Here is a 72,089-nt window from a genome sequence, read left to right as displayed (position 1 = left end):
ATTTATTCTAGACTATTAAGAGTGAATAATTATAATGTTTAAGAAAGTGCATTGGAGGTTTAGTGTACAAGTGATCCAACAACCATAGTGATCCATTTTCTTATTTAACATAACACGGGGGTATAAACTAGAGAAAGAGAGAGTCTTGGGGCTCCGACAAAATGGGAGGGGACCTAGGGTTAGAATCTTAGATAACTCTCGTGTGCATGGCGGCTCCTAAGCCGCCGGATCTGGGTGATGGTCACGCCAGAAGCTTTGCGGCGGTGGTGGCGGGTAGTCCAGCTGCGGCAGTGGCTGCTGAAGGCATCGGCGAGATTACACTTTTCCGCGGGGAACCAGCACTACATCTCTCGCGGCAGGAGATGGTTTCTCTGGCTGCGCCTTACAGGAATGCTCTGGTGGGGAGGTTTCCCACTTTCAGGCCCTCAATGGAAGCTGTCCGAAAGTTCTTTGTTTCCCTTGGCCTTAAGGGGGAGTGTGCTGTGGGCTTGCTGGATCAGCGCCATATTCTTATCAGACCGGTCTTGGAAGATTACACCAGATTGTTTTTGCGCAGAACATGGTTCATCCAAAACGTACCAATGGTTGTAGCAAAATGGATGCTGGATTTCAAGAGTAACCAGGAGTCTTCAATTGTGCCGATCTGGGTTGCGTTTCCTGGCCTGCCTATCCCTTTCTTTGGGAAAAACCAGATTTCCAAACTGGCGGCCACGCTTGGGCGCGTCCTCAAGGTGGATTCGGCAACCTCAGATTTGCGCAGGCCATCTGTGGCAAGAGTTCTGGTGGAGATGGATGTTTCCAGAGAGCCAGCAAAGCGGGTCTACATAGGGGATGACGACTATGGCTTTTGGCAACCGGTGGAGGTGGAGAACTGGCCAGCTTTCTGCAAATTTTGTGATCGAGTGGGTCATCTGGAGGAGGCCTGCTTCAACAAACACCCGGGTTTACGTCCATCTGGAGGCAAAAACCCAAGCCAAAAGGGAAAGGCTGCAACTCGGCAGGTGTATATCGAACAAGGGCGGGCCCGTGGCAAAGGAGTAGCAGACCCAATTCAGGGCGGAGAATTGCAGGAGAAGTTGGCCAAATCTGATGGGCAGGGGAAGAGTATGGGCGTTTGCTCACCTGCCGCCGAGCCTGAGGTTTTTGGGCAGGCCATCACGCAATCTTGCGAGGAGGAAGAGGGTGGCAAGGATAGTGACAACGATAATACGGTGCCACCACCGATGTTGGCGGGGGTTGAGATAGAGGGCCACAGGCACCAGCCTGCTGAGATCCACCACGCTGCTTCGGAGATGCAGTTGGCGGTGGTCCAGGAAGAGGCGTGGGTTCAGGACAACTTAGGCGCTGGATCAGCGTTACGCATGCAAAGGGACAAAGCCAGGCATGGTGAGGCTGCAGCTGTGCAGTCGCGGGCTGTTACTAATATTGGGGAACTCACGGTAGAGCTTACCTGTGAGGCAAGTCAGGCAGCGGAGTTGGGGAATGCAGGAAGGGTGGCTGGGCCAGCACAACCTGAGCTGCGTCAGTAACCCTGGGGGACAGTGAGTGAAGGGGAGGAGGACGAGGAGATGGATAGCCTGGATTTGGGGTGTCACTCGTGCATGGGGGACACCATGCTCAGGCTGAATATTGACCAGTCCAGAGTGATGGATCACGGCACCAAGCAGACGAAGAAGAAAGGGGTGCGGGTTCCGGGCCTGTCGGACAGGCAGCTTCGGTCTGCGGTAATGTACTCTCAAAATTCTTCCCTACCTTTTCCCAATGATTAATGGTTTATTTTGGAATATAAGAGGGGTTGCCAAACCTCCCAACCTCAGACGCTTGCTAAAGTTAATTCGTATACACAATTTAATGTTTGTTGCAATATGTGAGCCCAAACTGGAGGTGTCACGTATTGATTTAATTAGAGTCAGATTGCCCTTTGATTCGGTAGTTGTGAACCTGTCAGCTGATATATGGGTATTTTTTAGTACTCCATTAGTGTGCACTGTAGTAGGTAGTTCAGCCCAGCACGTCTCGGTAGTGGTCCAGCATCCTTGGATGGATGGGTCTCTGTGTTTTTCGTTTGTGCATGCCAAATGCTCCTTGGGGGAGCGGCGGGTGTTGTGGCAAGACTTAATGGCCGATAAGCCCAGCTCGGGGTCGTGGTGTGTGTGCGGAGACTTTAATGTCATTGTAGATCCAAGTGAGAAGCGAGGAGGTAGGCCGTTCGCAGGATCTGAGGGGTTGGAGTTATTGTCATTCATGGAGGGGGCCGAATTGTTTGATGCGGGGTTCTCGGGATCCAGTTTCACTTGGTGTAATAACCGAAGAGGGCACGCACGTATCTGGAAGAGACTGGACAGGGTGCTAATTAATGGTGAGTTTTCTGAGAGTGCTCCGTCGATCTCGGTGGTCCACTTGGCCCGTCATCCTTCGGATCATGCGCCGATGAAGATCTCGCTGACATCGCGAATGGACAACAGGCCGAGGGCATTCCGGTTTTTAAATGTTTGGACATCGAATCCAGGACTGTTGGATGTAATTCGCCAAGCTTGGCAAGCAGAGACCTCGGGCTCCCCGTTAAAGATACTATACTCCAAGCTGTTGCGTACCAGGCGTGCCATCCAGGGCTGGAATAAGGGAGTTTTTTGGAATGTGTTTGAGGGTGTTAAGCGGGCGGAGGCCAGTGTGCTAGCAGCAGAAGCCCGCACGGAGCAAGATGACTCGATGGAGGCGCAGGTTGAGCTGAGTAAAGCTCAGGCTGAGCTACGACATGCGTTGTTAAATGAAGAAAAGTTTTGGAGTCAGAAGGCTAGAGTAAAGTGGCTTCGATACGGAGATCGAAATTCAAGATATTTCCATGCCACGGTTCAGCAACGGAGGGTGCAGGGTGCGATTCATAGAGTGAAGGATGAGAATGGCGTGTGGGTTGAAGATGACGAGGGGATGGCCAATGAGGCTGTGCGGTTCTTCTCGGATTTGTTCTCGGCCCCCGCGGGGTCAGCTGGTGATTGGGAGCATTTAATCCCTCATATGGTGTCACAGGCAGACAGGGCGGCTCTTGATGCGGATCCAACTTGGGAGGAGGTGAAACGGGTGGTATTTGAGATGGATGGGGATAGTGCTGCAGGCCCTGATGGCTTCACAGTTATTCCAGTGCCGACATTCAAGAGTATTGAGCGTCTCTGCGCAAATTTCTTGTGGGGGTCTTCGACCGAGCAGACTAAGCATCATTGGATTCGGTGGTCTCATCTTTGTTACCCGGTGATGGAAGGTGGCGCGGTTTCCGGCGGGTTCGCGATGTATACAATGCCTTTTCTTGTAAGCTTTGGTGGGGTTTGCGCACAGGGTCATCTCTCTGGGCAACCTTCATGCGGGCAAAGTATTGTAATGGGCTCCATCCTTGTCAGGTGGTTAGTTCGCGGGCTGCCTCACCCACTTGGAGGCGCATGATCAATGTGAGCCGCCAGGCGGAATTATGCATGGTCTGGTTGCTTAATGATGGGTCTTGTGATTTTTGGTATGATAATTGGTTGGGGAGTGGGCCTCTTTTTCTTCGAGCCTTGGTTGTTCCAGGCCTTTCGTTCTCCAATGTATTGGTCAATGGTACCTGGGATAATTGTCGGTTGTCACAGATTCTGCCGCCATCCATTGTGGAAGAGGTGATGCAGACACCGGCACTGAGTGGACGGGGGACAGATCAAGTGATCTGGAGGTCGACGCAATCAGGGCTCTTCACTTTGGCGGCAGCATTCCAGGAGGTCCGCCAAGGTCGCAATAGGTCACTAGTGTTCTCTCGCATATGGCATCCTCGGATACCTTTGAGAGTGTCCTTGTTCATGGTGCGTTTGCTCACGAGGCCGCTGCCTTTGGATGACGTCTTGAGGGAGATGGGTTTCCAGTTGGCATCAAAGTGCTGTTGTTGTGCGGTTGCTAATGGAGAGACACTGGAGCATGTGTTTTCTGCGGGAGAGTGGGCAATGGAGGTTTGGGGGTTCTTTCAGAACATATGCGGTATTCGTAGGTCGCACGACAGTCTCCGAGCACATTTATTTGAGTGGTGGATGTTTCCTACTCCAAGGGCCCAGCAGAGATTCGTTTTTGACATTGTTCCAGTTTTTATCTGTTGGAACATTTGGAAGGCAAGGTGTAGAGCGGTTTTTGAGGGGGTTAGAGTACGTGTAAAGGAGCTGTGTGAAGCGGTATTCCAGGATGTCAAATTTGCATTTGAGGCTCAGTTTAGTTTAGCCGTCCATGGGAGTGATTTCTCGCTGTTTTACGGAAGGGTAGCTCAATTGACTGCGCGGTATGAGTTTACAGTTGTTCGATGGAGGGCAGGGGGTCAAGCAGATATGGTGCTCAACACGGATGGGTGTTCTAAGGGAAACCCGGGTGCGAGTGGTGGAGGTGGCTTACTTAGAGACTCCGCTGGGAAGTTATTGGTTGCATTCTCGGCGTACCTGGGGGAGGCTACTAGTCTTCATGCTGAAGTGTTGGCCATGCTCAAGGGTGTTCAAGTGCGTTTAGGTAAGGGGCTTCTTCCCAGGATAGTGCAATCGGATTCGAAGTTGTTAGTTGACATACTCCAGCGGCGATGCCTTTGTCCTTGGTCTGTTAGGAGAGAGGTGGAGCAAATCTGGCACCTGGTGGAAGGGGTTCAATTTGAGCATTGTTACAGAGAGGCGAATAAGGTAGCTGATATTTTATCCAATGTAGGGGTCTCTCATCCACAAGAGCAGCTTCGAGTTTACTCTGCTGAGCGGACTCTTCCCTCGGTGGCCCAGGGCGAGTGTCTTTTAAATAGACTAGGGGTGCCTTCGATTAGGCGTGTTAGGGTAGGTCGTGCGTAGGCTGTCGGCCGTTATTCCACGTAATTGTCTTTCTGGTTGAATAAAAGGGATTATCTTAAAAAAAAAAAAAGTACAAGTGAAACAAAGTCGAGAGGAAACGAGCACGAAACGCGCGCGTACGCGCACTAGTCTTGGTTGACTTTTGGAGTATTCTTAGCCACACATTCTTAAGCTTCCTCAAGAAGCTTTTGCAGCCGCAACAACCTTTCTTTCCTCCTCTACCAGCTGTGCATCACCCCAAGGAAAAAGACTGTCGCGCCCCATTTTTTGATAAATAAATAAATGGTTTTAAAAAATGTATTTTTTGATTCAATTTGTGATTGGAAAATGAATTGTGATTTAAAAGAAAAATAGGTCTAAATGGGGGGTTTGAGAATGCGACGATTTGACCCAAAATTATAGTTTAAAAAGGGTTTTTTGAAAATATGGAGTCGCCACTTGGTAATGAGTTAAGGTGTACCAAGTCACCTAAAAAATGAATTTTTTAAAAAAAATAGGAAAAAGTAGTAAGAAACCCCTTTTAAACGACTCCTAATCCACGTAAATCAAAGAAAAAGGTTCGGGAGTCACATTTGACAAAGGGGAAGGCAAGGATAAAATCCAAGGCACCCCTTTGACCTAGCCAAGGCTAGTTGCATGATTTAATCAAAGATTTTCTTGTTTTAATCAAAGAATTTATTACATTTGGATGCACTACATGAATGCAAACCCTAGACCTAGGGGTATTGGGGGAAATTTCCCTTCAAAGGTTGAATGGTGCCAATCACATTAATTGTGAAGCCCAATAACGATCCTTTTGAAGAAGTTACGAATAATGCGAGTGGGATGCAAATGAATGGAATGCATGTATGCAATGTGAGGACATGAGTTTGAAGAAGTAATAAAAGACAAGAATGTGTAAATGAAAATGTGCACGTGAGTGGGTAAGATGCGATATGTGAAATGATAATATGAAGTGCATGTGTGCAAGTAATGATAAAAATGTTCGTGTGCAAGTGAAAATATAAAGGTGCACGTGTGCGAAATGGGAGGAAAAAATGAAAGTGTGATGAAGGTAGAAAATGGTAGAGTGGATGCATGAACCTAGGGAATTCATGCATATTGGGTATGGGGAGACCTAAATCGTGACTCAATTTGCCCTTTTATAGAGGGAATACAAGCATGCTAAGGCTTAGAAAAAGCCACACTCGTCTATATCCCATATTCAAGGGAACTCTCAAGCAAATGAACCCTATAACTAGTATGAAATGCAAAAATCCTAAAATGGAGGGAAAAGGGGTTCGAGGGGCATGAAAAATGATAAAACTAAAAAGAATGCATGACATGTAATGAACATGCAAACATGTACTAACGAGGGGAAATCCCTAAGGGTCTAGCGTTGGACTAGCCCATTCTATGAATTCCGACTAGCGTTGGACTAGTGGAAACGTACATTCATCCATCACATTCATTCATGGCTATGAAAAGCGAGTAGACATGCCAAACACTCATAAACACATAGCACATAACATTTAGCATGCTCGACTAGATGCAAGGCCCTAACAAAGCAAATTAACACGTAGCAACTAAACATGCAAGACACATAAGACAATTAAAGCCCTAACTATTACATTTGCTAGCTAGGCACATGACTTCGATAGGTCTTCATTGAATGTTCCTCCAAGCCCTATCTATTACATTAGGGAGACCCTACTACAATCTAAAAGGGGGAAAAGGAATAAATAATTAAATCCCTAACTATTACAAGCCAAGAGGTGTACACATACCCCATAAAGAATAACTTAAATAAAAAAGCAAAAGTAAATGACATAAATAAAAGAAATTAAAGAAAGGCTAGGAAAGCAAAGTAGATACGTATTTCTCACGTAGCACGTTGGTTCACATAGGAGAGACAAAAAAAGATAAAAGAAGTTATACCTCCCCCTTTGAATGGTGTCCAAATGAAAGAAAAATGGCTTCAAAACAATAAAAAGGTCACGGTACCTCAAATAGTAAAGTATAACAAAGTCACCAAAACTCTCCTAGTTGCAATTTAAATGAAATCAAACTATACATAATTTCCAATAAAGGAATCCACCAAGGACCCAAATGCAAGCATTAATCAACCATTCAAAGCCAAATGAAACATTTTAGAATTCAAAAGGTCCATGAGCATGAAAAGGTCAATTAATCAACTTATTTAGGGAAATTAAAGAAAATGGGTCACCACAAGTTCATTTAGTCACAAGGTTCACAAATCCATGCATTAAGCATCACCTTAGCAAAACATGGTAACCCATGAAGGCCAACAAGCAATTGAATTGAAACATTAATACTACCAAAGACTCAACTGTGAACACTAGTCAAGCATTCAAGCTTAATCAAACACTTTTAGGAACTTCAAAGGTCCCAATAGCCAAGAAAGGATCAAGCAATGGTTCAAATACAAACATTTTAGGGCCTAATTGCAAGAAATCAGCACATATTTGGGCCTTTGAAGAAATGATTGAAAAATTAGGGAGTTAAAGCATAAATTTCAGAATTACTCCATGCATGCAACGTAGAAGATTAAGATTCTGCAACTAAAAACAAAGGTTGCTCCCCTTTTATTTCCAAAGCTTCGGCAATATCCAACAACAACTACATCCATTTCATCATACAAACAAATTCATCAAACCAGAAATTATTGACTCAAATCAAAGCATGAAATTCACATTTCCAAACAACATGAAAAACCTCAGCAGCCAAAAGTGCAGGCCTGCTGCCTTTCACTTTCCAAACTCAAATTTCAGATTACAATGCATGAAGTTTGTCCCAACATTCCTCCATCCAGCACCCAGAATCTAAAAGTGGTAGCATAACACCTAACTTTGACATCTAATCAAGTAAAGAACAGAGCATAGAAACTTTCATGTAAAAGACACAAAAAAAAACTCATGCATGCGGCAGATCTCATCCACGGCATTTCTTTTCACTTTCATCATGCGAACCAGATTTTTGATTCAAACGCACAGCTTTGATTAGATATTCCTCATTTCAATATCCCACTTTACTGAGCAACAAAAACTACATGATGATCACAATCAAATGACCAGAAACTTGGAAAGGTACCACACGAAAATTCTGGAAAAATGCAACTACTTGAAGAACAAAACTGCCGTAACTTTCTTAAATTCTCAACTCAAGCTGAATATCAGAATTTTGGCTTGGGCAAACATGTGATGTATGAACAGAGCAACCATTCCCAGATTTCAATCCAAACAAAAGGTTCCAACAACAACCAAGACAAAGGCTTCACAATCCAAACCACAACAGACAATAGAATGAAACAGGCGACTTTTTCATGATTTGCATTTGACAAATTAAATGAACAGGCCAAAAAGATCCTTCCTTTTCAAGGCTAGGAGATTGCTATTGAATTTCAACCTAGGAACAAAACACCAATGGACTTCAAACTTTCCCCACTGATCGTGCAAGACAACGGCAGGCATAAAAAAACCAATTTTGACGCAACATGGAACTCATAGACTTGAACTTGTAAATGTCTAATCAGGTACATATATGCTGGGAAAGCCTAAAGAATCAGCACTTAAACTCAAAGTTTAGAGGGGAGAATAGCTTACTGTGGCCTCTCCTTTGTTCGATGGTCTGGGCTACCAAGGCGTGGTGGAGCGCCGACTGCTTCTCCAGGAAACCAGCCGCTGCGATGGAAGAACCACACTCAGCTTCGTCGTCCTCCTTCACTTCACGGTTCTTTTGTCTCCCTTTTTGCTCTCAACTCAAATCTCTCAGCTTTCTATCTCCCCCTTCCCCTCTGTTTCACTCCTTTTTCTTTTCACTTTCTGGTTGTTTCCCTTGTAAACTCACGGCTCCTTCTCCTTCTGATTCTCTGGTTCCTTTTTCTTTCTCTCGCTGTTTCTTTGCTTTCCTATCCGTCACTCTCTCCTCGTAAAAAAAATCTCTCTTTGCGGCTGAATCCCCCCTTCCTTTTATGTGGGAATCAACCCTAAAACCCTTCAGTCCTTTCTTCATATTTGCATCCAAGGGGCCGCTCCAGTCCTTCTTGTGCAAGCTGCAGCTTGCTGCCGCGACACACTTTTTTTTTTTAAGATTAATTAAATAAAATTGATAATAAAAATAGATAACAAACAACAAAAAATAATTTAATTAACATTGGATAGAAACTAAATAAACTAGAATCAACAAAGCACAATTTTCCATTTTTCATCAATTTCCTCTTTTTCTCTTTTTTTTCAAAATAAATTAACAAAAATAAACAAAATGCCAAAAGATTGAATGAACGTATTTTGTGAACCATTTTCTTTTTCTCTTCTTTCTCTTCTTTTTTTTTCACAAATTTTACGTTAAAACTTAAAACTAAAACTAAAATGTGAACACAATTAATATGACAAATAAGACTAAAAATAATTAGCAAATAAGAGACAAATAAAAAGGTAAAAATAAAAAATAAAATAACAACTAAAATGCAGACAATCTAAAACAAAATCATGAATTAGATGCAACATACAAATTATTTAAAATTTGGTGTCTACAGTTTGCCCCTCTTTGTCTGAGTTTTGAAAAAACTTGAGACAAAGAAGTAGACACCAAATACTTACCTGCATTATTCGGCTGCAAAGTGATTCCAATGAACAAGAATTCTAAAACGGGACTGACCCGAATATGAATTTTAAAACGGGACTGACCCGAACAGGAAATTAAACAGGACTGACCCGAACAGAAATGTAAAATGGGATAGACCCACGGAAAAGTAAATGAAGTGCTCATTGGTGGGACTGACCCATGTTCAGTGGCAAAATAAAAATAAAAATAAAAAGGAAAAATCTTACTAGTGGGACTATCCCACGGCTAGTGGCGATGAAAACGAAATGCTTACCGGCGGGACAAACCCAGCTCCAGTAGTAATGAAAATGAAATGCTTACTGGCGGGACAAACCCACGCTCCAGTAGCGATGAAAATGAAATGTTGGTATGTTTGAAAAAGTTGTATAAGACTTGCTTGGAAAATTATCCAAAGATTTGCCCCAGTGTGATGAATTGGTCAGTGGGATTAAATCCGAGCCTGTCTTGAGAATCGGACATAGAAAGGCATGTTAGTGGGATGAACCCAATGCTAACAGAGATAGACTAAAAACAACACACACATTAGTAAGATAGATTCGATGCTAACGGTGGTGGAATGAAAACGCACGCGTTAGTGAGATAGACTCGATGCTAACGGCGGTAAAGAAAACGCACGCGTTAGTGAGATAGACTCGATGCTAACGGCAGTTGAGGTAAAAACGCACACGTTAGTGAGATAGACTCGATGCTAACGGCGGTTGAAAAAACGCACGCATTAGTGAGATAGACTCGATGCTAACGGCGGTAGAATGTAAAAACGCACACGTTAGTGAGATAGACTCGATGTTAACGGCGGTTGAAAAAACGCATGCGTTAGTGAGATAGACTCGATGCTAACGGCGGTAGAATGTAAAAACGCACACGTTAGTGAGATAGACTCGATGCTAACGGCGGTTGAATAAAAATGCACACGTTAGTGAGATAGACTCGATATTAACGGCGGTTGAAAAAACGCACGCGTTAGTGAGATAGACTTGATGCTAACGGCGGTAGAATGTAAAAACGCACACGTTAGTGAGATAGACTCGATGCTAACGGTGGTAGAATGTAGAAAACGCACACGTTAGTGAGATAGACTCGATGCTAACGGCGGTTGAATAAAAATGCACACGTTAGTGAGATAGACTCGATGCTAACGGTGGTGAGGTCAGTGAATTAAATATGGTTGTCAAGAAAGGAGGTAAAAGGGTGCGTGGCAGACGCTGAGACTTGTCAACAAAAAATTAAAAGTTGAGATTTGAAATTGATTTCTTCAAGAAATAAGAAGTTAAACCTAATTTTTGATTGATTGATTTTTGATGATTTTTTGATTTTTTTTTCGATTTGATTTGATTGATTTTTTCTTTTCTTTTTTCTTTTTTTTTTCTTATTGTTTTGTTTCTTTTTTTCTTTTTTTTTTCTTTTTTTCTTTTCTTTTTTTTTTTTGAAAAACTTTTCCAGAAATAATTGTTGCCCCAGTCTCTACCAATTATTGTACAACCGATCACTTGATTTGCATTATGGCAGGGTTGCTCCTCCTTAAAACTTTGATTCACTTCTTCTTTGGTCCGAACCCCTCAGCCATATAAGTTGCCCCAGTTTCGTCCTTTGAAACGCATATGAATCTGCAAAAGAAAGAACAAATAATGCCACCACCATTCGATCAATTCCTGCTTCAAGAAATGTGTAAACATGAGTACTTTGATATTTTCCCCTTGATACTTTAAAACTCAACTTTGCTCTGTGATCTGATCAAATTCCGTTGACTTCCAGTGCTAATAAGGCCCTTGGTATCCAGGGATTTTTAATAAATCAGGGGGATTGCCATTGGATAAATCCAAAAGATAGATGAGACCATGTAACAAATGAAAGAATAGTCTATTTACACAACAAAATTGACAAAATTTCTGTAACATGAAAACAATCATTTATTGAAAGAAAATTAATTTTAAAGAGATGAATCTATAAATTCGACCATGTACGCTTGAAAAACCAAAGTATTCCGACTTCAAACAAATGCCACGCTTGACCCTTTAAATATCATCTGCCCTTAGTTCAATGTCGGCAACAGAAAAAACATAATGCGAGAAGGAATCCCAAATGAACCGAATCATCAGCTCTCTAATTCCAACCTCACTTTTCTCATGAAACTCTACCTTAGCGCCCTTCTAAGTTTTCACTAAGGCTATTCCCACTTCTTTTTTCTTCTTCTCTCTTTTTCTTTTTTTTCTTTTTTTTTTTTTTTTTTTCTTTTTTTTCTTCTCTTCTTCTCTTTTCCTTTTCTTTTCAAAGGTCCCCTTTTCGGATTTTCACCTGATGAACAAATCTTTCCAACAACCTTTATCAACTCAAAAAAATGTGTTTAAATAATGGCATTAATGCGACAACCCCTTCCCTTACAATATGAGTGAAGGCGTATTGACATCATTTGCCATGTGACTTAGAAAATTTCCTTAAAAGAGGTAATGCCAAGAACGGAAGCCAGGACTTTTTGACTTTTGTAATGGGGTCTGGTGAGGTGCTAGGAAATGTTAAGGCTTGAAGGCAGATTTCAAAAAGTAGTTCAAATGATCTGAGATCGCATTTTCATGTTAACCCTATTTTAGGGTGAAACCAAAACTTGCCCCAGTCTAAATTCTTTGTTCTTTCATTTTTCATCCATCTTTTGAAATCTTGCCCCAATTTATGCTCAATTGAGGCTTTTCTTTTCCATTTTCTTTCTTCTTTTGATTTTTCGGCCTTCTGCCGTTCTTTTGAATTTTTTACAAAATTTGCCCCAGTTTATGCTCAATTGAGGCTTTTCTTTGGATTTTGTTGCTTTATCGCTTTTCATTTCTTGGGACTTTTATTTTCTGTTCAACTCCAACTTACCCCAGTGTGGGGTTTGCGACTCTCAGGGGTTGCCAAATGAAGTATTTTATTCTGAAGGCTCAAAAGGGATAACTAGGGATATAATGTCTTAATGGGAAAAGAAGAGGGTCTGACTTTCATTCCGTTCTTCGCATTAACTCTAAAAGAAAACTTTTGTTTATCAGATGAAAATTTCTTACACATCTCCGTATTGATTGGCTGAGGGAACAAAATGCTCCACCAGGCGATACCTTTTGATAATAAGAGCACCTCAACAATTTGCGGCAAACTCTCCTTTTGGCTTCGTTTTGTACTGATAAAAATCACCTTAATGCTTTGCCTTCTCGTCTGAATGGTCATGATTTGACCCTTTAATGGTAATCACAGACCAATCTTCTTGATCATATTGACCATGATAGACTGTGTTTAACTGCTTCTTATTCCTAATCTTGATCACGATTCGGCTTGAACTTCTTTTATTCCATTCGGGCTTCTTTGAAACATTTTCGGATGCCTCTTCCCCACTCCTCTCATTTTTGAAATTCAAATTCACATTTATGAGATCGCTGCCATCAAATTTCTGAACAGTGATATCCAAAGGGTCAGGCGGTTTTATTCTGGGCCATCTGAAAAGAATGTGTAAGTCACAATATATATAAGACTGTACATTTTATTGACTTTCCAGACAAAAACCAAACTTAATATCATGAAACGTGTCTTTAGCAGTCACTTGATTGAAAACTATTTACAAAAAAACATATTTAAACAAAAGACACATGTATGAATGATTTTCATTGTTTTTAAACCAAAACAACTCCCCAAATTTATCAAAACTTCCCTTCAAGAGGAACCTCACTAATTCAGCCATTTCCAGGATTTTCAAATTTCCTCGCTGGGGGTAAATGCCTCAAAGGTGTCCTTGTGTTCAGAAAAAGGATTCGTACTTATGTTCGGTCCTTGTTCTTCCCTTTTCCTTAACACTATATTTCCTGCTTCGATCATGTCTTGGATCTTATGTTTTAGTACCCAACAGTTACTGGTCGAATGACCGGGCGCTCCAGAATGGTAGGCACACGCGGCTTGAGGGTCGTACCCAGAAGAGAGACCTCGACGAGAGTAGTTTGGAGGAGGTATGTCATCTATTTTACCGGCAGCCTTGAGCTGTTCATACAGTTGGTCAATGGGTCGGCCTAAGTTGGCAAAAGTTCGAGATCGACCAGGTTTTTATATTTTATTGGTTTGAGGAGGGTTGTAAGTCTGTTGGTTTAGTGGAGCAGGTCTGGGATTATAAGGTAGACGATGTTGAATTTGAGGATTGTTTTGAGTCATTGGGAAGGATATTGTAGGTGGGCTTGCATGGTTTGGCTGAGGTCGAGGGTGATTGGTGGTAGTATGATAAACAGGATGAGGGTTTGAATAGTAAGGGTAAGGGTTTGAGTAGGTAGGGTATTGTCGAGGTCTGGGCTTTGAGATAGGGTTTCGATCCCAGACAAAAGCAGTTTTCCCCTCTTGCTTTTTGAATTGTTGCCTCTTCCCATTACTACCTTGGCTTTGCAAAGCATCCAACTGCGATTTGAGGGCAGACACATTAACAATCTTTCCAGCTTTCACGAAATCATCAAATTCCTCAAGCTTATTAACAATTGCGGCAAATGAGCATCCAGTCATGCGGAAAATTTCTTCAAAGTATGGCGGATCATGTGCCTTAATGAAAGCGCGTATGATTTCGTCCTCAGTCATTGGTGGCTCGACTTTTGCAGCTATTCTCCTCCACCTTTTGGCATATGTCTTGTGGTCCTCAGAGGGTTTTCTTTTCGTTCCTTCCAACGTGGTTCGCGTCGGAGCCAGCTCGCAATTATACTCGTACTGCCTTACAAAAGCGTTGGACAAGTCAAGCCAGGTCTTCGCTTCTTCAGGTTTCAGCTTGGAATACCAGTCGAGTGCATCCCCCTCCAGACTTTCTGGGAATAGCCTCAAAGGCAGATTTTCATCATCTGTTGGCCTACCCAACTTGTTGGCGAACAGTCGGAGATGTGTCTTGGGATTGCCCGTCCCATCATACTTGTTAAACTTTGGAGTTTTGAACCCCTCAGGCAATTGCACATTCGGGAAAAGGCAAAGCTCATCGTAATCCAAGACTCCTTGTTTGTTCAACCCCTGACTTTTCTTTATAAACTCATCGAAACGGTCCAGGCGTTTGAGAAGCTTTATATCAACGGGAGCGGAGGATTCTCCCATTTTTGGCTTGGTTTGAATGGTATGGTCTGGTAAGAAAGGCTCAACTGTATCGTGATAAAAGGTATGCGGCTTAGGAGGTATATTCGAAGTGATTTGGGGTTGTGGGCCTTGCATGTAAGTAGGGAAAAATGAAAGATCAGGAGGGTAAGTGTATGGCAAATGTATGGTGGGATATGTGAAAGTTCCTTCGGGTGGAATAGGGAAAGATGAAGTAACGGTAACTTGAGTTGAAGGGATGACAAATGGCTCTGGCTCAGCCTGCTTAACGGGTATAGGTTCGGGTTGAACTCCGCTGCTGATTAGCTCGTCAATCAACTTTCTTTGGGCCGTCATTTCAGATGCCATCTCACCGAACTTAGTAAGCATCTCGGTTAACTGAACCCCTAAACTCGCAGTCTCGGGTTGAGTGGTAGTAGCAGGCCTATCTGATGGTTCCAGTTGTGAACTCATGTTTACACGACTCCTCTGAGCTTGACTACGGGATCGTGTTATGATGGGGTTTCGACGAGAAGCTATGTTTAAATATTACCTGAGAATTTTGAAAGGATTGCCTTTAGATTCACCCCTCGCTTAGTTATTCCAAAGAAAATAAAGAAAAGGAAAAGAAAAAGACAGAAGTTAGTAAATATCCAAAAAATTCGGATGCATGTCCTATGGGGGAGCCCTTTTGTGCCAAGGGTAGGCCTAGCATGAAAATGCAATCCTCTGAGGTAGGCACTATACCATACCTGATGGATCTGATCAACTCATTGAATGAAAAATAATTTTAAAAAATTTGGCCAATTGGATTAACGAAAGATACTTGTCAAAAGGAGGTCAACATCTGAATGTATTGATCACTCTTGATCGATACAAAAAATTTGCAAGAACGCACGGGTTTTGACCTTGACGAACTTCCTATTGAAGATATTGAAATTTGCTGACAAAATTTTATCAGTGAAGCAGGGTCAAGCCCAACTGATCAAATGGCTAGATGCAATGGATGTCTTTCTCAAAAATCGACTAGGTTTTCCAAGTTGAAATTGACATCGAAACCCTAATTGGTCAAATGGGTTGAATGAAATTGACCATTTATTTAAAATCGACCAAATTATCCTAAAAAGGGAAACTAGTCAAATGAATTGAGTGGAATTTAAAACTTACTCCAAATTGACCGAATCATCCTAAAAAAAGGAAGTTGATCGAATGAAATTGAGAATTTTATTCAAAATGGACCGGATCGCCCTAAAAAATGAAATCGAGAATTTATTCAAAATTGACCAAATCGCCCTAAAAGGGTAAACTGGTCAAATGAATCGAGCGAACTTGATGATTTATCGAAAATCGATCAAATTACCCTAACTAATCAAATAAATTGAATGAAATTGGTAATTTATTCAAAGAATCAACTAGATTGCCCTAAAAATGGGTGAATTGGCCAAATGAAATGCAGATTTATTAAAAAAATCGATCGGATGACCCTAAAAGGGGTAAATTGGTCAAATGAATTGATGATTTATTCAAAAATCGACCGGATGACCCTAAAAAGGGTAAATTGATCAAATGAATTGATGATTTATTCAAAAATCGACCGGATGACCCTAAAAAGGGTAAATTGGTCAAATGATGGTTTATTCAAAATTGATTATGAATTGACAAAATGGATCGATTGAATTGTCCGGTCATTGGTGATTTCAAAAATTATTGAGATGCATTAGTCCATGAGCTTCCTAAGATCAAATTTTGGCCTCAATTTATGTATCGTCTCAATAGGAGGAATCATTTGTGAATTTCTTCAAATTAATGTCCTTTACGCAAGGGATTTTACCAAATTTGATAAAATGGTCAAAAAGTGATTATTAGACGCTCATATTCCAAAAATCGCTCTTAAAAATGATCGGATCCTACCTTACCTTGTGCACTACCCCCTTTGGATGGTACAAAATGTAAACGTGTAAGTCTCTTTGGATTAAGTATCCGAGACACAAGGTGGTTTATTCCTAGCATGGGATCGCCTAAATGGCATTCCCTTTCTAAGGTTTATGCATGATGCCATTCTTATCAAAGCAGGGAAAAATACAATTTGAAATGAGACGTGACCTAAGGAGCCCTTTGTTCGCCAGGGTGGGCCTAAAATGGCATGACATTATGAACATAATATACCAAAACTTTTAAACGTGCAATATCCTATTTACACGGGTAGGCCCTAAAAGAAGGTCATGCCAGACCTCTTATTTGCTAGGGTTTGTGAATGCAATGGGGACATAAAACCAAGAAAAGTTAGTCCAGCCAGATGTATACACATAACACATTGTATCAACACAAGGAAATAAAGCAATAAAAAGGAAAAAAGGGTTGGACCCCTCCCCTCGTGAATAGTGTACCTAATAAGGTAAGGTCGACTCTACCCTAGGTAATTCTAAAATGGATGCATGAGGTTGGGGCTCACTAATGCATCTAGACTCGATAGGTCATAGGTCCCCGAGCCTTCAGACTTGGAAACCAAAGGTCATCACTCCCAAGGTTCCTTGTCGGTGGCTCGAGCGATTCCCCAGACATTGCTACGCACACGTCGTGTCACGGCCACATGTCTGAGTGAATCTATCAAAAATCCTTAATCTTCGACTAAAAGTTAAAGGCTATTAACCCAAAGCTTAAAGCGGAAGATTAAGTGACCCCTTGGATCGTGCTACGCACACGTCGTGTCACGGCCACACGTCCAAGTGAGTCGCCTAAAATCCTAATAGGGTGAAGTGGCGTGACAAGCCACTAGAAGAAAAATAAATGAGGGGTAAAAAAGTAAAGCGTATGCACATATGCTAGTGCTCGTTTGGAGGGGAGGGATCGAGAACCAACGCGAGGCTCTAGGGTGATGTCCCCCACCCAAATACAATGCAAGCGCGGAATCACATACATAAACCATTCATCAATCAAAACAATCGTACGCCAAATGAGTAAGTGAAGGAGTTGGTACGCGTGAAATGCAAAAATCCTAATAAAAGGAAAAATGCAATCCTAAACACCCAAATGTGATAAATGAAAAGATTAAAAGAAGAAAAAGGTTGATTAAATCAAATTTGCTCGGACTCTCGAAGTTCCCCAGTGGAGTCGCCAACTGTCGCGCCCCATTTTTTGATAAATAAATAAATGGTTTTAAAAAATGTATTTTTTGATTCAATTTGTGATTGGAAAATGAATTGTGATTTAAAAGAAAAATGGGTCTAAATGGGGGGTTTGAGAATGCGACGATTTGACCCAAAATTATAGTTTAAAAAGGGTTTTTTGAAAATATGGAGTCGCCACTTGGTAATGAGTTAAGGTGTACCAAGTCACCTAAAAAATGAATTTTTTAAAAAAAATAGGAAAAAGTAGTAAGAAACCCCTTTTAAACGACTCCTAATCCACGTAAATCAAAGAAAAAGGTTCGGGAGTCACATTTGACAAAGGGGAAGGCAAGGATAAAATCCAAGGCACCCCTTTGACCTAGCCAAGGCTAGTTGCATGATTTAATCAAAGATTTTCTTGTTTTAATCAAAGAATTTATTACATTTGGATGCACTACATGAATGCAAACCCTAGACCTAGGGGTATTGGGGGAAATTTCCCTTCAAAGGTTGAATGGTGCCAATCACATTAATTGTGAAGCCCAATAACGATCCTTTTGAAGAAGTTACGAATAATGCGAGTGGGATGCAAATGAATGGAATGCATGTATGCAATGTGAGGACATGAGTTTGAAGAAGTAATAAAAGACAAGAATGTGTAAATGAAAATGTGCACGTGAGTGGGTAAGATGCGATATGTGAAATGATAATATGAAGTGCATGTGTGCAAGTAATGATAAAAATGTTCGTGTGCAAGTGAAAATATAAAGGTGCACGTGTGCGAAATGGGAGGAAAAAATGAAAGTGTGATGAAGGTAGAAAATGGTAGAGTGGATGCATGAACCTAGGGAATTCATGCATATTGGGTATGGGGAGACCTAAATCGTGACTCAATTTGCCCTTTTATAGAGGGAATACAAGCATGCTAAGGCTTAGAAAAAGCCACACTCGTCTATATCCCATATTCAAGGGAACTCTCAAGCAAATGAACCCTATAACTAGTATGAAATGCAAAAATCCTAAAATGGAGGGAAAAGGGGTTCGAGGGGCATGAAAAATGATAAAACTAAAAAGAATGCATGACATGTAATGAACATGCAAACATGTACTAACGAGGGGAAATCCCTAAGGGTCTAGCGTTGGACTAGCCCATTCTATGAATTCCGACTAGCGTTGGACTAGTGGAAACGTACATTCATCCATCACATTCATTCATGGCTATGAAAAGCGAGTAGACATGCCAAACACTCATAAACACATAGCACATAACATTTAGCATGCTCGACTAGATGCAAGGCCCTAACAAAGCAAATTAACACGTAGCAACTAAGCATGCAAGACACATAAGACAATTAAAGTCCTAACTATTACATTTGCTAGCTAGGCACATGACTTCGATAGGTCTTCATTGAATGCTCCTCCAAGCCCTATCTATTACATTAGGGAGACCCTACTACAATCTAAAAGTGGGAAAAGGAATAAATAATTAAATCCCTAACTATTACAAGCCAAGAGGTGTACACATACCCCATAAAGAATAACTTAAATAAAAAAGCAAAAGTAAACGACAGAAATAAAAGAAATTAAAGAAAGGCTAGGAAAGCAAAGTAGACACGTATTTCTCACGTAGCACGTTGGTTCACATAGGAGAGACAAAAAAAGATAAAAGAAGTTATACCTCCCCCTTTGAATGGTGTCCAAATGAAAGAAAAATGGCTTCAAAACAATAAAAAGGTCACGGTACCTCAAATAGTAAAGTATAACAAAGTCACCAAAACTCTCCTAGTTGCAATTTAAATGAAATCAAACTATACATAATTTCCAATAAAGGAATCCACCAAGGACCCAAATGCAAGCATTAATCAACCATTCAAAGCCAAATGAAACATTTTAGAATTCAAAAGGTCCATGAGCATGAAAAGGTCAATTAATCAACTTATTTAGGGAAATTAAAGAAAATGGGTCACCACAAGTTCATTTAGTCACAAGGTTCACAAATCCATGCATTAAGCATCACCTTAGCAAAACATGGTAACCCATGAAGGCTAACAAGCAATTGAATTGAAACATTAATACTACCAAAGACTCAACTGTGAACACTAGCCAAGCATTCAAGCTTAATCAAACACTTTTAGGAACTTCAAAGGTCCCAATAGCCAAGAAAGGATCAAGCAATGGTTCAAATACAAACATTTTAGGGCCTAATTGCAAGAAATCAGCACATATTTGGGCCTTTGAAGAAATGATTGAAAAATTAGGGAGTTAAAGCATAAATTTCAGAATTACTCCATGCATGCAACGTAGAAGATTAAGATTCTGCAACTAAAAACAAAGGTTGCTCCCCTTTTATTTCCAAAGCTTCGGCAATATCCAACAACAACTACATCCATTTCATCATACAAACAAATTCATCAAACCAGAAATTATTGACTCAAATCAAAGCATGAAATTCACATTTCCAAACAACATGAAAAACCTCAGCAGCCAAAAGTGCAGGCCTGCTGCCTTTCACTTTCCAAACTTAAATTTCAGATTACAATGCATGAAGTTTGTCCCAACATTCCTCCATCCAGCACCCAGAATCTAAAAGTGGTAGCATAACACCTAACTTTGACATCTAATCAAGTAAAGAACAGAGCATAGAAACTTTCATGTAAAAGACACAAAAAAAAACTCATGCATGCGGCAGATCTCATCCACGGCATTTCTTTTCACTTTCATCATGCGAACCAGATTTTTGATTCAAACGCACAGCTTTGATTAGATATTCCTCATTTCAATATCCCACTTTACTGAGCAACAAAAACTACATGATGATCACAATCAAATGACCAGAAACTTGGAAAGGTACCACACGAAAATTCTGGAAAAATGCAACTACTTGAAGAACAAAACTGCCGTAACTTTCTTAAATTCTCAACTCAAGCTGAATATCAGAATTTTGGCTTGGGCAAACATGTGATGTATGAACAGAGCAACCATTCCCAGATTTCAATCCAAACAAAAGGTTCCAACAACAACCAAGACAAAGGCTTCACAATCCAAACCACAACAGACAATAGAATGAAACAGGCGACTTTTTCATGATTTGCATTTGACAAATTAAATGAACAGGCCAAAAAGATCCTTCCTTTTCAAGGCTAGGAGATTGCTATTGAATTTCAACCTAGGAACAAAACACCAATGGACTTCAAACTTTCCCCACTGATCGTGCAAGACAACGGCAGGCATAAAAAAACCAATTTTGACGCAACATGGAACTCATAGACTTGAACTTGTAAATGTCTAATCAGGTACATATATGCTGGGAAAGCCTAAAGAATCAGCACTTAAACTCAAAGTTTAGAGGGGAGAATAGCTTACTGTGGCCTCTCCTTTGTTCGATGGTCTGGGCTACCAAGGCGTGGTGGAGCGCCGACTGCTTCTCCAGGAAACCAGCCGCTGCGATGGAAGAACCACACTCAGCTTCGTCGTCCTCCTTCACTTCACGGTTCTTTTGTCTCCCTTTTTGCTCTCAACTCAAATCTCTCAGCTTTCTATCTCCCCCTTCCCCTCTGTTTCACTCCTTTTTCTTTTCACTTTCTGGTTGTTTCCCTTGTAAACTCACGGCTCCTTCTCCTTCTGATTCTCTGGTTCCTTTTTCTTTCTCTCGCTGTTTCTTTGCTTTCCTATCCGTCACTCTCTCCTCGTAAAAAAAATCTCTCTTTGCGGCTGAATCCCCCCTTCCTTTTATGTGGGAATCAACCCTAAAACCCTTCAGTCCTTTCTTCATATTTGCATCCAAGGGGCCGCTCCAGTCCTTCTTGTGCAAGCTGCAGCTTGCTGCCGCGACACACTTTTTTTTTTTAAGATTAATTAAATAAAATTGATAATAAAAATAGATAACAAACAACAAAAAATAATTTAATTAACATTGGATAGAAACTAAATAAACTAGAATCAACAAAGCACAATTTTCCATTTTTCATCAATTTCCTCTTTTTCTTTTTTTTTCAAAATAAATTAACAAAAATAAACAAAATGCCAAAAGATTGAATGAACGTATTTTGTGAACCATTTTCTTTTTCTCTTCTTTCTCTTCTTTTTTTTCACAAATTTTACGTTAAAACTTAAAACTAAAACTAAAATGTGAACACAATTAATATGACAAATAAGACTAAAAATAATTAGCAAATAAGAGACAAATAAAAAGGTAAAAATAAAAAATAAAATAACAACTAAAATGCAGACAATCTAAAACAAAATCATGAATTAGATGCAACATACAAATTATTTAAAATTTGGTGTCTACAAAGACAATCAAAATTCTTCTTCAACAACTCCCTCATTTCTCACCCAAATCACTCCAAAATTTAACTACAACTTGCAAACAACTTGGAGATTCACTTAAGCTAGGAAGAAAGCTTCGTTTCCACAGTTTTCTTGGGTTTCATTGGACTAAAAATTCTGTCTTAGTTCATCTAAGAAGGTAAACCATGATCAACCCTTCAAATCTTGTTTTATGGAAGTAGTAGTGCACATATAAACTCATGCATGCATGTGAGTAGCTTGTTTATGTTGGAAAAATTATTGTGTGGGCTCTATGAACTTCCACTTTGGTTGGATGGACTGATTTGATGAATGATGACGCTATTAATGTTGGTTTAGTGCTTAAATTAGTGGAATAATATTGTATTGTTGGTAGAAACTCAAAGGTGAGTGAAGGTGAAAATTTTCCAATTCTGCCCCTATGTTGTCCGTGATCCTTAGGGTAATTTTTCGTTGTTCTAATGGATTATTTATGATGTATATATGTTGTGTGGGTTGTGTAAAAAGTTTCAACAAAAAATAACGTGATTTGGTTGGCCAAACGTTGAGATTTCGAAAGTTCGGCAAATCTAGAAATTTTCCCGTCACTGCCCTGGCAGTGTTTTTCAAACGGCCATAACTTTTTACTCCGATATTGAAATTGAGTGCTGTTTGTGGCACTGGAAACTAGACATTACCAGCTTTTCAAAGGTATAAAATTTACATTCTGATTCCACTTGAGTAGTCCATACCAATCGTTTAAACATGACTGTCCTGTTTTGCTAGTTCATTGGAAGCTCTATTTTGAGCAGCAAATTGATGCTCAAATATGAGCTAGTTGTGGACAGAGTTTGAAAATGATTTCTTCTGAGAAATTGTAGCTTTATGAACCTAATTTTCACCACCACTAACTACGTTAAATTCAGAGTTGAATTGAGTGATTGGTGGTCATATTTCGAAACTGACTCAGTGATTGAAAACCCTCATTTTGGACAGATTTGTAACCAATCTTGACTTGGGACTTGTTATTTCGAAATTCTTGGTGTTAATCACCTAAAAAAATGTATCTTGAATGTTACTTAGACATTATCCACACAAATGAATCATGTTTGAAAATATTGCATTAGCCAAATGATTTAGCAAAGGGAAATGGTAGCATAAGGCAGTTTTGCCTTGAAAATTTAGAAACTTTCGTGACTTTATTAACTGAATTTTCGTACATATTTTTCCATGAAATTCGACAAAGAAATAGCCCTTATATGGTAGTGTAATACTGCCAAATTTAGTGCCATTCCGAGTCCGTTTCAATGCTTAACTAAAGTCCCAAAGTTTGTGATTTGAACCTGGAAATTGCCTAAAAGTTTCGATTTTTCAGCAACTTTGAGCTACTATATCTTGGTGCTCAAAACTCTGATTCTTGTTCTGCTTGTTATGTTTTAAACTTTGTTTGTGACTCTAATTGAATTCCAAATTTTAGAGGCTGGTTCACATTGTGTAAATTTTGCTGAATTTCCAAACTTTGCCAAAAACCAACCCGGAAACTGTCTTGCAAGCCAAAACAGCAATTTTGAGACAAATTTTGAATACCTTTTGTTTGGAATCATGGAAAAATGTTTTCTAGAAATTTTTAGTATTTTGAAAGTAGTTTCCAACGGTACCAAGTTTTCTAATTTTGGACTCATAGAGAGTGAGATCTGTTTTTTCAAAGTTTGCTTGCTGAATCTGAAATTTCCGAATTTAAAGGAAATTAAGGGTTTCAAACTCTCTATTTTCCTCCAATATTGCTAGATCGTTTTACACTTAATTTCAAAGGCGAAAATCAGATTTCTCTTGTGTTTTAAAACCTACTTTCGAGCCTCGATTATAAATAATTAAGGTTCAATTCATGAATTCTCCTTAGATTGTACACTAGTACAACTTTCTTTGATAAGTAGGGGTTCTAAGTGATAGTGTATAATAATTAATGGTTATTTGCTCAGGCGCTCAAGGGGACCTTCAAGAGGGACTCGAAGCGGACGCCTAAACACTTGTTTGGACGCTTACTCACTTGTTTTGACTGGGTGAGTGTTCCATGTAGGAGTACGTAATTTGAATAAGTCTATGACATGCTTATTCTATGATCATTAAGTGTTATGGGTTACATGTTAAGTATTTACCATACTCATGCATTTTAAAGAAAGGTATACTTGAATTACTCGACATGAAATGCTTGAAGAGCATATTTACATGACTACTTAAATTACTCGACATGAAATGCTTGAAGAGCATATTTACTCAACATGTCTCCCAATTAACCGTTAACCGTAATTACTTACCGTTTACCAACCTAATTGATTACCTGCTTATTTGACTACTTGAATTACTTACTTACCGTAAATTACATGTTCATATGAAATTATCCACCATTTTAAGGCGAGTGTGTACTTTATCTCACTCGACCTACTCAAATGATAAAATCTTACCGTTTGTCGATTTACTTGATTACTTGTGCATGTTATAAGTTCTAAACTGAACTTGGACCCTGCCCTTGGTTACTGACCTACTCGAGTCAGGACTGAACTCGGTCAGGTAGGTTGGAACCCTGAACCACCGTTTCGGTATACTTGAGTATTACCACTGGGGGGATAAGGTGATGGCCAGACAAATCGACGGGATCCAGAAGTTATAAGGTGCAGTTGACCGACATGATTTCAATAGAACACCGTATCCTTCAATGTGTTTATTTTATATAATGATAACCGTTTCATGCAAATGTGCTATACCTGTGATATGCTCAAATTACTCGTAGAATGATAATTGTCTCATGTTCATATGTCAACGCTCAACCCTGAACCATACATACGGTATGCTCAATTAATTGATTTATTAGAATTGCTAGAGTGTCTTGGAACCTCACTAGGCTGTGTAACTTATTCCACGATTTTGTTTTCCTTAACAGGATTCGAGACCAAGAGTACTCGTGAATAATATTAGATTACTTTCTTTTGAAAACTTTAAATTGCATTACAGTAGATGAATGTAGGGGTGGCAATCAGGTCCAAATCAGGTTGGCGGGTCGGGTCAGGCAAAAATATATTGACCCGAATCCGACCCGTCAACCCGTGACGGGTCAGGTATGCTGACCTGAACCTGAAAGTTTCAGGTTGGCGGGTCAAACGGGTTGACCTGCCAACCTGAAATTTAATTCCCATTTACTGATTAACCTGCTGTGATTTTTAATAGAATCAACTCCAAACTAAATTAAGACATCATAAGAGTAAAAATAATATAATACATCATCTATCCAAATTTAACAGCTCTAACTTCACAAAGTCAAACAAATTCAACTAGAACAATCTAAACAAAAGTCTACCAACCAAAGTTACAAGTTTAGAGTCAATATATTACAATTCACATGATATTAAATCACAACAAAGTGATGCTCCAAGGCCAACCAATGTTCTGCCGGTCTGCCCTCATCATCAGCAACAACAACATTCATAATTTGCGTCCTCCAAGCAACATTCATAGCAACCACTCCAGCTAGGAGAATTATGACCAACACCAAAGAGAAAGAGAGAATTACTTGGATATTAAACCACGTATTAAATCTTATGAAATATTTTTAATCAAATTTAAAAATTAACTCACCATGCATCAAGTATCAATGTATCATGGATTAGAGATTAATAATATTAGAATTTGAATCCTCAATTATTGTTGCATCAACCTCATCCTTGTTGATGTTGAGAGACATGATATTTTGAGTTAAATCCTCCAAATTCATATTTAGAGATCCTACATTATAAGAATGAAAAAAACATATGAGTAACAATACCATAATAGTAAAAATGCAAAAAGAAAAATTGTATTTACCTTCACTTTTATCTCCAAACAACCAGTCCTTAGTGCAAACTAAAGCCTCAACAATTTGGGGTGAAAGTGAACTACGAAATTGATCCAAAATTCTACCACCAAGGCTAAATGCAGATTCAGAAGCAACGGTCGATACTGGAACACATAGAATGTCCCTTGCTAATTTACTCAAATCTGGAAATCGAAATTGTTGAGCTTTCCAATAATCAAGAACATTAATATGTGAGGATCGTTTAGCTCTTGGCTCATCTAAATACATTTCCAATTGGCTTTTTTGTGCACTAGAGGCAAATTCAAATGTGTCAAATTGATCAAATTCCTACATAAGTTACAAACAGAGATATATTAGATACGATAATAAAACAAAATAGTTAAATATCATCATCACAATAATAATTTTAGAACGCAATAAAGTTACAAAATTTTAATTTTCATACCTCTAAAACATCAAATGATTGGTTGTCTTCTTGGTCCTTGGCTCCATGAGAATAGACTTCATTGTTGCCTCGAGAGCATGAAGATGATGCACCAGATATGTTGAAAGTCCTCACATACTCATTATAGACATCAAAAAGTGCATTCCTGATCTTGACTAATCCATTAGACCCCGGGCCATATAACTTATTATAAATAAATTCAATAAATTGAAATGTATACCGAGGATCAAATACCACAGCAATTGCCAACAAGAGATTGAACTCGGACCAATATTTGTTAAACTTCACAAACATTTGGGAACCAATCCTCTTCATAAAATCATCCGAACTCTTGCACTTCTCGGACAGCTTCAATTGAAATTTAAAAACTTGAGGAAAGTACAAGTTACTAGTTGGATACTTGGACCCCGAAAAAGCATTAGTTGCCTCATAGAAAACTTGAAGAAAGCTACAAATTTTTTCAACTCTTCCCCATTCTTCAAGAGATGGACAGCACCGAAAATTTGAATCACTTAGTTGTAAGTGACAAAATGCAAGGCGATAATAAAGTGCACTGGACAGCATCCTATATGTGGAGTTCCACCTAGTAGGAACATCTTGAACTAAAGCCTTCTTGGAATCAAGAGAAGTTTGTGTTACACATTCGGTGAACCTTAACTTCCTTGTTTGAGAGCCCTTGACATATTTGACACATTCTCTTATTAACTCCACAGATTTATCAATTTCTTTCAAACCATCTTGCACAATCAAGTTGAGAATATGTGCACAACATCGCACATGAAACAACATACCATCACAAACCAGAAAATTTTTCAACTTAAGCTGATTCTTAAGTATTGCAACACAAGAATCATTTGCAGAAGCATTGTCTAATGTGATGGAAAATAATTTCTTTTCAATACCCCAACTACTAGCCAAGCTGTAAATTTTGCAGCTAAGGCAACACCATTATGAGGAGGAGGCATATAAGAAAAATTCAGAATTTTTTTTCTGTAGCAGCCAATTGCTATCAATGTAATGTGCAGTCAAACTTAAGTATCCATCAGTAACAATAGATGTCCATGCATCAGAAGTTAAACATATTCGACTAGGACATCCACGCAATTCACTACCAAGTCTATTAATTTCCCTTGCATGCAATTTTTTAATGTCCGACTTGGCTGTGTTCCTAGTGATATGTTTAATTTGGGGTTCCAAATATGTAAGGACATTTTTTATTCCCTCATACTCCACAAATGAAAATGGCAGTTCATGTCTTACTATAGCATGCACAAGTAATTCTCTAAACTTATTTTGACTGAATTGTGCATTTCGTGTGCCTAGAGCACCTTTGTCAGAAGTGATTAGGTACTGCCCAATGTCCTTTGTTGTCATTTTCACACACTTCTTTATATGTTGATGCAAATTACCTGTGCCACTTTTACTCTCAGCAGAATATTCATTCCCACATTTCTTGCATTTGCACTTCAACTCTTCATTTGGATCCTTTTTGGGAATAATGTTGAAGTAATCCCAAACTTCTGAAGTTAATCTCCTCTTCTTGCCAGGCACATCGATAGTAGCTTTTGGAGGTAACTTCTTTTTTCCAATTGCACTAGTGTCCGGGCATTGAAATTGCTGGTTGGTATGGCCTGTTTCCTTGATGCTATCACTACTGCTCCCGGTATCACTATCTTCTTCAATAGTGACTGAATTTGGATATGTCATACTTATATCCATCTGTTAATCATCAAGATGAACAAACTGATTAAAAGCTGTTAATCATGCCAAGTGCTATGCAAATTACATGAAACAAAAATAGTAAAAGTATTTCACAAGCAATTGCCTAAGTCCCTTTACATCTAAACTATCTCTAGCTGCCTACCGCAGCTAGCAAAAACTAAAATTCACAACTAAAATCAGGTAAAATTCATCATTTGGGTACCTTAAAGAGAATTCTAAAATCTTCCCCAGTTGCACCATCACTATTTGAGATAATCGTCATCTTATTGCACTTCATCTCAATAAAAAAGAATTCAAATAACGTTGTCAAATCCTATATGCCCACACTCTGTTCAGTATCAAATCACCACTAACAAGTCTTTATTTTCCTCATTGTTATAAAAAAAGATAATCAATAGATTACTAACAAGGAAATGAAGCCGTTTCATACATTCATTTCATGTTCCCATGAAAATGCAGCACAAAAGGAATCTAAACTCAGTTAACCCATCACTTAACGTATAAGACAATCTAATGCCAGTTGACAAAAGGAAAATTAATATGCATCAGTTGGCACCTTGGAAAGCATCAAATCGGCATCAATTCCAATTTCATGTGTCAAAATGGCAAAAAATAAATGGATGGTTTGGCTTTTCACCATCAGGTTAATGCAGAAATTAACATTAACGATTAATCATCCCAGTACAGTAAATGATTTGAACTCTTTTTTCAAGTTGCCCGGAAGATCATAGCCTCCAGTGATTAAGTAGTGGCCAAACAAAATTGCAGCTTTGGGATAGGCCAAATTCACTCATAGGTAAAAAAAAAAAATTGAACTTTTTTTTTTACCACTATAGATTCAGTGTATAAAATTTTATTTTTTTTAGCTAATTTAATATCTAAACTTTTAGTCGTTGAAGACTTGAAGTCTTTTAGAACCAAAGTCAGCTCTAGTAGTGAGACAAATGTTAAGAACAAGCCACGCCATGCCACTAAGTCTCATGAAAAAAATTATCAACACAAAAACCCTACACTTGCAATGGCTCAGATCCATGCAAAACATGTTTTTTTTTTGGAAAAACATGTTCAAAAAAGCAGTCAAATGATGAAAACCTAACCTTTAGACTTTTGCAAACAACATTAATGTGATTAACATGTTGCCCATTAATTGTATCGTACCATTGCAAGTCAAAATTAGCAACAAAGTCTGCCTTTGTTTTTAGAAAAGAGGGAAAATGCTCAAGAAAAGAAAAGAAGTAAACTACGGACCTTGTTGACAGTAGAACAAATGAACTTGCAACCCAAAACAATGTGATTGAGCAAGATCCCGCGAGATTTTGCGTGCTTGGACTGTTGGACAGTTGGACTGCTCGTTCAATATAAACTTGGTAAAGGTCATCAAATCAGTCCTGTGTGCATCAGTATCATCATCAGCCAGATCTAGATCTAAATTTGGTTTTGCGTTTAGATTTGTTGAGGAGAAAAGCTGCGTTTAGATTTTTGGAGGAGAAGAAAAGCTGAAAAGGGGAAGAAAGATTTAGGGCCGGCGTGATTTTGCTTCTGCGTAGTGAACTACAGAACTAGTGATAACTAATAAGTGATAATTATTAATTGGTATATTATATTTAGTTATTTACTATTAAGTTTATAGATATTTTTTTAATATTTATTTATTTATTTTTATTTTAAAATCGGGTTAGCGGGTCAACCCGTTTTTAACCCGATTTTGACCTGTTTTTTTCGGGTTTGTTGGGTCTGACCCGATTTCTCAAAATCGAAACCCAAACCCATTAATTTCGTGTTAGGTTCGTGTCGGGTTTTCAGGTTGTGTCGAAAATTGCCACCCCTAGATGACTGTAGTAAATATTCTTTTGGATTGTATTAATTTTGAGAGCTGATTAATTGTAAGTGTGAGATATTTTGGAATACTTTTATTATGTATTGAAGTTATTTGAAATATTATTGAAGTATTCCGATCCTTTGAATTGTGGATTGTAGTGAGTCTTGGCGAGAGTTGGCCAGGCGTCCCGCGGATACCCTTTGGTTCGCCTTAGGGAGAAGTGGGGGCGTCATAGTTGGTATCAGAGTTTAGGTTTCAAATCTTTGTAGTGTGTCCCAGGGTTAAATGTTTAGGGTGCCGGACTATGGGACTGATTTGAAAGTTAAGTGACTATTTGTAGGGATAAAAAATCAGAACCGCTTCGCGTGGTCTCTGCATGGGATAAGTTTGGGCCAAATCGTGTTATGATCCTTACTATGTGATTGAGTAAAAGTTTGAGTGCTCTTCTGGAAATGTGAAATATAAATCATGAATGTGATAGGTATAAATATTTTATCTTGATATTTGAGGAAATTTGATATGTAAATTGGGTAGGAATCTCGAATGTGGTGATTTACTCTTGGGACCGGCCGGCTCGAGTTGTGAATTACCTTATTTCGGATTCTTGTACCCGAGTATTTGAGATTTGAGGGCAATCCTAAGGACTTGAGATCTCCATTTGTGGGGAATAAGAATGAATCGATATTTTACGTGAATAGTTACAGAAAACCAATAATTGTTTGGCTATGACAGTACAATAATTAAGAGTGGGACGCGGAGAAGACCGTAGCCCAAAAGATCATTATGTTGGGATTGAAGTTGAACATGTTAGGGAACGGGAATCATTTAGTTTCAATTAATCTAGTGAAACACTGCTTGCGATCTTTCGTAGTGGGACGATGGGAGTAGAACTTGAGAGTTTGTGCCTTAGAGATGAATGCACTTTTGATAATCACTTGTTCATTTTTGTTTATTGACTTTGACTTGATATGTATTTTACTTGGCTTGTTTGTGACCTCTTGATTCGTATTATAACTTTTGATATATGTAAAGAATCATGCTCCTAATTCTAAATGTATTTGTAACTTGTATATGCTTTAAGTTCTTATATGCCTAATTATTCCTTTTCTTACGCCTATAGAATTATATTAAGCATGGCTCGGCAAGGACAATGAATGGGTTGTGGTGTGGGTTTAGGCAACGCGCACTCTTGAGAAAGAATGATGGCCGGTCTTATGTAATCCAATGGGATCTTAGTGATAGATATGAATCGGAAATGAACGAGAAGATTAGACCTACTAGTGATATAAAAGATTGATCTAGTTAGGTACCTAGAGAGGTTCTCCCCTGTGCAATTTTAATAATTGTTCTACCATATCTTGTGGTTGGTCCTGTGGATATGTTTCAACCTTTTATGAATGTTTGAACTTTCGAAGTATTTCGTTGGTTATTTGTAAAGTGACTTGAACTCATTACTTATCTGCTGTACTTAAAAAAAAATACTTTCTCTCTTAAAAGCATTTTCTAGAATATATGTTTATTCAAACGCAATTCTTAACTCAAAACTTTGATGAAATTTTTGAAACATCCTTCAGTTATATGTTATTTCATTGTATACGCTCTTTAATACCCATGCATTGAGTCGCATGATTAATCTTCTTAAATGTATTTGAGAAATTTAAAATATGTACTAATAACGGTGGCAAAAACATTACCTGAAGTTTCTTACTAAGAAAACTTAGTTTCGGACCATGAAAAAAGGTTTGTATCTTTTAGCTCTAATTTTGAAATTGTGAATTGTATTTTGCCACATACATATCCGAAATACATAAAAAAAAAAACCTCGCTTTTGTCTTGCTTATTATGATTGACTTGATTTGAACAAAAATTTGAGTGTTCATTTGGGACCAAAGAAATCCGGTTATTTCTAAAATTGTTAATTTTGGAGATCGAATGCCAGTAAATGATTTTTGGACAAAATGAGGCGAAAATTTTGGTAAAGTTAGTTTTCTATTGAAAATATATCTTCCTATTCGAGTTTCGAACCACCAGATAAAATCATTTAACTAGACCTTTAATTAACCCTGGAGTTGACTATTCTTGTGAAAACCCTATTTTCATGAGTGGTACAACTAAAGCGTGATTGCTGCCCTATAGTTTGGAGGGTAGGAGTCCTATGAAGAAATCAGTGCTTAATTGTTAGTGCAAATTATAGAAGTTGTGAATTTTGGTAGATCTAGTCGACCTGGCAAATAAGGGGTACGATATTATCGTAAGTGCGAATTTCGAGGACGAAATTCTTTAAAGAAAGTGAGGTTGTGAGGGCCCGAAAATTTTATTATTTTATTTTATTTTACTGGCTTAATTAATTATTTAATTCGAATATTTAAATTTCATTTCTATGGAAAAACGCCTCTCTTATGTTTTTAAAGCGTTTTGTTAGAAAAGTAACTTTTCGAAAAATCGTTTAGTTCAGAACAACAAGTACATGTTTTTCGAGACTATATTTGAATTAAGGGTGTATTAATTTTGGAAAAGTAAGAATGATTAATAGTAAATTAAGAAAAGTCATGAGGACTCGCAAAATTTATTTATTTTAAACTCCTGTTACGAGTTTATTTAAATATTTAATTGCCTGTTTGCCCTGAGGTGTTCCACATTTATTTACATTACTATTTTGTCGAGGTGTTCCACGATAAGGTGCAAGAAATCCAGGAATATTTCTGTATGCCGAGTCCACAAGGTAGTATTTTCCTACAAACAAAGTGGAATGAAGGTCAAATATAAGTCAAAATACACTACTACTTCTTCCCTCCCCACTCATACACTCACATACTATGAAAGCATATAATTGGACAAAAATTTGACAACAAAATATTGTCGTACACCTGGAGGGGGCATCGGTGTGACGACTCCACTTCTCCCAAGGGCGAACCCAAGGGTATCGGCGGGCCGCCTGCCTAACTCGCGCCAGGACTCAAAACTTAAAACAATAAAAGCCAGAAACTTCAAAAGAGTTCTATATACAATCCCAAAAGAGTTATAATTACATTCTCAAAAGTACCTGCTCACACTATTACATCCTTATAATTACCACCAAAACCAAAATGTAGACCCTAAGGAGGGTCGTTATACAAACCACCAAAACTAAAACAAAAACAAACATACTATAAGTCCAACTATTACAATCAAACCTAACTATGCTAGTGTGTGTGCCAAAAGTCCCCGCGTCGGCCCCTGCTAAGGAAAACAAAAGGAATGGGGTAAGCTATATGCTTAGTAAGTAAACAGGGGCGAAAGCGTAAATTTCACGTAACAACAGTGACATAGTAAGAGTAAAGCAAAAGCAGAAAAATAACATCACATAATAAGGATACAGGTGGCTCCAAAGCCAATTCATATGCCATGTGTGATCTCTTGCCGACACTCCGTCGACCACACTTAATGGTCCGTAGAACTTCACTTGTACACCCACCGATACCTTATCACCCTCACTGGTCAGTCACCTCACAAACTTGCCCGGGCGAACGAAATCACAAACTTGAGCTTGAGTCACAAGCTCGGGTCACAAACTTGGTCCACATACTCGGTGAACCGGATTCACAAACTTAGTGACCTCCAACCAGATTGGACTGATTTCGACCAAACCCTAACCGGCTCGAATAGTCCATCTAGGTCAAGAGCTTGCCCAAACTCACAAACTTCACAAAATTATTCAAAATCACCCCGAGCCACAAGCTCAAGGGTTTTAGTTCCAAAATGATTCACATACATATGTCATGTACAAATATGAGCGTAAATTCGGGTTTAGAGCGAGTGCGATAAAGTACACCCTCGCCTAAGTACCCTCTTCATACATGTCGAAACACATAAGCAACTAACACATAAAGCGGCCTGAATACTTACTCAAAATACAAAAGTAGTACTAAAGCAAAATCGCTTCGCGCGTGTTCGCTAGTAGTGGGCCCCACCGGCTCCGCCTAGCTCACCACTGTCTGAAATAGACGATTGTGTCATAATATATCACAAACGGCCACTAACGTACTTAAAACAAGCAAAACGACAAAATTGGCACGCGCAAGTGCGGAAAAGGCAAAAAGGGGCAAACGCGCATGCGCGGAACGGCAAACGGGACGGCCAAATCTGCCATCTCAAACCGTTTTGGTCAAAAGTTAGGCTAGGAATGTCGGATCAAAATGAACAAGATACCGTTTCGAAGCTATGAGATAGGGCTACAATTTGCATGAAGACGCCTTAATCTAGATCTGAATCAAAGCAGGCCGAAATCGTGGAAGACGGTACCAGAAGTTTACGTCTTAGGGTGACGAACAGGGTTGTTTTCTGGACCATAACTCCCAGTTCACAACTCTAAATCATGAAATTCCAAAGGCATTAGAAATCTGAGACATAAGGCTAAAACTTTGATGTTTTGGCCAAGACCTGAATCCATTCAAAACAGAACGAAAATCGAGTGCCAAAGTACCCGTCAGAACTGTCCAGATACAAGGCAGTTCTGACAATCGCTTTTGTTTCGGTCATAACAGGAGCTACGGAACTCGGATTTCGACATACTTTATACCATTTCGAAGCTGAGACCAATATCTAAATTTCATACGAAGGGATCAGCACCCAGTTCGTACATGATCAACGCGGAAAAACCCACGATCAGAAACTAAAATTCAAAACGTACACAAACTAATGTCTAAAACAGGCCTGAGGGTTTGGTCCACAACTTAGGATACTCTAATCCGTTTGACCTGAGATTTTACAGGTATATTCAGGACTCAAGGGGCTACAATGTTGAAGAAGACCACTCAATCTAGTTTCGAGTATAACTCGGTCAAAATGCAGTACAATATCCCAAAACCGCAAAACAGGTTCACAAAACGCAGTCTAGCGTAAACATCATAACTTAGCCTACACAAGTCTAAATCCAGAAATTCCAAACCCATATGAAAGCTTAGAAATAGGGCTACATTTCATCAGAAGACCACAACAATCAATTCGGAAGCATTCCTAGCTAAAACAACCAATTACAATCACAGTTTTCCAATTCTGGGTAAACCAGAACAGCAATAGTAATTTCGACTTTTCTCACTCTACGCTACTCCGATTGACCTGAAATTTTGCAGACACCTCTAAAATAACATTCCCTACAACTTTCATGTTTTAAGCCAAGGCCAATTCGGCCTCTATCTAGGACCAAAATTTTCGGACAGAATGAAGAACCAAGGAACCCTAATTTTCCAGATTTCTTCCAAAACAGAAATTACTTGCAATCTTCCACTTTTTCCACCCTCTAGAATCATTATATACCATTTCCAATCATCATATATAGCCACACCATCATGTTCATATTAAAACAGAAAAATCCCCAAAAATAATAAAACTTCATCATTTCAACCACAAATCAAGAAATAACCCATAAATTTGCATCTCATACAACCACTAAGCATGATTTAAGCATCAAGTAAGGGAGGAGGGTGGTTCTTCATGACTTACCTTTAAAACAAGAGAGAGAGAGAGCTATAGGTCCTTCTAGTTTTCCAAATCACTCCACCAATCAACTTACTAACACTAATAGAAGAGGTTTTATGGAGTAAGTTCAAGTTTCAATGGTTAGTTTTTGATGATTTGGAGCAAAATAGAAGCAAAACTTGAAGAGTTTCTTCCTTCCTTTTTGAGAGAGAGGGCCGACTCTTAGCTTGCAAATTTGGAGTGAATTTTGATCAATTTTGAGTTATTTTAACCAAATGGTAAAAGTATGAATAGTAGTCAAAAAAATAAAATCAATCCTATGATGACACTTGTCATGACACTTGTCCCTCTCATTAATTCATGCCTAACTTTTTCTCTCTCTCTTCCACCTATCACTTGATACCTCTAAATATCTCATAACACCCAGTAATTTAAACTCAGTATCCAAAACTTAACCTAACTGGCCGAATTTTTCGGAACTTTTCGCACTAGTGGGTCCCACGTCCGATATACGTTCTTAATTTCTCAAAAACTAACCGATACTAGAAAAATAATCTAAAATCTATATTTACTCATAAAAATCATCTGGGGAAATTTTCTAATAAAGAAAATGTAGAAAAGGCGGGCGATAAATAAAACTCCTCTTAAGCTTTCTAATATTGTAACACTAGAGGTTTACTAATCCAGAGTTTACTAACCATTTTCAAACTTGTTAAACCTCTGTAAACTATAACAAATCCTATTTTTACTTGTGTCAAAACACACACTAGAATACCGCATAAACTAGGGTTTTATCATAAGCAAAGTTAGGGTTTTCAATCTTGGCCGAGATTAGGGTTTCTCCTTAGCCCTAAAACCTTAATTTAACCTTACAAAATAATGAATAACCCTAATCTCAACGTACGAACGGACTAGGTCCTCAAAATCTCCCCCACTTAGGACAATTTCGTCCTCGAAATTAATTCTTTGGTCAAAGCGTACCTTTGTAACCCGCCGAAGGATTAGTCACTTCAGGTTGACCCATTGCATAGACTCTAGCTGGCCCTTTGGGTCGATTTTCCCCTGTATTTGACGGCTTAGCCGTAGTCCCTTTAGTCGGTAGTTTAGGTTTCTCCTTTTGTAACTTAGGGCACTGGGCGATCAGATGTTCTGCACTACCACACTTATAACATCTTCGGATCGAACTGTTCTTCCAACAGTTTTCGTCAGTGTGATTGGCCCCGCAGAAACCACAGATTGGCTTAATGCCCACACTTGGCCCTCCACGCTGGGCACTTCTCTGGGGCTTTTGCCCTACTCGTCCTCCTCTTCCAAATTTACCCTGGTTTAGGGTTCCTGCGGGTCGAAGACCATCTATTCCTTGACTCTTCTTAGAAGGTGACTCATTTTGCGAGTTCTGTCCAGTCACCAAATGGCTCGAATCGGGTTGTCTTCGTTTTCTCTCATGAAAGAATTTTACCTGTTCCCTAGCTGTCTCAATCCGCTGTGTTTTTTCTAGTGCTTGGCCAAACGTGTCCAACTGAGCAGCTGCAAGTGCCTCCTGGATCTCCACATTTAAACCTTGAACGAAGCGGCGGATTCGTTTTCGCTCCGTTAACACTAACTCTGGAGCAAAACGGGAGAGCTTTGTGAACTGGGTCTCGTACTCCGCTACACTAAGTGTCCCTTGACGCAGGCGGATAAAATCATCTTCCCGTTTCTCTTGTACGATGAGAGGTAAATATTTTTCATTAAACTCTCGTGTAAAGTTGATCCATGTCCAGGGTGTCTGTTCCCGCTCCCACTTAGCTCTGATCACATTCCACCAGACTCGAGCGGCCCCCTCTGTTATTCTTGGTTTTGATGATCACAAAACTTCGTTTATACAGACCAAGAAAGTGAACACTTTGATCAGGTCTGATGGAACAAGGAAAGCATATGTTTGATTGACTTCAGTCTACGATGCTTTGGATGTGGCAAACAAGATTGAAATAATATAAACGAATTTAGTCATTGTTTTGTTCCGATCAAAAATACTGTCTTTTAAGTATGTCAAGTTTGTCATTCTTGGTACTTTGAAATGTTTATCTAACTTTCTTCAAATATAAGTGTGTTTGTCTATCCAAGAATCAGGTTCGAATATGTCATGAAATGCAAAATGACCAAAAGGAGAAGCAAAAAAGGACAATCAGGTCGGACGGCTGAAAAGAAACTGTCGGACGTCCGAAAGGATAAAGAACATCAAGAAGGAAGCTCTGTCGGACGCTCGTAAGGAAGCATCGGACGTCCGGAAGGATCGAACGCTTGCTATCGGACGCACAACAACCGTATCGGACGTCCGAAAAATTCCAAGATGACTTGCCAACTCTCTGCCTACGATCGGACGCTGTACTGTCGGACGATAAAAACGCATTGGACGTCCGAACTTCAACTTGGCTGTTTTCGGACGATTGGTTCGGACGATGATCTGGTCGTCGGACGTCCGAAAGCCCCAACGGCTAGCTGACTCTTCATCTGCCTTCTATCCGTTGGAAGCTTTAATGAAGCCCATTTCTGTTCCCCTTTAAAAACAAACTGTTCTGAACGAAGCAAGGACTTTTGCACACTTTGTTTACAAGATCTCAAGAGATATTTTAGCTAGAAAATAGTCTCCAAAGTTAGATTTGTTCTCTAAGTGGTGTGAATTTCAGGTGAGCTTTTCTCTTGTGGTTGAAAGTTTCTTTAGTGTAGCTTTGTTGAGGGTTATCTGAGTGTTTGTAAAACTTCTTAGCTTGACTAAGTGAGGCTTAGGGCAAGGAGGAAGTGCTCCCTCCATTGTACATCTAGTTGATCATCTTTCATCAAAGAGAAGTTGCTCAACCTTGTGATTGGTTTTCAAGTTTGAGGAAAACTTGGTAGACAATTGGTTTGATTTCCTATTTTACTTTTTGTTAAATAAAATTCTCATTGCTTATCTATACTTGTTTTTCTGATCAATATTGCTATTGTCTTCTAATCTACTTGGTTGATCATTACTAGAAAAGAAGGTAAATTTTTATTAAAGAAAAAGTGCATAAATTTGGTTAAAATTTTAATCAACCCAATTCACCCCCCCTCTTGGTTGTCTTTGGGACTTACAATTGGTATCAGAGCTTGGTCTCCTTGAGATTAAGCTCTAACGGCTTGAAGTAAAGATGACAACCAGTCATGCTATGTTTGTTGAGGGGCAATCTGTTATTAGGCCTCCCATGTTCAGTGGCTCCAACTATGTTAGCTAGAAAGAACGGATGATTATCTTTTTGCAATCTATTGATATTGAACTATGGTTTATTGTGAGTGAAGGACCGCATGAAGCTAACTTTCTTGATGCAGATACAGGGTTGCTTCGGCTAAAAACGAGAGCTGAAATGAATGCTCAAGATAGGACTAACCTCACATTGAATGCCAAGGCCATGAATGTTCTTTATAGTGCCCTAGATTCAAATGAATCAATTAGAGTAAAAGGCTGCAAATTGGCCAAAGAAATGTGGGATAAACTAAGAGAAATCCATGAGGGTGGTGACAACGTGAAAGAACAGAAAAAGGCTAATTGGTCACAAAATATGAATCATTTAAAATTGAACCTCTTGAGGATATTGACAAAATGTATTGCAGGTTCACTGACTTGATCAAAGATCTCGAGGTGTTGGGCAAAGAGTACACCTTGGGAGAGAAGAACAGGAAAATTCTCAATGCGTTGGGCAAAAAATGGGAAAATAAAGTGACTGCAATAGAGGAGGCTAAAGATTTAAGTTCTGTGCCTATTGAATCTATCATTAACTCACTAACCTCTTATGAGTTGAAACTGAAATCTAAAGTGCAGGAGGAAGAGGATGCTAGAGCAAAGAGAAACATTGCTCTAAAGACTACTCAAGGGGAAGATGATACAGCTCACTTGGATGATGAAGACTCGGATGGTGATGATAATGATCTTGCTCTCATCACCAAAGGCTTCAAGAGAATCTTGAATAAAAGAAAGTTTAGAAGGGGAGGACCTAGCAATCAATTCCAGAATCAGCCATCTATCGCAAAGTACAAAGGAAAACAAGATTTCAACAAGAAACAGTTGGACAAATGCTTCAAATGTGGACAGATTGGACACTATGCAAACGAATGCCCCATGAAGAAGATGAAAGATGGAAAAGCTGATCGGAAGCCAAGATTCAACAACTTTCAGATTACTTGGAATGAATGCAACTCCGAAGGGAAAGTTGAAGAAGAAGAAGAATCAGCTCAAATGGCCTTCATGGCCATTGGAAATAATGAGGTAACTTCCACACACTCTCAATCTGAAAGTGATGATGATGAAGATGATGATCTTGAATCCTTTGTTGAAAAACTGCATAATGCATTGAAGGAATCTTATGATAAAAACAAGCAGTTAAAACAGAAAATGGCTTTTCTCATTCAAGAAAATGCAAGTCTTTTTCAACAAAATAAACAACTAAACACTGACAATGAAAGTCTTGTAAGAGCCGGATGTAATGTTCAAAATGAGCTTGATAGAAAGACAAATATTTGTGAAATGTTGAAGAAAAGACATGGTGATTTGAAAAAAAGAATGGACAACTTGGATGAGACTTTGAAAGCAAGAAAGCAGGAGTTTATCAAAAGGAACATGTCATCTACCCATCCTACTACTTTTCAAAGAACATTTGCACACAACAAAAATGCACATGGTTTCACAACATATAGAAGAGGCGGATTGAGATATGTCAAACCAGTACATGTTAAGGACTCTTCCATTATGTGTGGTTTTTGTTATCAAAAAAGGCATTTGAAAGGTGATTGCTATGTGAAAAGAAATCTGAACAAAGGGATGAAATGCATGTGGTTAGTTAGATACAATGCTAACTATTATGGACCCAAAAATTAAAAAGGGTACCAAACACTTTATCTTTTCAGGAAAAAGGATCAAACAAGTCCAAATGATTTATTGATAGCGGCTGCTCAAGGCACATGACCGGTGATCCCTCTTTGTTCATAAAGCTGAAATCAAAATCAAGTGGAAAGGTGACATTTGGTAATGATGTGAAAGCTAAGACAATTGGAATAGGTGATGTTGGTAAGGATGGTGAAACTTTTGTTCATAATGTACTCTTAGTTGATAATTTAGGTTATAACTTGCTTAGTGTTAGTCAATTGTGTGATAAAGACTTGTATGTGTTGTTTAAAAAGCATGAATGCATTGTACTTGATTCCAAATATAATGTTATGTTCAAAGGGAAGAGGTTTAACGACATATATATTGTGATTCTTGATAAAATTGATTCTTCTAGCTTAAAATGTCTTAAAGCTTCAAATGAATATCCTTGGTTGTGGCATAGAAGACTTTGTCATTTTAACATGGATTTACTAAAGGAAATTTCGAAAAAGGAGTTGGTTAGAGACTTGCCAAAAATCAGTTTTGATAAGGACAAAATATGTGATGCATGTCAATTTGGGAAGCAAACAAAAATTTTCTTTAAACCAAATATGTGTGTATCTACTTCTAAACCTTTGAAACTCTTGCATCTTGATTTATTTGGTCCCACTCAAATTACTAGCTTGGGAGGTAAAAGATATTGTTTTGTAATTGATGATTATTCTAGATACACTTGGGTGATATTTCTTGCTCATAAAGATGATGCCTTCAAGAATTTTACTTCATTGTTTGCTAAAGTGCAAAATCTGCTTGGGTTAAAAATTGTTAGGATTAGAAGTGATAATGGGACGGAATTCAAGTATTGTGGTTTTCCAGAATTTTGTGATCATAATGGTATAACACATGAGTTTTCTATTGCAAGGACTCCACAGCAAAATGGTGTTGTAGAAAGGAAAAACAGGACTCTCCAAGAGGCTGCTAGAACTATGTTGAATGAATGTAGGTTGCCTAAATATCTTTGGGCTGAAACGGTAAACACTGCATGTTATGTGATGAATAGAATACTCTTGAGACCTATTTTAAAGAAAACTCCTTATGAGCTGATTTTTGATAAGAAACCTACGGTTGGTTATTTCAAAATATTTGGTTGTAAATGCTTTATTTTGAATCTAAAGGAACATCTTGGTAAGTTTGATAAAAAATCTGATGAAAGAATATTTTTGGGGTATTGTGAGAATAAAAGAGGATATAGAGTTTTTAATAGAAGGACTCTTGTGATTGAAGAAGCTATACATATAACATTTGACGAAACCAATGATGATAATTCCAAAAGTTCGTGTGAGGATGATGATGTATATGTTCGAGAAGGAATGGAAAAACTATCAATTGGAAATGAAGGAAGCTCTAAACCAGCAGCAACTGAAATGGAAAATGAAGTTCATAATGATCAAGAAGAGGAAGATGAAGACAAAAATGATGATCCACTCAAAGATCTTCCAAAGGCTTGGAAATTCAGCCAAAATCATCCAAAAGAGCTTATAATTGGTGATCCATCCGAGAAGGTAAACACTCGTTCCTCATCTAGAAAATTAATTGACAATTTTGCTTTAGTTTCTCTTTTTGAACCCAAAAATATCAATGATGCTTTAAAGAATGAAAACTGAATTTTGGCAATGCAAGAGGAACTTAATCAATTTGAGAGAAATGAAGTTTGGACACTTGTTGATAGACCTCAAAATCAACCTATCATTGGCACAAAGTGGATTTTTAGAAATAAGTTGGATGATAAAGGTGTTGTTGTAAGAAATAAAGCCAGATTAGTTGCTAAAGGATATGCACAAGAAGAAGGAATTGATTTTGATGAAACATTTGCTCCCGTAGCAAGATTAGAATCTATTAGAATGCTTCTTGCTTTTGCATGCTTTAAAGGCTTCAGATTGTTTCAAATGGATGTTAAAAGTACTTTTTTAAATGATTTTATTGATCAAAAAGTATATGTGGATCAACCCCCCGGTTTTGAAAATATAAAATTTTCAAGTCATGTGTTTAAACTATCTAAAGCTTTATATGGTCTAAAACAGGCTCCAAGAGCTTGGTATGAAAGATTAAGTGGTTTCTTAATTGAAAATGACTTCAAAAGAGGTATTGTGGACACCACACTTTTTACTAAACAAGTGTCAAATGATCTTCTTATTGTGCAAATATATGTAGATGATATTATTTTTGGTGCTACTAATGAGTATCTATGCAAGGATTTTTCCACCACTATGCAAAGTGAATTTGAAATGAGTATGATGGGAGAATTAAATTTCTTCCTTGGACTTCAAATACATCAAACTCTTGAGGGAATTTTTATAAATCAAGCAAAATATACCAAGAAATTGCTGAAAAGGTTTGGCATGGAGGACTCAAAGCAAGTTGGAACTCCAATGTGCACTTCTACAAAGCTTGACTAAGATGAAGAAGGTAATCATGTGGATGAAAAGCAGTATAGAGGTATGATCGGAAGCCTACTCTATTTAACCGCAAGTAGACCTGATATTATGTTTGTTGTTTGCTTGTGTGCTAGATTTCAATCTTGTCCAAAAGAATCACATTTGAATGCTGTAAAAAGAATTTTTAGGTATTTGAAAGGTACATTAGACTATGGTCTTTGGTATGCTAGATCTAATGAGTTTGCACTATATGGTTATTCGGATGCTGATTTTGGAGGTTGTTGTGTGGATAGAAAGAGTACTAGTGGAACTTGTCATTTTCTTGGAAATTGTTTAGTCTCTTGGTTTAGCAAGAAACAATGTGCAATCTCTTTGTCTACAACCGAAGCGGAATATATTGCCGCTAGTGCATGTTGTGCTCAACTTTTATGGATGAAGCACACTTTGAATGATTTTGGATTGTTGTATGACTGCATGCCTGTATTCTGTGATAATACTAGTGCTATAAATTTGACCAAAAATCCTATTCATCATTCTAGGACAAAGCACATAGATATAAAGCATCACTTTATTCGTGATCTTGTTCAAAAAGGTGAAATATGTGTAAATTATGTTTGTTCTAAAGATCAATTTGCTGATATTTTTACAAAAGCTTTGCCATTAGATCAGTTCATTCATCTAAGATCTAAATTAGGAATAATCGAAAAATCATCTTAATTTTTTTTGGGTCTTCAGACGTCCGAAAGAGGATGAACGGACGTCCGATGATGTTCTTCAGCCGTTTTCCAGATTGCACCTGTTCGGACGCAGCTATCGGACGCACAACTTCGTTCGGCCGTCCGACAGTGCAACGACTCATTTTTTAAAAAATAACTTTCTTCCTCATTTGCTTCAGACTCTTCCTATTCTATTTCCTCTTGGACGAAAACTCTCTCTTCCCTCACTCTCAAATTCGTACCATTTTGAAGCTCTCATTCTCAAATTGACTCAAACAAAACTTGTTTTGACTGATTGCGATTCATTTCTCCTGATCATTTCACCGAATCGCATAACATTTCACAAATTTCCAAATTTCCCTCAAAACCCTACTCTTTCATAACTGCTCTGACAACTCTTGATCAAGACCTTTTTGTCCCAAAATCTCTGTGCGATTCACTTCTCTACTGCTGTGTGCATCATTTGCATCCTTCATTCCACACATTTCGCACAATGGTGAATCTAAGGGGAGGAAAGGTTACTGCCGGACACAAGCATCCACTCAGGGATGAGGATGAGGATTTTCCTACTGTCAAACGGATATCCAAACGCTTCAAAAGGGGAGCTATCAAGGGTCAAATGTCACGGTCTACACCACAACCCTCCTCTCAGCCTGAATCTGGACAGGGAACATCTTCTCAACCGCCTCCAAAATCAGCCCCTCCTCCTACATTCTTTGATGATACAGCAAGAGACAAACACTCCTTGATATCCCAAAAAGGTGTCATCCCTCAACGCACTGTAAACCCTTCTGAATTTCGTCTCATAGGTTTAGAACCCATTCTGGAGTTGTTTGCTTTTCAGAAATGGTCGCATATCATTTCTATGCCAAATGTTTACTATCCTGAAATGCTGCATCAATTTTTTGCTAATCTTAGGAAAGGCTCTGACCAAACTGAAATCTTTTCCAGGGTTAATGGGGTAGACTTAATCTTTGACTCTGAAATTGTAAATTCCATTTTAAATACTACCATTAAACGTGGGTGCAAGGATAAAATTGCAAATTTCTTTTCCTATGAAGAGCACCCTAATGCTGATAATCATTTTGATGGGGCTAAAATGTTGACCTATTTTAAAAGAAATTTTTCCTCCCCTGCTGATGCTAAACTGAATGATCTTGCCCCTGTGAATTTAATTGTTTTTTCTATCATTTCAAACCTGCTTGTGCCTACTGATGGCCATAGAACTGATGCAAACAAAATGGAGTTGTACCTCTTTTATTGTTTTTGAGAAAAAATTCGGATTGATTTTGGTTTTGTCATGTGCAAGTTTTTACTTCGCTATACCACTGACTCTCGCAGAAAACTATCCTATGGAAAGTTTCTTCAAAAGATTTTTGAGTTTCTCAAAGTTCCAATTTTAGGTGTTTGTCCCAAAGAAGCATCTTCTTATGCCTTTACCAAAGCATATTTTGAAAGGAAAAATCTTGTTTTTAAAGATAATCTGTGGGCATATAAGGGGGCATCATCCAGTGAACAGAGGTCTAAGACTGTACATGATCTTTCATCCATTTCACTCACTCCCATTCACCCTAGGAAGTCTGCCACTAAAGCATCTTCATCTTCCAGTGATGAAGTAATTGAGCTCTTTCGTGAACTCAAACAGCATGTTCTTCTTCTAGAACATGGTCTGATGCTCACTATGTCATGTGAACAACAATCAGCCTTCCTAGACAAAAAGAAACTTCTTTTTCCCCCACCTGTAGTTGAGGAAGTCTCACATGGCAAAGAGCCTCGCACCACTGATCCAAGTGTTGCAATTCCAGATCCGAACTCATCAACTCCTGTGACTCCTCATGGCCCTTCCACATCAGACAAAGGCAAGGCACCAATTGAAAAAACTGCTGAAGATGATGAAGAAACTGATGAGGAGGATCTCTCTCAATATCAGCTCTCTCGAAGATCACCTGGATCCACTTAGTTCATCATTTAGGACATTTGCATTTTGTTTGTCTCGTTTATGTGTTTGTGGTATTCAACAATGAATATGTAATGTAATGGATATTTTAAATTTCTTTTGGTATGTTTTGATGGATGTTTAAGTACTGTTTTGATGGATGTCTAAGTATTTTGATGGATGTTTGTCTATTCTGATTGTGTGAATGTAATGAATTTGGTTTTCATTGAAGAATGTGTTTGTGGATGTGTTGATGTGATTGATTGCCCTTTTGTGATGACAAAAAGGGGGAGAGGACTGGATTGATTGATGATTGATGATTGATGATTGGTAATGTTGGCATGATTGATGATTGGTGATGTTGGATATGTTGGATTGATTGTTTAAATTTGGATTGACTGATATGCTTAATTGTCATATTTTTGAAAATTTGTTTAACTCGGATGGGCAGCCAAGTGAGGGGGAGTTTTTCAAAATTTTCAAAATTTTTATGATTCACTAAGACAGGGGGAGTTCTTGTCTATTTTGAAAGGGGGAGTTTTCATTGCAATCATCAAATTTCATTTCAAACTTTTGTTTTGTCATCATCAAAAAGGGGGAGAATGTTATTCTTGGTTTTGATGATCACAAAAGTTCGTTTATACAGACCAAGAAAGTGAACACTTTGATCAGGCCTGATGGAACAAGGAAAGCATATGTTTGATTGACTTCAGTCTACGATGCTTTGGATGTGGCAAACAAGATTGAAATAATATAAACGAATTTAGTCATTGTTTTGTTCCGATCAAAGATACTGTCTTTTAAGTATGTCAAGTTTGTCATTCTTGGTACTTTGAAATGTTTATCTAACTTGTTTCAAATATAAGTGTGTTTGTCTATCCAAGAATCAGGTTCGAATATGTCATGAAATGCAAAATGACCAAAAGGAGAAGCAAAAACAGGACAATCAGGTCGGACGGCCGAAAGAAAACAGTCGGACGTCCGAAAGGATAAAGAACATCAAGAAGGAAGCTCTGTCGGACGCTCGTAAGGAAGCATCGGACGTCCGGAAGGATCGAACGCTTGGCATCGGACGCACAACAACCGCATCGGACGTCCGAAAAATTCCAAGATGACTTGCCAACTCTCTGCCTACGATCGAACGCTGTACTGTCGGACGATAAAAACGCATCGGACGTCCGAACTCCAACTTGGCTGTTTTCGGACGATTGGTTCGGACGATGATCTGGTCGTCGGACGTCCGAAAGCCTCAACGGCTAGATGACTCTTCATCTGCCTTCTATCCGTTGGAAGCTTTAATGAAGCCCATTTCTGTTCCCCTTTAAAAATAAACTGTTCTGAACGAAGCAAGGACTTTTGCACACTTTGTTTACAAGATCTCAAGAGATATTTTAGCTAGAAAATAGTCTCCAAAGTTAGATTTGTTCTCTAAGTGGTGTGAATTTCAGGTGAGCTTTTCTCTTGTGGTTGAAAGTTTCTTTAGTGTAGCTTTGTTGAGGGTTATCTGAGTGTTTGTAAAACTTCTTAGCTTGACTAAGTGAGGCTTAGGGCAAGGAGGAAGTGCTCCCTCCATTGTACATCTAGTTGATCATCTTTCATCAAAGAGAAGTTGCTCAACCTTGTGATTGGTCTTCAAGTTTGAGGAAAGCTTGGTAGACAATTGGTTTGATTTCCTATTTTACTTTTTGTTAAATAAAATTCTCATTGCTTATCTATACTTGTTTTTCTGATCAATATTGCTATTGTCTTCTAATCTACTTGGTTGATCATTACTAGAAAAGAAGGTAAATTTTTATTAAAGAAAAAGTCCATAAATTTGGTTAAGATTTTAATCAACCCAATTCACCCCCCCTCTTGGTTGTCTTTGGGACTTACACCCTCAAACTGGAAAACAGCAAAAGATATCTGTCGCTCCTCCGAATACTTAAGTGCGGCAAATATATCTAGCATACGGTCCATCCAGTTTTCTGCTAGATCAGGGTTAGATCCACCTACAAACTTGGGGGGTGCGAATTTTGGGAACCGTTCTAAAGCACGGTCCTCTCCCTCGTGATTGCCCGGATTATTTCCCGGGTTTCCAGCAGCATTCCCATAGCCCTGACCCTGTTGGTTAACCATATGTTCCATCAAATCAGCCATTCGCTGGATGGCTGTAGCTACTTGGTCTGGCTCTTGTTCATGTTCCATTTCAGGGTTTCGTCCTCGCCCTCTACCTCTACCTCGAGTACCGGAGGCCATTTAAATGCCAAAAATCTATGGACCCAAGCATAACGTGTATTTAGTATTCAAACTAGAAACAAAACAAAAACACAAAACAGATACACGAAAGGCACGAAAAGAATATGTGCAAAAGATAATACTCGAATATATACATTTATTTACAAAGTCACACCAAAAGATATACAAATTACCTGACCTCCAGTCGGGTCAAAACCCAATATACACATGAGCACTCCGGCTCCAAAAATCTAGTCAGCCAACCAGATAACAAAAGAAATTAGCCAGGCCCGTTCTAACAAAAGTCATACACTAGCTAAACAAAAGTACAAAAGCGACCCTAATCGCCTCCCCTAGGGCCCAGGTTCCCAACGGAACCTAACGTGTCCACCTCGTCCATCCTCTCTGGGACGGTGGCCCGTGGCGGTGCCTCTGCGGCTAGATCGAGTAGGAGCTCGCAGTCGACAGACATACTCTGAGCCCTATCCCTCAGCTGCCTCTTCATAGCGAAGAGGTGCTGGTGTGTGTCCTGAAACTGACGGTGCAAAGCATCCGTCCTCTCCCTCTCCTCTCGGAGACCCGGCTCCAAATCCCTAATACGCATCGCCTGCCCAAGGCCAACCTCTCTAGCCTCGTCTAGCTGTCTAAGCAGGCTGCGTCGCTCGTCATCCACAGCCAGGACGACCTCGTCCGGATAACAGTATGTGTACCAACATCCACAAGGTCGGTGCGCCACCTGACCAAAAGGGGAGTATAAAGTGTAAGGCTCTCCAGGTCTCTGCCGATAGCGGATCGCCCGCTTACGCAACACTCGATTCTCAACGCCTCTCGAACTCGGAAATCTCGGTCCCACGCCACTGGGTCCCGCACCACTCGAACCGCCCGGATACATACCTACAAAAAATTAAATCGTCAGTCATCCGGCATTTCAGCTTAAAAGATATCATTCAACTTAAAATGGTCAAATATGCCTAGTGCCTATCGCGTATGTCCCACTTGCCCAAATCCTCTAACCTAGGCGCTCTGATACCACCTGTGACGACCCAACTTCTCCCAAGGGCGAACCCAAGGGTATCGGCGGGCCGCCTGCCTAGCTCGCGCCAGGACTCAAAACTTAAAACAATGAAAGCCAGAAACTTCAAAAGAGTTCTATATACAATCCCAAAAGAGTTATATTTACATTCTCAAAAGTACCTGCTCACACTATTACATCCTTATAATTACCACCAAAACCAAAATGTAGACCCTAAGGAGGGTCCTTATACAAACCACCAAAACTAAAACAAAAATAAACATACTATAAGTCCAACTATTACAATCAAATCTAACTATGCTAGTGTGTGTGCCAAAAGTCCCCGCGTCGGTCCCTGCTAAGGAAAACAAAAGAAATGGGGTAAGCTATATGCTTAGTAAGTAAACAGGGGCGAAAGCGTAAATTTCACGTAACAACAGTGACATAGTAAGAGTAAAGCAAAAGCAGAAAAATAACATCACATAATAAGGATACAGGTGGCTCCAAAGCCAATTCATATGCCATGCGTGATCTCCTGCCGACACTCCGTCGACCACACTTAATGGTCCGTAGAACTTCACTTGTACACCCACCGACACCTTATCACCCTCACTGGCCAGTCACCTCACAAACTTGCCCGGGCGAACGAAATCACAAACTTGAGCTTGATTCACAAGCTCGGGTCACAAACTTGGTCCACATACTCGGTGAACCGGATTCACAAACTTGGTGACCTCCAACCAGGTTGGACTGATTTCGACCAAACCCTAACCGGTTCGAATAGTCCATCTAGGTCAAGAGCTCGCCCCAAACTCACAAATTTCACAAAATTATTCAAAATCACCCCGAGCCACAAGCTCAAGGGTTTTAGTTCCAAAATGATTCACATACATATGTCATGTACAAATATGAGCGTAAATTCGGGTTTAGAGCGAGTGCGATAAAGTACACCCTCGCCTAAGTACCCTTTTCATACATGTCGAAACACATAAGCAACTAACACATAAAGCGGCCTGAATACTTACTCAAAATACAAAAGTAGTACTAAAGCAAAATCGCTTCGCGCGCGTTCGCTAGTAGTGGGCCCCACCGGCTCCGCCTAACTCACCACTGTCTGAAATAGAAGATTGTGTCATAATATATCACAAACGGCCACTAACGTACTTAAAACAAGCAAAACGATAAAATTGGCACGCGCAAGTGCGGAAACGGCAAAAAGGGGCACACGCGCACGCGCGGAACGGCAAACGGGACGGCCAAATCTGCCATCTCAAACCGTTTTGGTCAAAAGTTAGGCTAGGAATGTCGGATCAAAGTGAACAAGATACCGTTTCGAAGCTATGAGATAGGGCTACAATTTGCATGAAGACGCCTTAATCTAGATCTGAATCAAAGCAGGCCGAAATCTTGGAAGACGGTACCAAAAGTTTACGTCTTAGGGTGACGAACAGGGTTGTTTACTGGACCATAACTCCCAGCTCACAACTCCAAATTAGGAAATTCCAAAGGCATTAGAAAGCTGAGACATAAGGATAAAACTTTGATGTTTTGGCCAAGACCTGAATCCATTCAAAACAGAACAAAAATCGAGTGCCAAAGTACCCGTCAGAACTGTCCAGATACAAGGCAGTTCTGACGATCGCTTTTGTTTCGGTCATAACAGGAGCTACGGAACTCAGATTTCGACGTACTTTATACCATTTCGAAGCTGAGACCAAGATCTAAATTTCATACGAAGGGATCAGCACCCATTTCATACATGATCAACACGGAAAAACCCACGATCAGAAACTAAAATTCAAAACGTACACAAACTAATGTCTAAAACAGGCCTGAGGGTTTGATCCATAACTCAGGATACTCTAATCCGTTTGACCTGAGATTTTACAGGTATATTCAGGACTCAAGGGGCTACAATGTTGAAGAAGACCACTCAATCTAGTTTCGAGTATAACTCAGTCAAAATGCAGTACAATATCCCAGAACCGCAAAACAGGTTCACAAAACGCAGTCTAGCGTAAACATCATAACTTAGCCTACACAAGTCTAAATCCAGAAATTCCAAACCCATATGAAAGCTTAGAAACAGGGATACATTTCATCAGAAGACCACAACAATCAATTCGGAAGCATTCCTAGGCAAAACAACCAATTACAATCACAGTTTTCCAATTCTGGGTAAACCAGAACAGCAATAGTAATTTCGACTTTTCTCACTCTACACTACTCCGATTGACCTGAAATTTTTCAGACACCTCTAAAATGACATTCCCTACAACTTTCATGTTTTAAGCCAAGGCAAATTCGGCCTCTATCTAGGACCAAAATTTTCGGACAGAATGAAGAACCAAGGAACCCTAATTTTCCAGATTTCTTCCAAAACAGAAATTACTTGCAATCTTCCACTTTTTCCACCCTCTAGAATTATTATATACCATTTCCAATCATCATATATAGCTACACCATCATGTTCATATTAAAATAGAAAAATCCCCAAAAATAATAAAACTTCATCATTTGAACCACAAATCAAGAAATAACCCATAAATTTGCATCTCATACAACCACTGAACATGATTTAAGCATCAAGTAAGGGAGGAGGGTGGTTCTTCATGACTTACCTTTAAAACAAGAGAGAGAGAGCTATAGGTCCTTCTAGTTTTCCAAATCACTCCACCAATCAACTTACTAACACTAATAGAAGAGGTTTTATGGAGTAAGTTCAAGTTTCAATGGTTAGTTTTGATGATTTGGAGCAAAATAGAAGCAAAACGTGAAGAGTTTCTTCCTTCCTTTTTGAGGGAGAGGGCCGGCTCTTAGCTTGCAAATTTGGAGTGAATTTTGATCAATTTTGAGTTATTTTAATCAAATGGTAAAAGTATGAATAATAGTCAAAAAAATAAAATCAATCCTATGATGACACTTGTCCCTCTCATTAATTCGTGCCTAACTTTTTCTCTCTCTCTTCCACCTATCACTTGATACCTCTAAATATCTCATAACACCCAATAATTTAAACTCAGTATCCAAAACTTAACCTAACTGGCCGAATTTTTCGGAACTTTTCGCACTAGTGGGTCCCACGTCCGATATACGTTCTTAATTTCTCAAAAACTAACCGATACTAGAAAAATAATCTAAAATCTATATTTACTCATAAAAATCATCTGGGGAAATTTTCTAATAAAGAAAATGTAGAAAAGGCGGGCGATAAATAAAACTCCTCTTAAGCTTTCTAATATTGTAACACTAGAGGTTTACTAATCCAGAGTTTACTAACCATTTTCAAACTTGTTAAACCTCTGTAAACTATAACAAATCCTATTTTTACTTGTGTCAAAACACACACTAGAATACCGCATAAACTAGGGTTTTATCATAAGCAAAGTTAGGGTTTTCAATCTTGGCCGAGATTAGGGTTTCTCCTTAGCCCTAAAACCTTAATTTAACCGTACAAAATAATGAATAACCCTAATCTCAACGTACGAACGGACTAGGTCCTCACAATCTCCCCCACTTAGGACAATTTCGTCCTCGAAATTAATTCTTTGGTCAAAGCGTACCTTCGTAACCCGCCGAAGGATTAGTCACTTCAGGTTGACCCATTGCATAGACTCTAGCTGGCCCTTTGCGTCGATTTTCCCCTGCATTTGACGGCTTAGCTGTAGTCCCTTCAGTCGGTAGCTTAGGTTTCTCCTTTTGTAACTTAGGGCACTGGGCGATCAGATGTTCTGCACTACCACACTTATAACATCTTCGGATCGAACTGTTCTTCCAACAGTTTTCGTCAGTGTGATTGGCCCCGCAGAAACTACAGATTGGCTTAATGCCCGCACTTGACCCTCCACGCTGGGCACTTCTCTGGGGCTCTTGCCCTACTCGTCCTCCTCTTCCAAATTTACCCTGGTTTAGGGTTCCTGCGGGTCGAAGACCATCTATTCCTTGACTCTTCTTAGAAGGTGACTCACTTTGCGAGCTCTGTCCAGTCACCAAATGACTCGAATCGGGTTGTCTTCGTTTTCTCTCATGAAAGGATTTTACCTGTCCCCTAGCTGTCTCAATCCGCTGTGTTTTTTCTAGTGCTTGGCCAAACGTGTCCAACTGAGCAGCTGCAAGTGCCTCCTGGATCTCAACATTTAAACCTTGAACGAAGCGGCGGATTCGTTTTCGCTCCGTTAACACTAACTCTGGAGCAAAACGGGAGAGCTTTGTGAACTGGGTCTCGTACTCCGCTACACTAAGTGTCCCTTGACGCAGGCAGATAAAATCATCTTCCCGTTTCTCTTGTACGATGGGAGGTAAATATTTTTCATTAAACTCTCGTGTAAAGTTGATCCATGTCCAGGGTGTCTGTTCCCGCTCCCACTTAGCTCTGATCACATTCCACCAGACTCGAGCGGCCCCCTCAAACTGGAAAACAGCAAAAGATATCTGTCGCTCCTCCGAATACTTAAGTGCGGCAAATATATCTAGCATACGGTCCATCCAGTTTTCTGCTAGATCAGGGATAGATCCACCTACAAACTTGGGGGATGCGAATTTTTGGAACCGTTCTAAAGCACGGTCCTCTCCCTCGTGATTGCCCGGATTATTTCCCGGGTTTCCAGCAGTATTCCCATAGCCCTGACCCTGTTGGTTAACCATACGTTCCATCAAGTCAGCCATTCGCTGGATGGCTATAGCTACTTGGTCTGGCTCTTGTTCATGTTCCATTTCAGGGTTTCGTCCTCGCCCTCTACTTCTACCTCGAGTACCGAAGGCCATTTAAATGCCAAAAGTCTATGGACCCAAGCATAACGTGTATTTAGTATTCAAACTAGAAACAAAACAAAAACACAAAACAGATACACGAAAGGCACGCAAAGGATAGGTGCAAAAGATAATATTCGAATATATACATTTATTTATAAAGTCACACCAAAAGATATACAAATTACCTGACCTCCAGTCGGGTCAAAACCCAATATACACACGAGCACTCCGGCTCCAAAAATCTAGTCAGCCAACCAGATAACAAAAGAAATTAGCCAGGCCCGTTCTAACAAAAGTCATACACTAGCTAAACAAAAGTACAAAAGCGACCCTAATCGCCTCCCCTAGGGCCCAAGTTCCCAACGGAACCTAACGTGTCCACCTCGTCCATTCTCTCTGGGACGGTGACCCGTGGCGGTGCCTCTGCGGCTAGATCGAGTAGGAGCTCGCAGTCGACAGACATACTCCGAGCCCTATCCCTCAGCTGCTTCTTCATAGCGAAGAGGTGCTGGTGTGTGTCCTGAAGCTGACGGTGCAAAGCATCCGTCCTCTCCCTCTCCTCTCGGAGACCCGGCTCCAAGTCCCTAATACGCATCGCCTGCCCAAGGCCAACTTCTCTAGCCTCGTCTAGCTGTCTAAGCAGGCTGCGTCGCTCGTCATCCACAGCCAGGACGACCTCGTCCGGATAACAGTATGTGTACCAACATCCACAAGGTCGGTGCGCCACCTGACCAAAAGGGGAGTATAAAGTGTAAGGCTCTCCAGGTCTCTGCCGATAGTGGATCGCCCGCTTACGCAGCACTCGATCCTCAACGCCTCTCGAACTCGAAAATCTCGGTCCCACGCCACTGGGTCCCGCACCACTCGAACCGCCCGGATACATACCTACAAAACATTAAGTCGTCAGTCATCCGGCATTTCAGTTTAAAAGATATTATTCAACTTAAAATGGTCAAATATGCCTAATGCCGATCGCGTATGTCCCACTTGCCCAAATCCTCTAACCTAGGCGCTCTGATACCACCTGTGACGACCCCACTTCTCCCAAGGGCGAACCCAAGGGTATCGGCGGGCCGCCTGCCTAACTCGCGCCAGGACTCAAAACTTAAAACAATAAAAGCCAGAAACTTCAAAAGAGTTCTATATACAATCCCAAAAGAGTTATAATTACATTCTCAAAAGTACCTGCTCACACTATTACATCCTTATAATTACCACCAAAACCAAAATGTAGACCCTAAGGAGGGTCCTTATACAAACCACCAAAACTAAAACAAAAACAAACATACTATAAGTCAAACTATTACAATCAAACCTAACTATGCTAGTGTGTGTGCCAAAAGTCCCCGCGTCGGCCCCTGCTAAGGAAAACAAAAGGAATGGGGTAAGCTATATGCTTAGTAAGTAAACAGGGGCGAAAGCGTAAATTTCACGTAACAACAGTGACATAGTAAGAGTAAAGCAAAAGCAGAAAAATAACATCACATAATAAGAATACAGGTGGCTCCAAAGCCAATTCATATGCCATGCGTGATCTCCTGCCGACACTCCGTCGACCACACTTAATGGTCCGTAGAACTTCACTTGTACACCCACCGACACCTTATCACCCTCACTGGCCAGTCACCTCACAAACTTGCTCGGGCGAACGAAATCACAAACTTGAGCTTGAGTCACAAGCTTGGGTCACAAACTTGGTCCACATACTCGGTGAATCGGATTCACAAACTTGGTGACCTCCAACCAGGTTGGACTGACTTCGACCAAGCCCTAACCGGTTCGAATAGCCCATCTAGGTCAAGAGCTCGCCCCAAACTCACAAATTTCACAAAATTATTCAAAATCACCCCGAGCCACAAGCTCAAGGGTTTTAGTTCCAAAATGATTCACATACATATGTCATGTACAAATATGAGCGTAAATTCGGGTTTAGAGCGAGTGCGATAAAGTACACCCTCGCCTAAGTACCCTCTTCATACATGTCGAAACACATAAGCAACTAACACATAAAACGGCCTGAATACTTACTCAAAATACAAAAGTAGTACTAAAGCAAAATCGCTTCGCGCGCGTTCGCTAGTAGTGGGCCCCACCGGCTCCGCCTAACTCACCACTGTCTGAAATAGAAGATTGTGTCATAATATATCACAAACGGCCACTAACGTACTTAAAACAAGCAAAACGATAAAAATTGGCACGCGCAAGTGCGGAAACGGCAAAAAGGGGCACACGCGCACGCGCGGAACGGCAAACGGGACGGCCAAATCTGCCATCTCAAACAGTTTTGGTCAAAAGTTAGGCTAGGAATGTCGGATCAAAGTGAACAAGATACCGTTTCGAAGCTATGAGATAGGGCTACAATTTACATGAAGACGCCTTAATCTAGATCTGAATCAAAGCAGGCCGAAATCTTGGAAGACGGTACCAAAAGTTTACGTCTTAGGGTGACGAACAGGGTTGTTTGCTGGACCATAACTCCCAGCTCACAACTCCAAATTAGAAAATTCCAAAGGCATTAGAAAGCTGAGACATAAGGCTAAAACTTTGATGTTTTGGCCAAGACCTGAATCCATTCAAAACAGAACAAAAATCGAGTGCCAAAGTACCCGTCAGAACTGTCCAGATACAAGGCAGTTCTGACGATCGCTTTTGTTTCGGTCATAACAGGAGCTACGGAACTCAGATTTCGACGTACTTTATACCATTTCGAAGCTGAGACCAAGATCTAAATTTCATACGAAGGGATCAGCACCCATTTCATACATGATCAACACGGAAAAACCCACGATCAGAAACTAAAATTCAAAACGTACACAAACTAATGTCTAAAACAGGCCTGAGGGTTTGATCCATAACTCAGGATACTCTAATCCGTTTGACCTGAGATTTTACAGGTATATTCAGGACTCAAGGGGCTACAATGTTGAAGAAGACCACTCAATCTAGTTTCGAGTATAACTCAGTCAAAATGCAGTACAATATCCCAGAACCGCAAAACAGGTTCACAAAACGCAGTCTAGCGTAAACATCATAACTTAGCCTACACAAGTCTAAATCCAGAAATTCCAAACCCATATGAAAGCTTAGAAACAGGGATACATTTCATCAGAAGACCACAACAATCAATTCGGAAGCATTCCTAGGCAAAACAACCAATTACAATCACAGTTTTCCAATTCTGGGTAAACCAGAACAGCAATAGTAATTTCGACTTTTCTCACTCTACACTACTCCGATTGACCTGAAATTTTTCAGACACCTCTAAAATGACATTCCCTACAACTTTCATGTTTTAAGCCAAGGCAAATTCGGCCTCTATCTAGGACCAAAAGTTTCGGACAGAATGAAGAACCAAGGAACCCTAATTTTCCAGATTTCTTCCAAAACAGAAATTACTTGCAATCTTCCACTTTTTCCACCCTCTAGAATCATTATATACCATTTCCAATCATCATATATAGCCACACCATCATGTTCATATTAAAATAGAAAAATCCCCAAAAATAATAAAACTTCATCATTTGAACCACAAATCAAGAAATAACCCATAAATTTGCATCTCATACAACCACTGAACATGATTTAAGCATCAAGTAAGGGAGGAGGGTGGTTCTTCATGACTTACCTTTAAAACAAGAGAGAGAGAGCTATAGGTCCTTCTAGTTTTCCAAATCACTCCACCAATCAACTTACTAACACTAATAGAAGAGGTTTTATGGAGTAAGTTCAAGTTTCAATGGTTAGTTTTGATGATTTGGAGCAAAATAGAAGCAAAACTTGAAGAGTTTCTTCCTTCCTTTTTGAGAGAGAGGGCCGGCTCTTAGCTTGCAAATTTGGAGTGAATTTTGATCAATTTTGAGTTATTTTAACCAAATGGTAAAAGTATGAATAGTAGTCAAAAAAATAAAATCAATCCTATGATGGCACTTGTCATGACACTTGTCCCTCTCATTAATTCCTGCCTAACTTTTTCTCTCTCTCTTCCACCTATCACTTGATACCTCTAAATATCTCATAACACCCGATAATTTAAACCCAGTATCCAAAACTTAACCTAACTGGCCGAATTTTTCCGAACTTTTCGCACTAGTGGGTCCCACGTCCGATATACGTTCTTAATTTCTCAAAAACTAACCGATACTAGAAAAATAATCTAAAATCTATATTTACTCATAAAAATCATCTGGGGAAATTTTCTAATAAAGAAAATGTAGAAAAGGCGGGCGATAAATAAAACTCCTCTTAAGCTTTCTAATATTGTAACACTAGAGGTTTACTAATCTAGAGTTTACTAACCATTTTCAAACTTGTTAAACCTCTGTAAACTATAACAAATCCTATTTTTACTTGTGCCAAAACACACATTAGAATACCGCATAAACTAGGGTTTTATCATAAGCAAAGTTAGGGTTTTAAAAATCTTGGCCGAGATTAGGGTTTCTCCTTAACCCTAAAACCTTAATTTAACCGTACAAAATAATGAATAACCCTAATCTCAACGTACGAATGGACTAGGTCCTCACAATCGGAAAATGTGTAGGTCCTGTTAGTGCTCCGTCCAAGACGCGTGCATCATGGGCGCTTCCTTCCCAACCAGCATAAATATATGAAAATCGCATATCAAAATCGTAAATGGCTAGTACATTTTGAATTGCTTGCCCATACCTATTCGTATACGCCGCTTGCTGTCCAGGTGGCGGATGTGCTGGAATAATTGTACCATCTAATGCACCTACAGCATTCTAGTAGATTTGATATGCTAGTTAGTAAATAGTAAAGTTGGACATGATCATTGAATATTGATGCTTGAATGTTGGTACAAAAGGGTAAGTAATACTTTATATAAAAAGCATAAATTTTTTAACACAAAACTTTACCGTAAACCATTGGGCAAATCGCCTATCGGTGTAAATCTTTGGATGAATCTCGTTTTGTCCTCTCGGCTTTATGAGAATTTTTCCCAACTCACAAAGCCCCCGCAACACCTCATGAATGTTCCTGCAGATGGTTTCCGAAGAATGTTGGAATCGTTCAGCGGGGCAGCGCATTCGATGATTGTGACTCAACATGACTAATGTCATGCACACTGCTTCCTCTATGAGCACTCTTTTCTGGGGATTTTGTGGTACATATCCCCCACTCACAAGAATGTCACATAAGCGCATAAAAGAATCCACCGTTATTCTACAGTTCTCAAGTACTCTTGCAGGATGGCCATCAATCACTTCTTGCACATACGCACGGCCACTTAGCATGCTATTTCTGCATGGTAGAGGCAATATATATCCTGCTAGACGTTCAGACACAGGGTTGAATAGAATAACCATTGCCCATTGGATTAGTTCCCAGTCATCGTCATCATCATCAACATAATTCGAAGACGATCCCCAAGTATTCCAACTGTTATCCATACTTCTATTTTTGGCAGCCTATGAAACCTGGTACACCATGGCTCAAAACGAAACTTTAGCTAATATACTAAACGGATGACTCCAAAGTCACATATATAACTGGGCCTGTAGAATATAGTAATACACCAGTTGCTTAGCTAATGTACCTTAGCTAATAAATTTATCTAGTTTAGCTGAATGTTTAAATAGATTTAGCTAATATACCTTAGCTTAGACAAAGTAATGCCCGGTGGTAATATTTTGTAATAGTAAAAAAAAAAATCAAATGCAATTTTTATAGTAATATATCCCAGCAAATATTTTTAATGGCTTAGCTAATAGATCTTATCTAATAATTTTGTAATAATAAAACTAACCAAAAGTACTAGACAATTGGGTTGGCCCGCGTCTTCTGCATTTGGCCTTTATAGCACAAGACAAGTACGTGGCTAAAATGGGCTGCCTCTCTGTTGCAGGTTCAAATAAGGATGCTAATATACTTATATCAATTGCCAGAGACTTAAATGAAGCACTAGGGGATTGGAAAGTAGAAGATATCAACCCAAAACTTTTGCATGAACTGCCTCTTGGTGCCCGAGCTGTTGTAAATCCCATGGCTGTCATGGTTGGTGGTATTGTTGGTCAGGAGGTTGTGAAGGCATGCTTTGAAAAGTTTCATCCTCTTTTGCAGGTGATATATAATTTGTCTTTGTTAATAGTAAAAATAACCAAAAGTAATTTTTAGTAATAAACCGTAGCTAATATTTTTACAGTACAAAATATCCAACAATTTGTATAGTAATATACCTTAGCTAATATTTTAATAGCTAAGGTAATATACCGTAGCTAATATTTCTAATAGCTTATCTAATATACCTTATCTAATATTTTTTAATACTCACTCAATGAAAAGTAATTTTTATACTAATATACCTTAGCTAATAAGGCCTTAGCTAATATTTTTAACAGTACAAAATATAGAAAAGTAATTTTTATAGTAATAAATCGTAGCTAATATACCTTAACTAATATATTTTAATAGTAATAATATCCAAAAGTAATTTTTATAGTAAATCACTGTGAGCTAATATACCTAAACTAATCATTTTTTAACAATAAACCCAACCAAAAGCCTAAATGTTTTAGTAATATACGTTGGCTAATATTTTTAATAGCTTAGCTAATATACCTCACCTAAGAGAATATACCTTAGCCAATATTTTGTAATACCAAGAAAAAACAAAAGTAATTTTTATAGTAATATACCGTAGCTAATATACCGCTGGCAATATATATGGTTTGCCTGGAGTTTGTAACTCGACTCTTTAGCTAATTTGGTTGCATGAACACTATATATATATATATATATTCACACACACACACACACACACATATATATATATATACTGAATAGAAAAATTAGCAATATGACAGATATTTATGAATAGAAATTCATCACCTGTACTAGGCTATGGCAAGAGCCTGTTTCGGGAGCAAAAAGGCTGCCGATGAACCAGAATTCCTATGGCTTGAACGCTACTGGATTTCTGATGTTAGTAGCTGGATATGGGAGGCATGTACACACTGCTATAAACTTATGGCTTTATAGAAATTTGATAGTGGTCTCGGGGAACCCAACCAATTTCACCTACCGACATAGACATGTTGACATACTTTGAATGGTCACGACTGGTTACATAAATAAAGCTGCAACCAAATAGTGGATTGCGTGTCAGCACCTGTTTCTGATTGATAGATCACTGATGCTCGGACAAATAAGCACGCGAAAACAGTAGTGATAAGAACTTAAAGGGCCATTGAATATAGGAAGGACAGTATCCCGGATATCCCGTGAACGTCCAAATACCCATGTGCAATTCCTACAAAGTAGCTAGCGGCCAAAGTAGCCACTATATAACCCACAATCAAAAAAAGGAAAAGAATCTAGCATACTAGTAGTCATATGCACACCTTAGCCAAGAGGTACAGACGTGGGCCAGCATGTGTTATTTCCCAATGAAAATAGTAGTCATAACTTTTGCTACTGGAAAAAATATCAGATGTCTTGTGTGGGTGTCAGTGGTCCATGCTTGTCATATATAATAGCAATTGCTACTGGAAACCATCTAATGTACATTCAAAGTCACATATGCTTCGTAGAGATGTTAATACAAAGGATCTCTATATATATAACAAAGGGGCCTTTATGTATATATTAATACAAATGTAACTTAACTATTTCTAATAGCTTAGCTAATATACCTTTGCGGCCAAAACCCAATGCAATCAACTAAGACCATTCCAGCCTCCCTATGTAAAGAAAACACTCTAATACAGTATATAGCTAATATAATTGCATTAATATTATCCAAGTAACCATATAAATGAAGAGAATACCCCACTCACTAGCAAATCAGTGTAATGGGAGTAGTAATAAGCATTGAACTATAAAAAGATAGTACATCAATAGCAGAATGTTCATAAGCCGCAGGGTGCAAAGCCTCAAATACAGACATAGTGCAAGTTTATGTCAAATGGAAGCAAATTACATATACTATCCGCAAGACTGGGATTTTTTTTTTTTTTGTGCACAACAGCAATCCAAAATTTGTCCTCCAGGACACAGTTATATAACCCAGCCAAATTTACTGAAATATCAAGCAAGGAAATTTAGTCTAAAACTGCCTATGCAGCAGCTATTTCGGATCAAGAATGGTATCAGCATACCAATACTGGAAGCCTTCATCCGACTGCAGAAACATGTGGCACCACCTCTCACTATTTTCAAACTCTTTCATGCACGCAAGACGTTTTCGGGACCACAGTTCAACGGGCTCATGTTTTGGGTATGATTTGTCCCAAACTCTTAGCTGCTACGCACCACTCATTTCGTCGGGTGTTTTCATCAATTTTGATCTGAGACAGCTTACCAATGTTCGTTGCTGCGTCTCGGAGAGCTTCCCCGGTCTTCTGAGACTTAGTGCTCCTTGAACCATCGAAGGATGATGTCCCACGACTCGATACCGGGCGCTTACCTGGCCTACTAGCAACGAATTCAACTTCTTCATCCCGAACTGGAATATACACATCCTCCCCCCAGAAGTCTGAGGTCGGTCCGTCAACCTTTGCCTTCCCCTTTCGCCTTGATGCAGCCCCGGTGGTCTTTTCGGCAGACCAAGGAGAGTGGTGGACGTCACTCTGAGTAGAGGATTGGGCATGCTTTCCGGTGGCTGTTCGGCTCTCAAGAATTTCTCCCAATTCGTAGAAGCAACCGCAGCTGCGGCCTTCTTTGAACCTTGCATAGAATTTGTTTTCCTGCAAGGTATGTGAAATGGCAACTGGTTCAACTAGACAAGCAGATACAGTTTATATAAAAAGCATTCTTGCTATGTACTACTAAGCTGGTACTTCAAATAGCTATTATACACATGATCAGGCCAGCAATCAGCCATGATAAGGCCAGTAATGAAAGAAATATAGGCCAGCATGTGTAACAGATTGAATACTACCAGTCACAGCAACAAAGCTGTCAAAACCATGAATTCTTAACATAGTAATCAATGTACTCAACAGAAATACCCTATGAAACGTTAGAAGGTCCAAAAGTCAGAAAAGCCAGAAAAAAGACAAACCCTTTCGGGCCATAAAGCACCCAGATATACCAAAAAAAAAAGATATAGACCTCTTTTCTCTCCTTACATATGAGACAGGCCATATTGGCTTACTCACAATGTACATACAAACTACTCAATCTTACCCCTTTTTAAGTTTTGTTTAAGCAACAGCAATGGTACTTTTAATCCTAGGTAGCAACAGCCCCTCCTCACAATTAGTCAGAGTTCATATTTAGGAATATACAAAATTATAGTCCTAATTAATGCGAGTGTTTTAGCCAAAAAGATATACTAGTTAATAAAGGAACTTTTTAAGAATCAAATTTTTTCTGATTATCTATTAGATAGTAATTATAATGCTTAATCTTTACATGTGTATAATGAATTGGATTAAAATCTTCTATTCATTAATCTGATGCAGTCAACTAAGCTTTCTTTAAGTAAACAGCTCCAAGCTAACAGTTAAATTAGCAGTGCTCGTTGGAGACAAAAATGTGATTTAGCATATTAAAGAAATGTAGGCCAGAAATAGGAATTTCTCCCCCCTCCACTGTCACATTTAGGGGCAGTCGCAATCAATAATAAATAAGGCAGCCTCCAAACATAGCAAGTATAAAATCAAAGTACCCATCTATGCTTCCCAACGCAGTGCAGCAGAATTGAAACACATAAAACTTGTCACAACAACTGCTACATAAGTCATAATTTCAAGGATCCTCCATCAATGAAAGGGCTCAATATTCCATTGTCTCTCACCAAACACACAGGGAAATATATCTATCAAAGGTTAAGGGCAATTTGGGATACAATTAATAGAGACATAGAAGAAGTTTACCCGCTTTAGAGCGCTCCATTTTTCCTTTGTAGCCTGAAAGCAGAGGAGCTCCGAATTAAAGCCAACTCCTGTCTCTGCCGTTGTCTGGGACATCCCCGATAAGCGGACGAAACACTTCCACTCGGATTCCATCCTATATAACTTTGAACGATATTGCTCCCACCTCAAATTGACATGGCACTTGTCGTTCATGTGTAGGGTAAGATGGTGCCAGTTTGACCTACCCTTTTGGTGCTTGTCCCAAGCACCATTCCTATGCCACTCCACAAGTGTTGCAACGAAAGCTGCCTCAAGTGTAGGGTGATTTTTCCAATCGGCTACTTCAGAATCATCATTCATCTAATGCAATAAACAAGAAAAGTTCATAGTAAATAACGTTTAGATTGTACAAGGAAACAAAAAATTCAAAGTGAGTGCTGGAACTTCAAAGTAGGAACCACTTCCATACCTTTACGAAGTAATTTCTCGCACAAGCACCCAAATCGTTTGAACCGCTCTCGGAATGTGCTTGTTGGACTGCATGAAAGCAAAATATAAAAAATGCTTCCTTATTTGGTTTAACAAATAAACACAAATAGGCATTCAAAGCAGTACAGCAATCCCAAGCTAAGAATTTTTAGCTAAACAGATTATGAGATCATTAACGAATGTATAGAAATTGAAAATAATAGCAACCAAAACCAAAATCATATATGGATGAAGATCGTACCGCTGCTCTTATGTACTCGACGGCGCTTATGTGGCATATAAACGTGGCAGCGACAAAAAATGGCGGACCTAACAGTCACGCACCAACTGGCTGCTTTAAAGACAAAAAGGGCAGCAAAAAAGAGATGTTAGTGACCAATGGCTGATAGTAAAACCTTTAACCAACCAGCAAACCTATTATGATGCCTTTAATTGGACAGAGACCTTTTAGACTCTACATTGTCGGGAACTACATGTGTAAGTATTAATCAAGCAACTTAGGATCCAAAATGCAGGTATGTGGATTAGCCTGGTCAATTTTTAAATCTTGAATCAACACTTGCTAGAAGAATACATATAATTTGAGTGAAGTAAAATTCATCTCGACCAATGCACAATTGCTGATGTAATGAGAAAAGGTTAACTAGTTCATTTTGCAGCTAAACCAAATTTGGATATAGGAAAAATAAAATGGACATGGAAACAACACCAAATACAATGAACATTTTCTTCTAGTATTATGGTGCAAAAAGGACCTTTAACCATAAAAACATCTATTCAGATCAAGAAAAGAAAAGTTCACTAATAGGTGAATTGGTATTTCAAATGACATGAAAGTATCGGCATTCAAAATAACCACTTTAAACTATCAAGATGAGCATAAGCCTGCCATTATAAGAAATTGTACTCTTAATAATTCATAACCTATGACAATAGCCAAGCCCCCGCTCTTCTTCAATGGCCTTGACTAGGAGGAGGCATTTAAGGTTCTCCCTGTTTGCAAGATCTGAAGTTCGAGGCCTTGCCTAGTAGATTGGGGTTCAGAGAGGATTTGGGGAGTGGGAGGCAAAAAATATACTGGGACAGTAAAAGAAGAAAGAAAGCTAGCATAGCGATAGCTTTCATGTACAGAGATTAAATTGGGGAAAAAAATCCTAATTATGGATACTTCTCATTTCAGAAGTTGAAGTTAGAATTACATCTCATACCACAGTTCTAGGAAGCCCAATGAGTTGCAAGCCAGGCAGGGAACTTCTTGAAGGAAAATTCTTCCATTTTTTGTCCGCATTAATTCTCAAGAAAATAAAAACAACACTTTGTTCGTGATACTATAAATTCTATAATTAAACACAGGAGCTTGATACAATTGTTTTGTTAAGAGCAGGCCGTCATTGTGAAGGAAATCGAAGAATCAAATACTGCTGCATATTCATGTTGAAACAAATTGCAGATTCTACAGGGAATCTAATTTTGTAGGAGCTACCGAACCCTAATTACAATACAAAAAAAGACTCAGGCACTGCACATACCCATTCACTACTTAACATAATAACAAACTGGAATGGATCAGGAGAAAATTGGAAGAAAAAATCCCATCTTGATTCGCAAGACTGGGGAAACATACCTTGAGGCTTAAAGGTTGGAAGCCACGCACATAATCAAAATCCAGTTAGATTCACAGATGGACGGCGCCGGAAAAATATCTCAGCCGCTGGTGTCGCCGCTGAAGCTTAATTGAAGCCAAATTTGACAGCTACTTCGGATCCGTTCTTCTTGTTAGTGCATCATGAAGAGACAAGTTGCTGGTTACCTCCTTGGCATTCTAATTTCAAAACCCACGGCTGAGATAAATGATATGTCAGTAAGAGGTTGGGGGTGATGAAGAGGGGGGTAAAGAAGAAGAGAAAGACTAGAGGCTAATTTGTCGGCTTCTCCTGACAAAAGACAACGGTCTGAATAATACGCAAGTGCTTTACTGTTTTGGACTGAAAAAGTTTCCTGAATTATTCGATCAAGGAAAGTTGTAAAATAATTTGAATTTACTGTTCTAAAATATAAAAAACCAAATACCATATGTCCATACAAAGCCAATTTCCCGCCTGAGTTAAGATATTGAACTTTGAACTTTCTCCAACTGCCCCTTGCCTTTCATCTTCCACAGTGCACTCCGACTGAATCAAAGAGAGGACATGGCCGTCATTTCCCAAAAACCCGGCTACATTTCAACCGCCACCACCGCCGCCGCGGCTAACCCCCTGTTACCCTGGCTCTGGTACAACTGCCGCCGTAAATATGCATCTTTTTTTCCCTTTTCTTGTATTTGCTTTATCTAATTGCTGAAATTTTACTCTAATCTTAGGTCAATCGAGAAAGCACTAATTCATGAGACGACATCAGATCTCGAAGAGCTGCTGTCAAATTGCATCAAAACCTGCAGCAACGATCCTCGTTACAAAAACGATGTCAGATTTCTCAAGATTTGGTTTCTCCACGTAAGTGAAAATTTTTTCCCTCTTTTTATTTTTTTTTTAAATCATTTTTGGTTTTTGGGGATTTTCTCACTGTGTTAATTCCTAACCAACTATTGCAGATGGATAGGAGCTCCGATCATGAAAGCGTGTTTCGTGAAATGGAGAAGAATAAGATTTGTTCATCTAATTGTTTTCTGTATGAGTGGTACGCTTTGTTTTTGGAGGCGAAAGGGAAGTTAATTGATGCATATTTTATCTATCATCTGGGAATTTCAAGGTTTGTTTTTTCAATCTGTTTCATCAAATTTAGTTTATGACTTTTGTGCACAGATTTATTTAATGTTCGAAGTCTCAAATAAAGTTTTGATTTTCATACCTATGATAGGAATGCTGAGCCAATAGGGAGGTTGAAGAAGGCACAAGTTCTATTTCTTGAGAGAGCGTCCGATATAGTAACGATTGTTTCAGTCCAAAAGGTAGTAACTTTCTTTGGTTTATGAAATTTTGATGAATGGTGGCAACGATTAATTAGCTCATAATGATTTATACATATATGTCCGGGCTCAACTGGCCGTTGGTTTTTAGTTGCACATTTGCATTGAATCTTTTGTTCTTTTTCAATTTCTGTCGTTACTGTTGGTGGAAATCTTGGGTTATGCAGTTAATATCGTGTAAGTAAACTGGAAACTCACTGGAGTTTGCCTTTACTTTTTTTTTAAGATAACACTTAATATTCTTGCTATTCCAAGAGTGGTTTAAGGTATTGAAGTCAAAATTTTGGCCAGAAAGAATGGAAAATATGAAACTCATATACTAATAAAGATGGAAACCTCGTTGATTAGTCGTAATTGCGCAAGAAAAGATTCTAAATGCCGAAACTTGCACCATCTTATGAGCTTACCACTCTTCTTATATTCTTCTTCACTTATGATACGGAGTCAGGAGGTATAAGACATATGCTGGTTTGATTTGTAAAAGATACAGTATACACCGGCATGCTACAACCAATTTTGAGAAGAAATTGCAGTTGTTTTACACCGGTTATAGGTTTTCCTGTTATCAGCATTTTGACCTCCATTGGAAATTTCTATTTGACAGAATTCACTACTTCCTGCACCCATACCTGTTTTTTTCCATATATGTAACTTTCGAGAGTGATTAAAGAGGCCTGATCTTGAAAAGGAATTGATTTCTTGTTTAATTCATGGTTCAAGAGCAATAGGTGACTAAAAGTTGGAGAACACAATTGCCTGTCATGAATGCCACTAAGCCAGTCTATGGTGCTTGTCTCTGAATAAGTTTTTGTAGACTCTTGCTATTATTGATTCCATTCTGTTGACAGATATCTTGAAATGCACTTTATGTACCCGAGGCTGAACATATGATTGACCAATGGTTAACAAATTTGCCCTTATGTGGCGTTAGTTTCACATTCTCTTCTGGACATAGTCATTGTTCATATTTAGCAAAAACCTGGTGTATCATAGATTTGGATTTTGCAGAAGTGAAGTTCCATTTCTTGTTCTTCAAGTCTGGAAACAATCTTTCTGCACTTTCAAGATTGACACACCAGGAAGTTTTTGGCTAGGGGAAAGGACTGCAAGTACTCTCCCAAGCTTTTCTGATGCATTAGTATGTGGATACAAAGAAAAGCCCCTAGTCCTTGATTTAGGTGTAAGATTTTTACTAGAAAAGATAAAATGTCTTAACTGAGTAGGAGGGTGGGTTGCGGTTTCAGAAGCATGATAAGTTAATACGATCACCCATTTACTTTTTGAATGATGAAGCGTTTAAAAAGTATGGGTTGTGTGAAGAGGAACACATGAATAGCTCGTGTTCAACGTAATCAAGCCTTAGTTAGGTACAGAAAAATGGAAGGAAAGCAATTCTCTTGGATAAAGGTGTGACGCCCCGAAAGATTGAGTGTGAAAACCCGAAAAATTTTCTATATTTTCAAGACATTATTTTGTTTCCTTGTCTATAATTTTGTACCTTTCTTCAATATATTAATTTCCTATACATTTATTGTAAGGGAATATAGTTTTCCAACCATTTTTCTAGTACAAGTTAGTCCAAGTTAATTTTGAAGTGCGTTTTGAACGTGGGACCCGCTAGTACGGTAAATGCAATATATTTTTGATAACTTGTTGGAGTTTTGTATTAAATGATATTATTTTACAATGTGCTAAGAGATAATTAGATGTTACTTATATGGATTATCATTGGAGAGACAAAAGATAAGATTTAAACCAAAAGGTGACAAGTGTCACCATCCAATTCACCCTTGGACTTTTGACCAAGATATTTATATCTTCTTAAACTAATTTTGACCTAATTTTCTTCATTTTACCTTGCTCGGCCGACTCTCTCTCTCTCTACGAGCAAAGGAAAGAAAGCTCTCAACTCGTTTCTTCAATTTCTTGCTTGGATCTAGCAAATCAACCGTTTAAACTTCCAATTTCTCCATAAAAACCCTTAGTTTAGTGGTTGTGAGGTTGGTTGTGAAGTGGTTTGGAAGAAAGTGGTGCTAAGTTGCTTCCTTTCTTGAGGTTCCAAGGTGAGTAGCTAATGGATTCCTTCTTTGGTCTTGATGATGTCAAATTAATGGTTTGTATTGGTTAAAGATGTGATTTTATGGAGGATTAACACTTGAATGCATGAATTTCAGATTAGGGTTTCATTTTGTTTCCAATTCTGCTCGGCACTGTAGCACCTAGTTAGAGGCCGAATTGGCCTTAGCACAAAATATGAAAGTTGTAGAGAATGATGTTTTCTAGTTGCCTGTAAATTTTCAGCCCAATCCGAGCTGAAGCCTGAGATAAGACGCAAATACCCAGACTAGTTTAGGTAGGAGTTCAGTGAACAGGGTTGTCTTTTCACCCAATCTGATCGTGACTTTTCACCATAATTCTTACCGAATTAGATTTTGGCCAAAACATAAAAGTTGTAGCCAAGGGTATAAACTAGTTGCCTGAAAAATTTCAGCTTGATCCGACCACTGTAGCATGTGAAATGACCGAAATACCCTTGACTGTCCATGAAACCTGTTTCGCGCCCAGAATTCTGTTTTCGTGTAGTTTTTCCATTTTGGATCCTGAAAATACATGATTTGGCCTTGGGTTAAAACATGAAAGTTGTAGGGAATGATATTTTAGAGATGCCTACAAAATTTCAGGTCAATCGGAGCAGCGTAGCTTGTGAAAAAACGGAATTCCCCTTGCTGTCCTGGTTTTACCCGAATTTGGGAATTGCTTCTGTAATTGGTTGTTTTGGTCAGGAATGCTTCCGAATTGGTTGTTGAGGTCTTCTGATGAAATGTATCCCTGTTTCTTAGCTTTCAGCTGGTTTTGGAATTTCTGGATTTGGACTTAGGTAGACTGATTTATGATGTTTCCGCTAGAATGCGTTCTGTGAATCTGTTTTTGTGATTCTGGTGTAGTATCTTACATTTTTTACCTTGTTACACTCGAAACTGGGTTGAGTGACGTTCTGCAATATTGTAGCCCTATCTCTTATCTTCGAAACGGTGGGTCTTGCATCTTCATCCGATAATCTTAGTGCCTTTGGTGCCGTTACCGCAAAATGATGTCAAAACCTGTTTTTCTGGTTTTGAGCTTAACTTTCATTTCCGGACTTTTCCCTAGCTTGACTTGTACTTGTAATGCTGGGAGCTTGCTGAATGGCTATTGAATGAACTTATTGTTGTGTGTGTACCTTTGGGTTTGAATGAGAAAAATCATGAAGCCATGACGGCTAGAGAAGTTAGCAAATTCAGGGGAAGTGCTGTCCGAACTTTGAAGGGACTTGTTTGCATTGAGTTTGTGATCTAAAACTTGGATTTGAGGAAGGCAATGTTATATGATGGATGATTTCTGAGCCATGGAGGTGAGTGACCCTAAACTATTTCCAAAGTACTTGTGAAATGCTTCTTGCATTATTTATTCGATTGTATATCACGCGTGCTTGCATGTGGATTCATGACATGATTTGGCTTCAATGAGTTCTGGGAAAGTCTAGTGCTGGACACCAACGTCTCCACCTTGTTTATGGTTCATGTTCATGTTTATCTGGAGCTCAAAAAGGGGCTCCCTCTCCATGTTAATGTTAAATGATCTATTTGAGCATTGGGTGTTCAAGTGCAATGATTTCACTGACTCATGAGAGCAATAAACGTACATTTGATCTCTGAATCATGACATCATCGAAATGATCGAAATGCATTATTGTGAAATATATTTGATTTCTGATTTTACTGGTTACTCGCTGGGCTTTTAACTCACCCCAAAACTATTTTCTCCCCCCCACAGGGCTCGTGGCGAAGGAAGGACTTGTAGAACTTATTCACGTGATTGGATGGCTGATATCATGTATAGTTTAGATTTGGAATCATTTGATGTATAGTTGGGAATTGTTTCCGCTTCGCTTATGACATGTAATTATTGGAGAATTTGATGTAATTTTTGAAATTTATATTGTAATCTATTTGAGGACTGTAGGGAATGACTGAGTCCCGGCGAGAGCTGGGCAGGCGGCTCGTCGAACCCTTTGGTTCGCCTTAGGCGGAGGTGGGGCCGTCACAGGTGGTATCAGAGCTTAGGCTTCAGATTTCTGTAGTGTATCCTAGGCTTGAAGTTTAGGATGCCGAACTGTGGGTTTGGTTTGAAATATTAGTGATTCTTGCGGGATGTTTTGACTTAATTAGTACAAGATGGAATGTCGAGAACGACATTCTTTTAAGGAGGGGAGTTTGTGACGCCCCGAAAGATTGAGTGTGAAAACCCGAAAAATTTTCTATATTTTCAAGACACTATTTTGTTTCCTTGTCTATAATTTTGTACATTTCTTCAATATATTAATTTCCTATACATTTATTGTAAGGGAATATAGTTTTCCAACCATTTTTCTAGTACAAGTTAGTCCAAGTTAATTTTGAAGTGCGTTTTGAACGTGGGACCCGCTAGTACGGTAAATGCAATATATTTTTGATAACTTATTGGAGTTTTGTATTAAATGATATTATTTTACAAGGTGCTAAGAGATAATTAGATATTACTTATATGGATTATCATTGGAGAGACAAAAGATAAGATTTAAACCAAAAGATGACAAGTGTCACCATCCAATTCACCCTTGGACTTTTGACCAAGATATTTATATCTTCTTAAAGCTAATTTTGACCTAATTTTCTTCATTTTACCTTGCTTGGCCGACTCTCTCTCTCTACAAGCAAAGGAAAGAAAGCTCTCAACTTGTTTCTTCAATTTCTTGCTTGGATCTAGCAAATCAACCGTTTAAACTTCCAATTTCTCCATAAAAACCCTTAGTTTAGTGGTTGTGAGGTTGGTTGTGAAGTGGTTTGGAAGAAAGTGGTGCTAAGTTGCTTCCTTTCTTGAGGTTCCAAGGTGAGTAGCTAATGGATTCCTTCTTTGGTCTTGATGATGTCAAATTAATGGTTTGTATTGGTTAAAGATGTGATTTTATGGAGGTTAACACTTGAATGCATGAATTTCAGATTAGGGTTTCATTTTGTTTCCAATTCTGCTCGGCACTGTAGCAACTAGTTAGAGGCCGAATTGGCCTTAGCACAAAACATGAAAGTTGTAGAGAATAATGTTTTCTAGTTGCCTGTAAATTTTCAGCCCAATCCGAGCTGAGTAGCCTGAGATAAGACGGAAATACCCAGACTGGTTTAGGTAGGAGTTCAGTGAACAGGGTTGTCTTTTCACCCAATCTGATCGTGACTTTTCACCATAATCCTTACCGAATTAGATTTTGGCCAAAACATGAAAGTCGTATCCAAGGATATAAACTAGTTGCCTGAAAAATTTCAGCTTGATCCGACCACTGTAACATGTGAAATGACCGAAATACCCTTGACTGTCCATGAAACCTGTTTCGCGCCCAGAATTCTGTTTTCGTGTAGTTTTTCCATTTTGGATCCTGAAAATACATGATTTGGCCTTGGGTTAAAACATGAAAGTTGTAGGGAATGATATTTTAGAGATGCCTACAAAATTTCAGGTCAATCGGAGCAGCGTAGCTTGTGAAAAAACGGAATTCCCCTTGCTGTCCTGGTTTTACCCGAATTTGGGAATTGCTTCTGTAATTGGTTGTTTTGGTCAGGAATGCTTCCGAATTGGTTGTTGAGGTCTTCTGATGAAATGTATCCCTGTTTCTTAGCTTTCAGCTGGTTTTGGAAT

The 72,089-nt window shown here is 39.1% G+C and overlaps 2 protein-coding genes, 1 long non-coding RNA gene and 1 pseudogene across 3 annotated transcripts; 1 reads left to right on the top strand and 3 right to left on the bottom strand.

Annotated features, from left to right (window-relative positions):
* Positions 1-26,178: 26,178 nt before the first annotated feature.
* LOC140037910 (zinc finger BED domain-containing protein RICESLEEPER 2-like) lies at positions 26,179-27,626 on the bottom strand. Its single transcript, XM_072083076.1, has 2 exons — positions 27,594-27,626; positions 26,179-27,012 (listed from the first exon to the last, which is right to left on the bottom strand). The coding sequence occupies exons 1-2, from the start codon at positions 27,624-27,626 to the stop codon at positions 26,179-26,181; spliced, it is 867 nt and encodes a 288-aa protein (XP_071939177.1).
* Positions 27,627-27,798: 172 nt separating this feature from the next.
* Positions 27,799-29,376, bottom strand: LOC140038110 (uncharacterized). The gene is made up of 2 exons (XR_011841920.1): positions 29,155-29,376; positions 27,799-27,903 (listed from the first exon to the last, which is right to left on the bottom strand). It is a non-coding gene; the product is annotated as an uncharacterized lncRNA (long non-coding RNA).
* A 28,246-nt stretch (positions 29,377-57,622) lies between these two features.
* LOC140037909 (uncharacterized) lies at positions 57,623-58,522 on the bottom strand. The gene is made up of 2 exons (XM_072083075.1): positions 57,989-58,522; positions 57,623-57,853 (listed from the first exon to the last, which is right to left on the bottom strand). The coding sequence occupies exons 1-2, from the start codon at positions 58,520-58,522 to the stop codon at positions 57,623-57,625; spliced, it is 765 nt and encodes a 254-aa protein (XP_071939176.1).
* Positions 58,523-65,587: 7,065 nt separating this feature from the next.
* The window catches only part of LOC113735811 (mitotic checkpoint serine/threonine-protein kinase BUB1-like), a 13,878-nt pseudogene continuing 7,376 nt past the window's right edge, over positions 65,588-72,089 (top strand).

This window comes from Coffea arabica, chromosome 3c, assembly GCF_036785885.1.
Source record: "Coffea arabica cultivar ET-39 chromosome 3c, Coffea Arabica ET-39 HiFi, whole genome shotgun sequence".
NCBI lineage: Eukaryota > Viridiplantae > Streptophyta > Magnoliopsida > Gentianales > Rubiaceae > Coffea > Coffea arabica.
This window is presented reverse-complemented; position numbering and strand designations above follow the sequence as displayed.

Coding starts and splice junctions, on each gene's coding strand:
- LOC140037910 (XM_072083076.1), bottom strand. CDS start 27,626: ATGAATATTCTGCTGAGAGTAAAAGTGGCACAG. Junction 27,013..27,593: donor TGAGAGTAAAAGTGGCACAG/GTAATTTGCATC, acceptor GCAATACTTAAG/AATCAGCTTAAGTTGAAAAA.
- LOC140037909 (XM_072083075.1), bottom strand. CDS start 58,522: ATGGATAACAGTTGGAATACTTGGGGATCGTCTTCGAATTATGTTGAT. Junction 57,854..57,988: donor GATTTGCCCAATGGTTTACG/GTAAAGTTTTGT, acceptor CAAATCTACTAG/AATGCTGTAGGTGCATTAGA.